Source organism: Prenolepis imparis, unplaced genomic scaffold (genome assembly GCF_030444845.1).
Source record: "Prenolepis imparis isolate NDT839.2.m4 unplaced genomic scaffold, iyPreImpa1.0 SCAF_14, whole genome shotgun sequence".
NCBI classification, from domain to species: Eukaryota; Metazoa; Arthropoda; class Insecta; order Hymenoptera; family Formicidae; genus Prenolepis; species Prenolepis imparis.
Window position 1 is genome coordinate 9,211,331 of NW_028141172.1, and position 72,089 is coordinate 9,283,419.

Below are 72,089 nucleotides of genomic sequence, written 5' to 3' on the forward strand. Positions count from 1 at the left end.
GAAATATATAATAAGGATAATTTATTGTATAACAAAAGAAAATAAGAAATACTAGTAAAAATACTATTATAATTTAATATTTACCAATTTGTTGTATGTTAACAATGATCCATTTATCTTTATTTTTAATGGGTATTTCCAACACCGGATTTGACTGCGTTAAAAAATAGTAAAAATACTTAATAGTTGTCAAACTTAAGTTAAAATTGATGTTCGTTTCCGTAGTATAGCTGACAGGTATAAAATATGGTGTTTGATCTAATATGTCTTTCGATATTTTCGATATGTTCACTCGATCGCTAGTATAATTTCGGGTGACATTTATTGCAGGAAAAGTCTCCTGTATAGTCCAAATATCCATTATCTGTTCTGCGTTCAAATGATTCTCTTCAGGATTTATATTATCTTTGACAATCTGCATAACGTTCCATAAATTATCAGGGATGTCCACATTAAAATAAAAATATCTGTAAAATTTGACATTGCGACAATTAACAAAATATATACATATATGTTTGCACTTTTTGATGCAATTTCAAACTTAAACACAGACAGAAGTTATTAATGGGTTTGTAATTTTTGTATATAGTTGAAGAATTAATTTTGTCTAGATGAACTTCGTTTCGCATTAAAAATTACAAATTCATAAACCACATAATTATATAAATTATATATTAAAAATACATTGAAAGCATAGCGTAATATGAGATGGTATAACTTTCGTTGTTAATATACTATTGCAAAATGCTAATTATATTAAATCATATATAATAATTCGCATCATATATAATAATTCTTTAGCATTTTATTATTTATTTTAAATGTAAAACCAAAAATTTCTTCTTGTTGATCAAAAAGTATCGACTTTAAAATATATTTATGCTTAAACTAGATTTTTTTTTACAAAATTAAGTGCGTATCAATAAACTGCGTAAAATAGTATCAATAAATATTATACCCATTATAATTTAATTCTAAAAATTAATTCCCTAATTTTTTAAATCGTTTTTTAATATTTAATTTTAATATTTAATATTATATTTAAGAAAATAACATATAATTGTGCATTTATGTGAATATTTGTATATATTAATTTTTCTTTACAATTGACCTAATTTCTGTTTTTGTTAAATTTTTAACAGTATTTATAAATATTTAATTTCTGAAATTTTTATTTGTTATTTATGCAAGTTTGAATATTTATTGGATACAATTTCATGAATTTAGTGTATGTTTTTTATTTTTTTAGGATGTTTCCATTTTGGCATTTGTTTTATATTTAATTTCTGTATGCTTGTGTGTGTGTATATATAATATATATATATTACTTACTGCATTCTTAAATATGTTCTGATACTTATCCAAAATATATCATGGAGTATACTTTCCAGCATGCGCCAAAATATGGCTCCTATAATAAAAATATAAAATATATATAATTATATACTATTAAATAAACTTAAAGCACAATGTTCATGAATTCCAAAACCTAGCTAATATAATTTAAAAGAATTAAATTTTTATTTATAAAAGAATTAAATTAAGAATAAATAAATGTACAAAAAAAAATCTAAACTAATTTTGAATTAAAAAATTTTTTTCTTAAAACTACAAAATTAAATTAAAAGAAAATAAATGTATAATTAGAACTTTTTAATCTCTTTTTAGATATTTATAGTTATCAATTTATTTGAACTATTGTTTAATCATATTTACAAATTTATATACATATTACATATACATAATAAATATTTGTAAAAATAGATAGATATATTATATAATAGTTCAATTATTATTCAAATATACACACAATATATACATACATACCTATGTAAGAAAAAAGAAGAATTGAATTAATTTTAGATATATTGTTTGCATTTTCCGTAATATTAATGATAGAAAATACAGTGTTTAAATGACGAGATTCATGTTTAATTTGGACTACGAACAAGTCCATCATCCGGAAATCATCAAAGGCCTACAAATAGATTGGTTTGATCAAATAAATATATATTCGGTTGCCGCCGTCTAAATTTTTTTCACTAATATTTTATAATAAAGGAATTTAATTATTTACAAGTATATATACATTTTACTGTGTATTTTTGTCTCAAACATTTCAAAGCTTTTTAACACTAAACAACATTCTGCTATTTTATATTACAAAATATTAAATAATTATATAGTATCTTTATATATATTTATGTATAATATGTAGTTATTTGACATAAAAAATATTTTTTAAATTTCCCAAAATATATACTTGCAAAGTTTTTCTAAGTTATAGTACATAATTAAAATATATATGTTATTGCTTCTGTAATGTTTATATTTTCTAAATAAATAAGATATTGTGAAATATTTAAAAAAAAAATACATTAGCATTTCTTCTATTTTAAACGAAAATGAGAAGAAAATTTAAGAATATTTTATATAGTCACAATATCCACAAAAAATTTTTTATAATTAATGAATGTAATACAACCTTATCGATGATATATATTTCAAAGAACTTAGTGAAGCCTTCGTTTAACCACCAGTGACATCGACATGACGGATTGAAGAAATTATCAAACCATTCACATGTTATATCATGAACTATTGAGAGCATTAATGTAGTTTTAATCTCAGCAGGATGTAGTTCTTTATTGTAGATAATATCTTCATTGTACATAATATCTGTTTCGCTGAAAATTATTCGTAAATAGTGCTGTTACTTCAAAACATTTTATTTTAGGCTCTTATATAGTTTGCTTATATAAAAATTAATATATGTTGTACATATATTAGTTGCAAGATAATTCAAAAATTGTCAAACTAAAACAGAATTTTAAGCATAAAAATAGATCAATTATAAACGTTGATAGACAAAACATAGTTTTCTGCACCAATTTATTGAATGTATAATGTTAATTATATGTTATTATTTTGTATAACTTTATGTGCATACCTCTTTCTTGCTCTTTCTCAAAACTAAAGTAAGCGATAATTCTATTTTTCAATATTCTTCACACATCTTTCTTTCGATGTGATAAAATAAATCTTTTAGCAATTTTTTGATTAATACAAAAAATGTAGAAATTATACTCATACAATGAATTCAATGATAATAACATAAACATATGTTTTTAACATTATAACTTAAATTACTAAAATTAATTGAAAATTTTTTGAATTCTTGATTTGAGATAATATAATAACGAAACAGTTTTTAAACGTATAAATCTGACTATTACATGATTATAAATGTAAGTTATTCTATTATAATATTACACATGTGTCATCGTCTCATTTATTAAAATTACTTAATTATATAAATTACTTTAGGCATAAATATAAACATATTTTTTAAATATGTATATATATATTAATATTATATTATAAATATAGTAATATTTTAAATAATATTTATAATATTTATAAATATTTTAAATAATATTTGTAAATAATCTATATAATTAATATTTTAAATATATTAATATTATATTATAAATATATTAGATATTAAGGTGATCGAGTAAATGCTGTTATAAATCTTAGTTTAATAAGCCAACTCCAATAAGCGTAAAGAAATGCAAAACTTTGTATTTTTAAATTCTAATAACTATAAATAATTTTATATTTCAATTAATTATAATTATAATTATTTCTTAAATATATTACTTGTAAAATACGAATCCACAAGTCTGCCAGATTTTCTCCTCAAAATTCGGAATAGCGATATAATCAACCTTCGGAACGCTTCTTTTGATCTCCCAATTCTTCTTTAAATACATAGTTACATTTTCAACGACATATTGCGCGAATTTCATGTGGGATACCAAATGCGGTCTGCACCAGATATTGACCACATTCTCCGACGAATCAAGAACCGGATACAGATTATCAAACTCGTACATCATGATTGTTACGTCGTTCGGAGATATCGCAGGTGTCGTTTGGAAATGAGTAATCATCATCGTATCCAAAAGTTCGTATTCTCGTATCGGCGTATTCGATAAAACTTTGTATATTTTGTCATGTTCCACGGAAATGTTAAAAGTGGCACTTAATTCCGGCTCGTCCAAACATGGAAAGAATGCTCGGGCTCTTCTCGGCTGGTTTACTGCGAACACCAGTCTGCGACATTTTAATGACATGCTTATTTAGAGAATGACAACTTTTCAGCAATTATTGGTACAAAAATTATTAAGGATTGGAGAATTATTATGTCTTTTGATTTATAGCTAAAATATAATAATACACTTTCAAAATACTCCGAAAACTATTCTTTTCCCCTGACAGTCAATCAATAATGGTAAAATAATTGAAACATCAGATTTTGTCAGGCAGAATGACTGATGCGCATGTGCAAAGACCAGACTGGGTCTCATATTACAGTTATTTTACAGCTGTTCATTAATTATAAAGAGAAAAGGATAGTTTTCGGAATATTTTTAAAGTGTGCTAAAACCATCTGAAGTTGTTTGTTTCATAAAAATATCTTTTTATCTAAAAATGGCACGCAAAAATTTTTAACGTGTATTTTCTTGCTTCTGATGTCACAATCCAACATGGCCGCGGCGAGTACCAAGAAACCTTAATATACATATATTATGTCAAGAATTATAATCTTATTCAGACATAAAAAATAACTGTATATGCGACATGTAATTGTAAAACAATATATTTTATTTAGAATTTTTTATATATTTTATATATTTTTTTATATTCTTAATATATTTTATATTGTAAAACAATATAAAGCATATCACAAAAAAATTATGCATATTATAATTTTTGATGATAATTAAATTATTTGTTAAATATAATAATAAATGTTACAAAATTTAATATATAAATATATATATATATAATATTAAATTTTTATATTTTTATATTGTTTATGTATTATATATACATATATATTGCTTATTTTTAATTTACTTTTAAATTTACTCACATTTTATGTCCATAATAGTTAAGGTCCAAAGTTCGCAAAAACTTCTCCGAAGTAAATTGAGCTAATAAATTTGAAAATTTTATTCTCACAATATATACTCCATACTCTAACAATAAGTTGTTTGCATGCCATAGGAAATCGATGAAATTAAGAACGATAGTTTCAGCTGCAGTATCACGTGTAAACTTCGGTGAATAAATCATTCCACTATCAGCCGATTTTACAGTTAATTTCATTATAGATATATAAGGTGATACATGTAAAGTTAGGTTTTGCATTTCACAATTAATAAAAACTGTGATATTGGAATCGCCCCACAACATGTGTCTTGACCCCAGTTTCATCTTCAAGTTATAATGAAGCGGTATCAGACAGTTCGACGAAAATGCCATTACCATCGCAACGATGTATAATAGAATATTTAATGACAGTTTTAGAAACATCATGTCAATCTTTGTTTCAAATATCTGCAAACACATATTTTAATTAAGACTAGAATAAAGAACAAAAATGGACAACAAGTATAAGTATAAGGAAAATGTAAAACTGTCGACTCCTGTCCGAGGAAAGGGAAACATATCAAAAAATTGCAGCAATCTAAAAAAATATTTAATCCATTTAAACAGTTGTAAACTTTTATGAAAATTTTTTTATATACATTGCGTTTTATATACTTGCATTACATGATGTATCTTAAGTCAATAAATTTATGTTTTCTATTATATTAATTTAATTTTTTCGAAAGTAAAGAACATTGATACGAGTCTTATGTAAAAAACAAAATATAAATTCTTTGGGAAATTTAAATTGTTAAAATTTAAATAATTAAAATTCAATATTTTTGTCATATTTTTCTCCGCATCTCATAATATGGTTTATATTCTAACTTTATATTATATCGACGGAAATAACTTTTTTCTACTTTCTGTAATTATCATATTAAAATTATTTTTGACATATACACATACATTTAAACAATTAATTGTTTTGATGAAATATATTATCATGTGATAATTAAGTGTTAAATTCTTTTACGATTCTTGTTACAAATTTCTGATTCTTAGTTTCAGTTAATTAAAATAGAAGTATATATGTATATATTTTGTTTTGCTAAGCATTATTTGATTAATTATGTGATAAAAACAATATCTGTAATTTTATAAAATTGCTAAGTTTTATATAGCTGTATAATATTCGATTTGACTATAATTTTTTTTCTTAACTGATCTGGTGACTTCAAACTTCGAGATTTAAAGAGATTGCAAAGGTAATTAAAGCGTGAAATAAAAATAATTCTTCGAGATTTATTTATTATATTATCTGTCGATGATATCTCTCGGAGAGACTTTATAAATATATTGATTTCTAAAATTTTGATAGTTTGAAAGTTGACGATGGCGACACTTTTACGTGTATTTGTATATATATAAGTACAATATGTGCATATCTGTTTGAATTATATGTTGTATCAAAGGCTATTTAAAAAGCGACAATACTGATGATGAGAAATATATAAATCAAATTTTTCTAGAAATTACACGAAAACGCGAAAAGTATTAATACTAATTTAAAATTTTGTTTAATAAAACAGAAATACATATATTTAAATTGTTAATTACCTATAGTTCCAGCTAATAATCTAAATTGTGTACACTTTTTCTGCTCTGAAATAAAAAAATCTAAACATATTTTATTTCTCGCAAGTTTATTTTGAAAAATTATCAACTTTACGAATGTGTTTTCATATTCTTTTAATGCAATTATATATATATCTCTCATGCATGGTAATGTATCATGTATTCTCTCGCATATTTTTTGAAAAGAGTTATCTAAATGTCTGTATATTTCATGACTTACCCTGTTTATTGAATCACGACTTGTTATTTTAACCGTGTATCCCTCAATCCTATTCGAAGGATCGTCGAAAACTGACGATGTTTCGATATGACAAAATATGAAATACATAGTGTAAATAATTCTTCTCAAGGTTATACTTAACATGCGTCTTATTCGATTGTTACTCGATCGGGAAAGTCAATACATGGTTAAACTCTCGAGAGATACACTTTGATTTTATATTTAAAATAATTTTTCTTGAAAAGCATTCAAGAAATCCAATCAAATGATTACATGTTCATAGAAATTTATTTTTTACACTTTTTCTAATGTTTATACAAAATTATTTTATAGCGATAATTATACTAAATTTTATAAAAAACAAGTACAACATATCACATTTTCTTCTATCTTTATTAGATTATTATTTTATTCTTTTATTTTGCGGATTTTTTTATATTTTTTATAACTTTGCTTACACTTTGTTTACATATTTAGAGGCAAGATTTAACAACATTTAATGATATTTTTTTACTTTTTTTCCTTTTTTTCTCGCAGTAAATGTTAGAATTCATAAATGTGTTCAATATAATATGTTCAAAAGTTTACTTTGTTTTTATCTTTTCATATTACTTTCCTTCTTAATAACGATAAGATAAAATTAGTCGTCATTAACATACAAATATTTTATTCATTTATACATTCTAATTTTATTTTATTTATCTCATCTAACCATTAAAAAATTGTAACATAAAAGAGAAATTCGCATCAATATTACTGCACAACGATATACATAATATTTAAGAAATTATAGAAAAATTTTTCAGAAGATACGAAATAAACATAAAATTATATATTTTCAGCACTCGGCATTTTGAAATTATAATTACATAAAATTTTATTATTAAAACTTTTAATATTTTACAAAAAAATTAAATCAATAAATATATGTATAATATTATAAAAATGCATTAATAACAAAATACTAATTATTATAAACATTAATATAAAGAAAATTATGTACATGTGTGTTTGTGAGTATATAATAAAAATTACATAAATATAATTAACAATTATATTAATACTAAAATTGAATTATATGTGTGTATATATATATATATATATATATATATATATATATATATATATATGTATATCCTATATGAGGCGCATTTTTAATTTTTAAAGTAAGGTCCGGTTTGAAATGAGAAAAGATCTTGACATATAAATTTAATTCATTAGAATCAAAAATTTCTAGCTTACTTTATTGCAATAAATTTTGTGTTCTGCTATCGAACAAGCGAATTCAAACATCGTATTAAAATAATGATTAAAGAGATTAACGTAGGTTCTTAAATGCAGATCCCATTTGAATACTTTTATGCAATACAATCAATAATTAAGGTATTGGATTTTCGTGCGTCGTTGATACGTTCATTAAATCCGTATAAACGTCTTAAATAGCTGATTTCTGTCAAAAAATATTAATGAAACGTTAATTTGATAATTAAATTTTAAAATAATAATATATTAAGAATATTAAAATAGTAATACGTTGTAAAACGATACACTATAATATCTTATTCGCAAATAATATTTTTTTTACAGAAATCAGTTTATAACCCGTATGAAAAAAAATTATAAGGAAACTATTTAAAAAAATACTGGAAAACTACTGAGAGCAATATAGAAAAACTATTTAAACACTACTGAAAAATACTGGAATACTACTGTATACGTATTACAACACTATTAGAAAACTATTGAAAACCTATTCGTGAAGTATAGTGTCATTCCCTGTAGTATTTTCGTCAAGAACTATTGAACACTTATACCAAAACTATTTGTGAATTATTCGATTTTTATACTTCAATGACAAAGTACGACTGTAATCAGATTTAATATATTTGTATTTCAGAAATATTATTACAATGCATGTTGAATAATATTATATAATATAAAACATTTTGAAATACAAAAGTATTATCGGTCGAGATTTATAGACACAGAATGATAAGTTGTAATACAATTTATGAAATTAAAAAAATACATACTTCAACTTTTTATGTTTACAATACAATACATATTATTTATACTAAACACATACAAGAATATATAAAAAGAATTACATTATTTATGATTAATATAATAAAAAATATTGATTAATCAATTTCTACAGTATTTACCAAAGGCACAATGTATAATTTATCTTCTTTATAATGTATATTACAACACTTTTTATCAAAGTCTGAAGGAAAACAAGAAATATCATTATTTGTTTCTCGTGCTATAAATGAAAACATTTTCGTTGATATACCTTTGTGTTTACAAAGTTCTTCGTCTAGTATTTGTAGTTTTTTTTACCAAGGAATAATAGTGTGTTGTTTTTTGTTCTAGTATCTATATATCTATAGTATTTTATATTAATTAAAATTAAATCTGAAATTACCATTAGTTCTCCGTTATGTAATATTACTGTGCTATTGTTCCTTTTAATAAGGCGAGGATATTTGCAACTATGATAAAGAGCATTTTTATAAGAAAATCTATAAAATAACTTAACTTTTTCTGTTATTGTTTGTTGTAATAATTGCTTAACCAAAAGTGTTTGAGACAATAATAAAGTTATTCGTAAAGAATAAAAAAAAACATTTATAATACATTAATAATATTACATATAAAATAAAAAAACATTTCTTTTAACATGACCAATGTTAATTTCTTTTAACATTAATTTTTGTAATATATATTAGGGGCTGCGCATAATAAAAGGAATAAAAAACGAAATAAGAAAAAAAACAGAGAACAAAAAACAGGAACAGGAAATAGGGAACAGTTTAATATAAAACATGAAATGTAATTTAGTAACGCAGAATAGAGAAATTTCATCACTTTACCTTAGTACTATTCCTCTGTTCTTCTATTTTGCGTTACTAAATTATATTTTATATGTTTTATATTGAACTGTTCCCTACTCCCTGTTTCTGTTTTCTGTTCTTTATTTCCTGTTCCTTATTTTTTTATTGTTCGCAGCCCCTTATTGTTTTTTTTTCTTAAAAATTAATTAACAATACTTGCAGAGTAACTCGAGAAAAGTTATTCATAGTTATCTTCCTGCTTTTTTTTGCTTGCTCGAGGTACAGCATTATTACATTTTTGTCTGACAGCTGCTTTAAAAAGTTTTTGAGTGTCTTTATTACACTCAAATATTGAAAACACTTGTGCTGTAATAATAAAAAGTAATAATTTTTAGGGGAATTTAAAAAATATATTAATAAAAATAATATATATAATATTGAAATTAACATATATATATTGTGTTTTTTGATTATAGAATATATGTGATATGTAACATTAAATCTATGAACTGCAAATTATTCATATATGAGACACAAAAATTTTTTACTTGGGATTGTTACCTTCAATTGCATCAAGACGTTTTGGATTTAAAGGTGGTTTAGGTGTTATATTTGCTCTTTTCATAGTATTGGCAACTTTTCCCGTCAAACTGGATGATGCCAGTTCTTCTTTGGAAAAAACCACTGACAATAAATCGCATGTGTATTGCGAAATACTATTTCTATTACAATTTCGAAGGCGACCAGCATTTACAAAAACTCCTTTCCCACCGACATTAATTACTTTTTCCTATAAGTAAAAGAAAAAAATAAGTTAATTATTTCTATAAACAAAACAGTGTACAACAGATATACAAAAATTATGCTTATATTATTATTAAAGATTTCTTTATTTGACGTGATTTCTATATTATTTGTCACACAAGCCTCACTTTTATTTTTCTATAAATATGTAACAGAAAAATTTATATGAATCATACAATTTAATTTTAAATATGAATTAAATTCTGCATAAACGTGAATATATACATGATATTATTTTATACAATTTTACAACGGTATTATATACATTTTCAAAATTTATAATAAAATTTAATATTAATTATTATTAGTAATATTAAATATTATTAAATATTTTAATTTAATATTAATAAAAATTAAATATTTATTTAAATACTTATTAATAATTTATAATAATTAATAATAAATAAAAATATTTCCTCACATATAAAATTGATTCCATTGAACAAAATAAAATTTACGAAACTATTAATTATATTTAAAATGAATCATTTTTATTAAAGATAAACGAGATAGATTTCTTTAAAGATTAATATTTACCTTGTAGTTCGCAAATGAATCATCCTTGTATATTTTTTCTGTTTTGTGAAGTATGTTATTTTCCACCACATTGTTTCCGTTGGAATCCGAAATAAAATCAATGTTGTCATGTATTTGTTCTGTTTTGGTAAGTATGTTTTCTACCAAATTGTTTATTTTCGGCAAATCTACAAATTAAATATAAAATTAGAACAATTAGAACAATCATTTACAAATCTTGAAAAAAATAATGTATGAAATTATTGTATAATATATTTGCTCTCAATATAATGTATGCTTCAGGTTTTTCTAATATAAATTTTTCTGTAACATGAAATATTTATGTTAGAAAAACCTGAAGCATATATTATATTGAAAGCAAATATATTATACAATAATTTCATACATTATTTTTTTCAAGATCTATTTTTGCTTATGTAGTATGTAAAATAATATATGATTTCATACAAATAAGATACATACTTTCTATACAAGCAAGTGAAACACGCAGTGCCACATTTTCGTTTTTTAAATCATTATTTTCTTTTTTCAAAGTTTTGTTCTCTTGTATTAAATTTTGCGACATTTTTGAAGAGCTGTCATCATCTGAAGATTGTTCTGACTCTATCTACATTTAAAAAAAAGTATTATAAAATCAATATGTGAAGAATGTGTTTGAATATTATATTACTTTTTGCAAATATATATATATAAATATCTAGGAAAACTTACTATAGATGAATGTTTACTTGTTTTCAATTCTGTCCATAATTTTGAAGATTTGATTTCAGTGTTTATCTCATTTTTTTTGTATTTCTATTTTTAGAAAAAAAATTAAGATATTATATATTAATAACACAATAAGTAATATAAATAATAAGGGGCCTATTCTGTAACTTTTAACGATGTTGTTGTGCATCACTGCGCAGACTTTGTATCATGAAATAGCTGCGCAATGATACATAACGAATGATACATAACATCATTATAGATTACAGAATAGGCCCCTAAGAAAAGAATTTATAAAACTCAGTGAATGTAACAACCTTTTTTCTCTGACTATCCTCTGGCTCTTCATCGTCACTCCATTGTTTCTTACACATTGATTTTCTTTCCTCTTTAGTTGCTTCTAAAACTCCATATGTTTCCAAATTGTCTCCAAATCGTTGCTGGCACATTTTGGTCCATTCTTAAATATTTGAAATAAAAATATTAATGCTATAAAGCTATAATGCTATAAGTTATAATAGATTTTAAAGATATCTTATATGTATATGTTACGTACCACCAATAGAAAGTATCTTCGCTACAACTGTCTTCCATTTACATGTTTTCACTCTTTTCTTCATTATCGATACTGGTGCAATGTCACAATTAGGCCATTTTATTTTTACTTCACTTTTCTTTTCGATTATATGTAAGTATTCTTTTTCTTCACTTATTTTATCTTGCAACCAGTTTTGATAACCAACAGCAATTTTTTTATCTTCGTTGACAAATTCCAACAAAAGACATTTGTTATTATCCATTTCTAGTATTTCTTCCTTATGATGTTTATTATTTCTTTTTTATCTTTTATATATAATATAATGCCTTAACCTGCTTTATCTCTTGCTTATTATTATGGCAAAATTTATCAGTTCGGTGGTGTATTATTGTTGTCACTCGTTCACACTTCGTCTTATATTTGTGTAATAACACTGATCAAGATTCGAAAAATCGTCGTAAATAATGCGTGCGATACTCTTCCTCAAGAATACGAGCGACGCACCAAATCTTGTTTGATATTGAATAGCGCCCAAATAAAACGCCCCAAAATAGTGACGCTGCCCGCTGCCAGACGGATGGAGGAGATATACATATGTGTACATGTGCGGCTCGGCGGAATCTGATTCGGCTTCTTCCTTGTGTGCGCGTACCCCCTCCACATGCTCTGGCAATGGACAGCCGGGCAGCGTCTCGAAACTGGCAGTATTCCCTCTATCTTCGTTTGACGAAACTTTGCGGCCATCTTATTTTTTACTTTTGACAACACTGGTTTAGTGCGTTGCTTGTATTTCTAAGAAGGAGTATCGTACGCATTACGATGGTTTTTGGAATCCTGGTCAGTGTTATTATACAAATGTAAGAAGAAGAGTAAACGATTGATAACAGTAATATACGGAACAGACAAACTTGCTGAAATAATAAGCAACAAAGATAAGGCAAGTTGAGGAATCATTACATACAAAAGATAAAAAGGAAACAACGTCTACGTATTACATAATGTCGAAAGGGAAAAGAGGACCTTATAAAAGATATCTAACAGACGACTCTGAAGAAATTCCCATAACAACAAAACATTCTCGTACACTAAGAGCAAAAGAACGGAAAATAGTGACACAGGTAAAGTCATATTTTTCTTTTTACTTTACTTTTACTTGCTTTATAAAATGATCTACACATTAGATACACACACACACATATTCATATATATATATATATATATATATATATATGTATTTGTAGATGGAAATGTACATTGATGGAGAAATTAATTTGTGTGAACAAAGTGATATGACAATTAAAGAGCATTCTTTCCAAGAATCTTTCGAAGAAGAAAACATGATTCACAATTATACTGAATGTAACAATAAAAATAAAACTAGTGAATCTGAAGAAGACGAAGATGACCAGGATTTAGCTGAAGATGGAAATAGTTTATCTGAAAATGATGAACACGATTATTTATCTGCGGATGAAGATGAACACTATTATTTATCTGAAGATGAAGATGAAAATGATTGTTATAATACTTTTAACAATAAAAATGACAATTTCTTTTATGACGATAATGGAGAGATTCATGAAAATTCTGATAATGAAGAAAATGAGAATCAAGAATATCAAAAACATTCGAAGGTAATTTTACAACACAAAGCCAAGTTCATTTTACATATCAGATGTGTGCACTAAAAAAATAAACATTTTTAAAAAAACATTCTTTTCTTTAAAAAGTATTCTTTTTTCCGATACATGTGATATGTGGAATTTGAACTTGACTGTGTCATATTTAGGGCGTTTTTTTAATTCATCGATTATTGTGAAAATTTTAAAATTTTATCTGTTCAGTTTGATATACCCTCTACCCGCATAGAATCAAAATTATGATTAGCGGACACCGTGTATATACATATATATATATGTGTACAAAGTAATTCTCAGCCCTAATATTAAATCAGCTGTAACATTTATTTAAGAGGAAAGTTTTTGCAGCCAACTTCAGGGCTGTATAGTACCAACATCATACACTATAAAACCGATATATATAATTGACATAACTTCAAATAATTCAACATAAGCACAGTAAACATGATGGCGTCTAATAAACAACACATTAGGCATTGTTTGCTCTTTGCATTTCAATTAAAAAAAACCGGGTGAAACTGTTACTGCTGAGCGTTACAAAATTCAACTTTTGCGTTTAAGTGACGAAATCGAGCGCAAAAGACCTTTTACGGGCAACGGACGAAGGCCGGTCATTCTGCTGCACGATAACGCGAGGCCACACACGGCTAAAGCGATTAAGGACACGCTTGATTTGTTGGGCTGGGAAATTTTGCCACATCCGGCGTATTCACCGGACCTAGCCCCGTCAGATTTTCACTTGTTCCGGTCCCTCCAACACTATTTGGCAGATTCCCACTTTAAAACGCTCGAAGAGGTCGAAAAATGCATTGCTGACTTTATTGACTCTAAACCGGCGTTCTTTTACCAAGAGGGGATTCGTCACCTACCCGAAAGATGGCAAAAATGTGTAGATGCCGTCGGAGATTACTTTGTTGATTAAAGTTTATTCTAAGTTTGTTTAAATAAACGTTAATTTTCATTAAAAAAGGCCGAGAATTAATTTGTACACCTAATATATATGAAAATAGACCGTGTATATACATACGCATATATTTTCTTGCAGGAACACATAGAATTTCCCATATATGAAGGATGTGATTTAAGTAAAGAAGAAAGCCAATTATTAGTAATGAGTATGGCAGTTAAAAACAGATTGACTGACACTGGATTACAAGCTTTGCTTCAAATTATTGATTGTCATTTGCCATTTAAAGTACACCACTCAAAGTATCATTTTCTACAGTTATTTCCAAAGGTGATTTCTTGTAAATATTATTTTTGTCCAACGTGTTTTACTATATTGACATTTCATCATGATATTATTATTGAATGTAATAATTGTAAAGAACGTTACGAACAAATCCAATTACAAAAAAATTTTAATTTCTTTTATCATTTTCCACTAAAGCCGCAGTTGATTGAATTATTAAATTCCAAATTATTTACACAATGTAGAAAAACTTGTCCCATTGAAAGTGATATCGTAGATGGAACACTTTATCGTCATTTAAAAGAACAAAATGTTATATGCGATAACGATATTACTATTCAATGGAATACAGATGGTGTAGAAATATTTGAATCATCCATGTACAATATATGGCCCATTCAAGTATGTATAAATGAATTACCATACCGACTTAGAAGAGAAAATATTTTGCTTTGTGGATTATGGTTTTATAAGAAAAAACCACCAATGGATTTGTTCTTGCGTCCATTCATAGATGAACTTTTGGAATTACAAACCAATGGGTTTTGGTGTGCCGCATTTGGACACAGAGAACCTATACTCATAAAAGTTTATGCACTTCTCGCAACTGTAGATACGGTAGCTAGACCACTTATTCAAAATATAAAACAATTTAATGGTATATATGGATGTTCCTATTGTCTCCATAAAGGGGAACAAATTTCAATCAGAAGAGGTCAGATACGTATATATTCTGGTGATAAAAAAGCAATGCGAAGAATGAAGCAACATTACAAATATGTTGAGAAAGCTATTAATAAAGGAAGACCAATAAAAGGTGTTAAAGGGTCTTCAATAGTAATGCTTTTACCTACTTCTCATATTATTCATTCTTTTCCACCAGAATATATGCATTCAGTTTTATTAGGTGTCACAAAATTATTTGAAACATTGTGGTTTGACTCAGCTAATAGTAATAAAGATTGGTATTTAGGTTTAAGAGTTACTGAATTCAATGATAAATTATTGGCTATACGGCCTCCATGTGAAATTACAAGAACGCCACAATCCATAAAAAATAAAAAATGGAAGGCAAACGAATGGAAATCTTTTTTGTTATATTATTCGCTCATTTGCTTGATTGATATAATGCCACAGAAATATATTAAACATTGGTCACTGTTTGTATATAGCATCTATATTTTTTCCAAAACGAAATTTACAGACAATGAGTTTGATAAAGCGGAAAGAGCACTTCATCAATTTATTTTAAATATCGAGTTACTCTATGGAAAAGAAAACATGAAGTATAATGTACATATGATGCTTCATATGTCAGACTATGTAAGAAAATACGGTGCTGTATGGGCGTGGTCGGCATTTCCGTTTGAACATTTTAATGGTATAATAGCAAAAATGTTTCATGGAAGTCAATGCGTGCCATTACAAATTTGTAAAAATTATTCCAGAATAAGATATATAAAAAAAATTCAGAAATCTTTAGTAAGCCTAATTGTAGTAGAGAAGGAAAAAAATTGTTTAAAAATATAATGAAAGAAACTAAAATTATAAAATGTATAAAATATGGAGATGATTTGAGAATATTTGGGAAACCTGCAGATATAACTTTATCATTGTCTCAAAAACTGTTGGTTGAACAGTTATTACAACAAACAATAACAGAAAACGTTAAGTTATTTTTTAGATTTTCTTATAAAAATACTCTTTATCATAGTTGCAAATATTCTCGCCTTATTAAAAGGAACAATAGCACAGTAATATTATATAACGGAGAACTAATGGTAATTTCAGGTCTAATTTTAATTAATATACTAGAACCAAAAACAACACACTACTATATTGTCCTTGGTAAAAAATTACAAATACTAGACGAAGAACTTTGTAAATACAAAGGTATATCAACGAAAATGTTTTCATTTATAGCACGAGAAACAAATAATGATATTTCTTGTTTTCCTTCAGACTTTGATAAAAAGTGTTGTAATATACATTATAAAGAAGATAAATTATACATTGTGCCTTTGGTAAATACTGTAGAAATTGATTAATCAATATTTTTTATTATATTAATCATAAATAATGTAATTCTTTTTATATATTCTTGTATGTGTTTAGTATAAATAATATGTATTGTATTGTAAACATAAAAAGTTGAAGTATGTATTTTTTTAATTTCATAAATTGTATTACAACTTATCATTCTGTGTCTATAAATCTCGATCGATAATACTTTTGTATTTCAAAATGTTTTATATTATATATTATTCAACATGCATTGTAATAATATTTCTGAAATACAAATATATTAAATCTGATTACAGTCGTACTTTGTCACTGAAGTATAAAAATCGAATAATTCACAAATAGTTTTGGTATAAGTGTTCAATAGTTCTTGACGAAAATACTACAGGGAATGACACTATACTTCACGAATAGGTTTTCAATAGTTTTCTAATAGTGTTGTAATACGTATACAGTAGTATTCCAGTATTTTTCAGTAGTGTTTAAATAGTTTTTCTATATTGCTCTCAGTAGTTTTCCAGTATTTTTTTAAATAGTTTCCTTATAATTTTTTTTCATACGGGAACTGTCAAAAATATTAATCCAGTTTAAAATATTGTAACATATTATTTAAAACATTACTTTTACTTATGTAATATATATTAATATGAAAATTTAATTAGCAAATAAACGCCTCAAATAGCTGCTTTCTTTAAAAAGTGTTAATTAAGCGTTAATTTGCTAATTTAGTAGTAAAATTATATGTTAAAAAAATTAAAATAGTGAAATGTTGTAAATAATATGTTTTAATATCTTATTCTGGATTAATATTTTTTTCCCAGAAATTAGCTGATAACTGTCAAAAATATTAATCGAATTTAAAGTATTATAACTTATTATTTTAAATATATTATTTTTAATTCTGTAACATATATTATTATTATAAATATTTAATCAGCAAATAAACCTCTTAAATAGCAGATTTCTGTCAAAAAATATTAATTTGTTAGTTAAATTTTGAAATAATAATATATTAAAAATATTAAGATAGTAATATGTTGTAAAATAATAACATATATTTTTTTATTTGATCGCTTTTTTAGTTGAAAATTTTGAAAAATTGCGAAATTTAATTACATTTATATTATTGTTTTTGATACAATCGAATATACTACACTCGTTACATTGTACATTGGGTTTAATCGAAGAAAATATACTATATAGTTATATATTGTAGTTTGATCATATAAATCATTATAATCGATCTTGAAATAAAGTTTAATCAAGTAAGAGATAAAAATTCGAAATTTATCGAGATACATAAAGAAACATCATTTCGATTAGTAGTATTTAAATTAAATCATTGTGAAGATTACATGGAACATTGGTCATAGTCGAGAATCATATGAAAGCCGATCGAGTATAAATATTATATCTACAAGAAAGGAAAATTGTTATGTTAGAAACGTTACAAACGTTATGCGTTTTACTAAAAGTGTTAATGCTAACGAGAATGACCATAACGTTTTCGTCAGGAAATCTAGGGATTCTGGAGAATCTTTGAAGCTTCGGTCCAAGAAGTTACGAAGAAAAGTATTCTCGTGTACTTTAATTTATATACTTTACGCAAATAAAAGATTTTTTTCATGAAGAAAATTGAATGTTATATATTGCAGATAATACACTAATTGTGTAATTAAAACTGTATAATACAACAACTAAAGAGTTTTAATTTTTAAAAAATGTATATAAACTATATTAATTTTACGTCACACATTCAAAAATCAATGTTATGTAGTCAAATTTAAACTTAAAATTAAATTTAATTCAGACGATATATTAAATTTTTTAAACAATATGTATTATAATATAATTGTTAGATTTAAAAGAAAGAATTTTAAAAATTAATGATTTTGTTGATTTATAATAATTTTATTTTTTGTTACTTAATAAGTTTGTGACACATTTACATAAATTGTATGTAATTTCTAAAACATTTTTATTTCTCTAGATATGTTTAAATTTACTAATTTTTGTTTAAAACTTGCAGAGTAAATTATTTTTTATTTAACGAAATTTATATAGAAAATCAGAATTTTTTAGTTAAAATAATTCGCATGCTCAACGGATAGTATCCGTCGGATACTAAACATCGAAGTGAAAGGTGATTGGTGCAGTTGAACTTCGAATTGGGGACAATTAATCAATCTATCAATAATATGCGCAATAAGCTGTCACTTTTGCTATATGTGAGAATTTATATACACTATTTATCACTTAATATATATATATATATATATATATATATATATTATTTTATGATCATGAAGAAAATGTTAATAAAAATATACATATCATATATACATGTATGTTAAAAAAATATGAACATTATTGAAATTTTCAGTGATAACAAACGCACTTGTGAAAAAGAAAGTCAAGATAAGATATCGTTACTCATTAAAAGAAATTAATTAATTTTAATTTGAAACTAATATAAAAACTGAATTATGCGACAAAATTCCTTTAACAATCAAAGAAAGACAAGCTCCTATGATTTATTTATTAAAAGAAATAGTTGTAAATTCTTATTAGCTTTTATTAATAACTCATTGCAAGACTTTCTCCTTAACAAAAGAAAAAATCATATTCAAGAAGATATCTTGATCAAAAACAAAATAAAATAAAATTTTTTTAAATGTGATTGTATAGTTAATGCATTTAAAACATTACAGTTATACAAGTAAATTAATATATGCAAAAACATTTTTTTTTAATAAAAAGTTTCTTACTTTAAAGTTTTAAATAAACATGAATGCCATAATGAGATAAGTTGGAATCGTTTTTCAAAAAGTCATTAGATTCTTCTCTAAGATAACATCTATGCAACTAGCAAATTTACGGAGTACGGAATTCTCTACCACCTTCTAATAAAGCATTGACTTGGCCTAATTAAAAAGCGTTTGTCATTTTCGTGCTATGATACTGAATTAATATGATAATATATAAAACTTTAATCTCTAAAATGATATACTTTTTATTTATCATTCGGTAAATTCTTTAAAGCTAATTTACGAATCGCAAGTTATATCTTTCTCTTACGTATTAAGATTTCTCATTGTGACAGATCACTGGTGCAGATGGATCTGCATTCGAGCAGTCATACAACTTCTAGTTAATATATAGTTTATTACGTATCTTTGAAAAATGAATTATGAAATGACAATGATAAGTTCATATACAGATATATATATATATATATATCTATATATAAACGTATAATACAGCAGTATAATTTCAAATATCCCATAGATGTAAAACTCATCGTTTCTTCTTAACATACATATATACAAACAATTAATTAATTGCCGGCTATATAATATTCATTGATGCGTCGGATTCAGTATTACGTCTTCTGTGTCGCTTCTTAGAGCTATAATATTGTTCAGACAAAGTTTAAAGTTTGGTCTATCATTCGCTTCACTCCAGCAACGCTGCATTAGTTGGTATAACGAGGATGGACAGTTGCATATGCAATCTGCCTCCCGTGCATACATAATCCATCACTTCGAGATAAGTTTTGGTAGAATAAGGTTGCTCATCTAACGATGTAATCTCCCACATTAGTACTCCAAATGACCAAACATCGCTCTGAGAAGTAAATATTCCGTTCATTAGGGATTCCGGTGCCATCAAGCGAAAAGGAAGCAGACCTCCTCCTTCCTAAAATATAATTTTAAAAAAGTTAAATTTTCTATTCTAAATATCCATTTTTGCAATAAGTATTCTTAAGCAAAAAACGTTTACTAATATTTTGCATTATACATTATACATATACAGGGTGTCCCATTTTAATCTCCCCAGGCAAACATCTCGAAAAATATGGAAGATACGAAAAAATGTTTCAGACAAAAGTTGTAGGACTTGAAGGGGGACAGATGATGAAAATATGGATTTGACCTTGAATGACCTATTGAAGGTCAGATCAAGGTCATCGTTGTTTTCTTAAATAGAACCCCCTATTTGTAGTTGCATATTCTTGTAGGCCTTGTTGAGACGTTTTCAAAACACTAACTATTGATGTCTCTTACGCAAGCCGTTTCTAAGATACGAAGCTTCAAATTTGACATATCATCGGCATTTGCATTATCCAATGTACACCGTGGGGAGGTTGTTCATTCAAATTGTGTATGTGTGCGTGTGTGTGCTTCTTTAGTAAAACTTTTATCTCTCTTTCTCTACCATTTTCTTATTCTTTCCCTTACATTAAAATAACCAGAAGAAAAATAATTAGAGAAAAGTTTTACTACAGAAGCACACAAACACACACATACACATAAAGTCTCCTTTTTAGGACCACTTAATGTACAAATTTGACTGAACAACCTCCCCGCGGTGTACATTGGATAATGCGAATGCCGATGATATATCAACTTTGAGGCTTCGTATCTTGGGAACGGCTTGTGTAAGAGACATCAATAGGTAGTGTTTTGAAACGTCTCGGCAAGGGCTACAAGAATATGCAATAAAAAATAGGGGGATACATTTTAGAAAACATCGATGATCTTGACCTGACCTTCAATAGGTCACTCAAGGTCAAGTCCACATTTTCATCATCTGTCCCCCTTCAAGTTCTACCACTTTTGTCTGAAACATTTTACTGTATCTTCGATATTTTTCGAGATGTTTACCTGGGGAGATTAAAATGTGACACCCTGTATATTGGAGAAATACATATAAAAATATATGCATAGTCTTCATTTTTCTTAAATTCTATTTGACTTACAGATATAATATATAATAATATAAAAAGTCGCAATAAAAAAACACTTTGAAAAGTTTCATATTTTTTAATTAATTATATCTACCTGGCGATAATAGTCATTTCTGTAAATATCTCTAGCAAGTCCGAAATCACCGATTTTGACAATACGATTCTTACGATCTCTCGCAGACACTAAACAATTTCGGCACGCGAGATCTCTATGCACAAAACGCAGCTCTTCTAAATAGCAACAGCCTCGCGCAACATCTTCGCACATAGCGAGCAAGTCTTGTAGACGCAGAGCGTGTAAATCAGAAGGTTGTAATATTTGACACTCTCTCAAATATGTTTGCAGATCAGTTTCCATTAATTCCAACACGAGTAATGGAGAATCCCCGTCTAAGCAGATAGCTAGTAATCTTAACACATGTTCGTGTCTAAAGTGACTCATAAGCTTAGCCTCTTGCAAGAAATTCTTTTTTTCTTCCACGGAAGCACCCTTTTTTAACATTTTTATGGCAACGAATGTCTCTGATCCCGGTTCTTCTAAGTCCTTGACATTCCCTTGATACACCTGCAAAATATTGAAAATTAATGTAACTTTTATTAAACAAGAAAAGATAATTTAATTTTATATAACATTATACATATATATTTTAATTTATTTTAAATAATTCAACGAAAAAAAATTAAGTGCATATGTATGTCTCATAAAAATTAATGTATTACTAATTCTTTTAAAAAGTTGATTTATATATCCGAAAAAATTGTATTCTCATCTTAAGTATATGCCACTTATCATTATATCTTCCACTAAAATAGGCGCCAAAAGGATCCTCTTAATTTAGGAGGAAAATTCTGTAAAGAGATATTCTTAACATGCAAGAATATATACTTAATGAGATGTTTTTCTATCCGTGTATTATTAAAATTATTAATCGATATAACAAAAAACAGTCTTACAAATGGACATTTGTTACTTATTACATGTATATTTAAATGTTACACATATAATTAAATATTTTTTATGTATTTGACATAGTTAAATACACATTTTTGCTTATTATGTTATTATTTTTAATATTAATTGTAAACTTATAAATTTAAATAATATTTTATTAATTTTTATCTTACATTTATTATTAATTTATTATATTTATTTATTGCGGCGCTGAAATTGCAAAAAAAATAAGAATATATTCTCAATTTAATATAAAAGATGGAAATATTCTTATTCATTAAGAATATCTATTAAGAGGACTTATTAACGCATTTCAAGAAAACAATTTTTTTTGGTGTATAATTTACTAAAAAATGTGTATTTTTCATTTCTACATCTAAATATTAATGACTTAAAATATAACGTTACGAAAATTTTACCATTCCGAATGCGCCCCTTCCAAGGTGTTTTGTTAGTGTGATTTGCTCACGTTTGATTTTAGTCAGCATAAATTTATTTGGATTAAATTGCAACGCAGGACTGTATAGCGCATTGAGCTGAACGTTTCCGATAGGTACCTCATGTAGAATCCTAGTCAAATCCTGCTCGTTATCTTCTTTGCGTTGTCGGTATACTGTTATAAAGTTATAATATATTTAAATAATATTATGCAGTGTAAATTTTAAATTTTGCTCCTATAACAAATAAGTTAATGTTTTTTTAAAAAATCTCTCCACTTATTACATTAATCATAATTTGTAATTTAAAAAATGTGTATCAAATATACTTACAACAATAAATAAAGTAGCAGATGCAGATTACAATAACGGTAACAGCAAGGCTTAACATCAATGTTAGATTATATTGCGTAGCTCGAATTATCAAATCGTCACCTTTGTTACATAAAAATATAGTTTTAATTTTTTTGTCTAATTTGAATATTTCTACTTATAATTTTATCATTAAAAATATTTCATTCTTAAAATTATGTAATTCATTTATGTGTATGTAAAATAAACAGATCATATTAAAATATCTACATATTATCATATTTGCTTACCAAGTGTTTCAAAAATAAATCTTTCATCAGATGGCCATGTAAAGTTCTCGTACTCAGGATATGTCAGTATCAAACGAAACTTGTATAAAGTTGCCGGTAGCAAGTTTTCTATATAATACATTACTGTCTCATCATTATTCGTCTCAAAACTATCTGCGATTTGCCACTTTTGCATCACATTATTTTTGTATTCCAGTACGTAATGGATCGTCAGATTAACGCTAGGAATCCACGAAATATTCATATTGTTTTTGTTAACTCCGCTCAAAGTTATATTGTTCGGTTCCGAGTACGTGTACACAGTTTTGCTCAAACTGTCATTATATAAATTGCTGTAGTTAGCTGGATACACACGTAAATATACAAAGTATTTCTGTTCTGGCAGCAACGGTTGGATTATTGTAAAAAGTTTGTTGTCTACTTTATTATTAATCAATGGCTTTTCTATCGGTTGCGTACTGTTCACCGAGTTAATTGTTTCCCAATATACTCTATAAGTTACTGTCGCACAATTCAGTTTCGTGGGTAGCATCCAATAAACTGCCGCTATAGTCGGCGTCAGAACCTGAACGTTCACATTTTCTGGTGCATTGAGTTTGCTTTCGTTAGTTCTTAGTATGACTTCCGATCGGAATTGCAGGTCCATCGATAATTGATCAGAGTAAAAATTGCTCACAGCTAGCTTCAGCTTGTATTTTGTAAACGGTGTTAAATTCTGAATATCATAATATTGCTCGTATGTCTGTATATAGAATTCATCGAACTTGTTATGAAGATTATTATTCAAACAGCTTACGTAGATGATATATTTAATAGTAGGTATGTAGTTTTTGCATTTGTGCTTGCGATTTGGTTTTGTAAAGTTCAGAACAATACTGTGCGCTGTTATTTTTACTATTGTAATATTATAATTCTTTTCATCAGGAGTAAGGCATTCCGTCCGAGGATATGGTTGTAAGGAGGATGAATTACCAAACGATATTATGGGAGTAAAGTCATCCGTGAATTTTATTATTTTCACGTGTTTAGATGCGTTTTTTTCACTGTCGACAAGTGCATACTTCTTCTTTAAATTATAAATATGAGAACTGAGTTCATTTGCATCAAGTTTAATTATATAAATGTTTGTTTCATCCATTATAAAATATTGATGAAACTCCGTGCCAATTTCAGCGATTGAAATTGAATTACATTTATTTATTTTAATGTTCGCCACAATTAATTCATGATTTTCTATCCAGTATATTAGCGGCTCCTCTGTATTCATGATGTCAAGCTTTACACCAAAATCAAGTATTAAATATGATATTTTGTATGGACAGAAGGTTTGGATATCGGTTTTTAAAAAAGATTGCACATTTTTTCCGTCAAGATCCGATTTCATTATTACAAACTGCATATCTGATAACACTTCCATCCAATAGAAAAATCTGGAAAATATATATATTATTCTAAATGTGTATTATAGAACATAATTTTAAACGTGAAGTTAAAAAAATAATAAACTTAAGTTCTTACAATTTTGTGATAGTTAATGATTTTAGGATTCTTTATATCTTTATTACATAATCATAGTATATTACTGGAAAATTAGAAAATAATATAAATTCTTATTTGAAAGACACAAAAGTGCTTATTTTTTCAAGTGAAGTTAACGTACCCCACAGACGGCTGTATAGTTAAATAAGGAGTTCTTATGCCCAAGATCTTCTCATATTTGACTATGCCATTTTGCCACATTGTTAAGTCCAGCTTTATAATGTTTAACATTGATGACATGTTTACCAAGATGACATGTTCCGTCCAATATAGATTTCTTCCTATTCAATCGATGCAGAGAGTGTATGCATTTTCTTTTAAACTAGTTATTTTCGTAAAATTATTTGTATTCATATCCCCTATCATTAAATCTCGTATATACTCATGGTCATTATTAGTCGCCTGAATCCAATAAATTTTATGTTCTGCTACAGAATAAGCCACTTCTTTAGCACTAACATTGCTATTAAGGGTAAAGAGATTGACGTAAGTTCTTGAATCCAGATCCCATTTTGCAATAGTATTACCCACTGTAAACAATAATTGAGGTATCGGATTTTCGTGCGTCGTTGATAGGTTCATTAAATCTGTATAAGGACCAGCACCAGCTTTAGTATGCGCTCGTACTCGAAAATAGTACGTTGTATTAGGTTTTAGATTATACTCTGTGCACTCCAATGTAGTTAAAATGGTTTTCTCGTCACAGATTTGAATCTTTTTTAGGTACTCGATGAACCAACATTGCACTGTATATCCTTGTATCGCTTTGTTTGCAAATTCAGGTTGGTTCCATCTGTAAGACAAATTTTAGCCTTTTCATATTTAATAATTTTTTATCAGAATTAATATTTTTATTGTATATGTCTATGTTAAATTTTAGAGAAAAAAAGGATATAGACTGAAAACTTAGACTCTTCACCTGAATGTCACAGTAATGTTCAATTTTTCATTGAGAAATCCATTGAACTCTACGAATGATCTTGGCTCGCTCGGAATTATTCCTACAGATTTTAAGATGGTACATATTAATATGTTTAAGTTGATTATCTCGGTAAATTAAAAACAATAATAATAATTTAACGTGCAATAAAAATAAAGAAAAAGAGAAAAAATAAACATATGTTAAAAAATTAACATAGCAAGTTTTTAAAATAATGAAAAACCATAAAACTCTTGTGTGTGTGTGTGTGTGTGTGTGTGTGTGTGTGTGTGTGTGTGTGTGTGTGTGAGAGTGTGTGTTTCAAGACTTATGTTAGAAAAGTAATTGCTAAGTTATAATCAAAAAAGCTAACAATAAAGTGCTAAACCCTTTTCTAAAATTTCCTATTTATTCACAAATCAGAAGTATATTATTTGCGACAGATTTAAAACAAACAAGAAAAATAATGAAATTGATGGTGTTATCTAAATTCTGCTTTATTTTATATACAGTGTATACATTTTTTTCTCTCTTTTCAAAAATAAATTTTATATTATCTTTGTTATTAGAAAATAGTTTGATATTTTTTTAAAGTTAATTTTTACTCTGTCTTAAATTTACATTATACTTACAACTTTTAAATTTTTTGTTAATTTTTTATTAACGTTCTATATATTTATTGCATCTTACCAATAGAATCTGGGTTCATGGACATATTTGCAAATGTAACTTCATCGACTTCATCGACTTCATTTCTTATAGTCACGCTATCAGAATAATTCTGATCCGGCTCGAGATTTCGTAAAATGAGATGATTGTTGTTTTCGGACACTGGAATATCCTGAATAAAATATAACATATAAAAAAAATAAGTAAGGCAACTAGGCCAGAAATTCCACGGTATCTATAATGATAAATAAAATAGTCGTATATTGTATAGAAATATATATAAATAAGATTATCATAAAAAATAACATATATATGTCGAAATAACTAAAATGAGCATAATTTTTTCGTTTTTATAAATATTAGCTTGATATTTTTATTTATAATTCCATTCCTTATTTATAATGTGTTAAATATTATGTAATTTCATTTCTAAAATATTTATTCCTATTATTTTTCAACATATTTTCTTGCGAAATATCAAACATTATTCTTATATTAAAAAGAATGTCACGCAGAATAGGCAGAATAAGGATTATTTAATAAAAATTAATAATCGTTTCTTTTTTAATAAATGATATATGAAAATGTTACTCTCTTCGATTCCTGAAGCGATTTTGCTGATAGTTATAGTTCATGATTTAGTTTTTTTGCGATTGTTAGTTAACTCTTTAAAATAAGCGAGTTTACTATGTAATAATCCGTATGTTTTAATTAAAATTTCAATAATAATGTTTGTATTTCAAGAATAGAAATGTTTATAATATTCTCATTTATGTGTATGTGTGTGATTATAGGAACAATATAAATTTTTGGATTTAAGATTTTGTCGAAATTCTTTTTAATCTTATAACGCACAAAAATTCTGGAAAACAGGATACCATAAATTTTCGATTGACATTACCACGATATATAAGAATATGTGCATATTCTACATCTAACTATTTAAATGGATATCTATATTCATATGGTTATATAAATAGATATACTTTGAATATTATTTATATACATCTATAAATTTTTACTAGTTAGACTGGAATATATTGCTGTTACGTATGTAGTTCATTTAACTATTGGCCGTATAAAGTTAATTGATACAATTTAAATTTTATTGTACCAATATAGTCGACATTCCTTTATATGTATATGACACAAATGTAACCATCCTTGACACATCAAAATGACGCGAACTCTTTGAATTAATTTAGTTAAATAAAAATTAATTTACAAATGTCTTATTATATTACTATATAATTATAAATATTTAATAAAGTAAATAAGATTTCTAACTTTTTGCAAATTAATGAAAAATCACATAAAACTCAATTCAAGTGTTATATATATATATATGTATGTATGTATGTATGTATCAAAATAGTTTAAAATTAACAGAAAATTTATTAATATTAATAATTATTAATCTTAAAAATAGCAATAGAAACACAAACATAATACAGTCAAATTTTAATATTTCTTCTTAATTAAGTTTAACTTTGTACTATATTATACATTCATTTAAAAACAAAATAAAATTTTCAAGCTTTATTCATCCTTTCTCATTGCATTATATTTTTTAGTCTTTTGTACAGTTTTATTTTATTATATAATATGTAATATTATTATATTACACGTTTTAGTTACTTAAATAAACTGCACTATTACTTGTAATAACATTTAATTGTTTTTAAATGAAGCAAAAAAAATCTCTTACCTGCGTGAAAAGGTTGTCCGGAACGATATGATTCTTTGTCAAAATTGCGATAGCTGCTTTCACCAGCATTAAACTTTTCAATAAAACGTATAATCTCATCTTAAACATAATAATATCTTCCTTTGGTGAATGTTGGCGCTCAATTTTTAATCACCAGTATTGATTATTTCTTATTCTATGGATGATTCAGATTTCATCTAATCGACTCGATACTTTATTATGTGCTCGATGAATTTTTTAAAATCTAGTTTGCGAATCGCGTTATTGTCTTCCAATACATTTTAATATATCTTTTTATGATTAATCACAATATTCTAGTAAATATTAACTTTTATAATTATTCGATGGGAACCAATAACAAAAATAAATACGAAGCGACACGTATTCACTTGATTGTATCCAAGATAATAATTTATCTTTGTTGTAATTTCTTTTAATATTTCGTGAATAGATAATCAATAAAAATATAATCACACAATTTATATAAGCAATCCGAAAATTATAGAATTATAAATTTTCTGTCACTTTCACCGCTATTCAAGCATAAAATATTATCCACGTTGATATTTGCTATATTTTTTGTTTCACTAAAATATAAAAAATTATGATTACTTCTTTTATGCATATTGTATACTACGCATGTTATTAGGATCCACTATATGTGCATATTGTTGTGTGACGTTTATATGACAGTATTTGAATCAAATGATGCGGAACGTTGTCTTTTTTCGTGGCAATCACAATCGTAACTGACTTCGCAGATTAGACTGATCGTGCTTTATTTGCTGCGCTCTGTATGATTCATTTCGCTCTGCCTGATCGATGATACTCACAATCAATGTTATTTCCAACAGTTACATTTTCTAACACACAGAGAATTTTCTTTTAAAATTTATCTACTTTAGAATTTACCCCAGAAAAACATTTAGTAATCGTGAGACAATATGGTATAAAAAAATTTTAAAAATATGTTTGATTAATTTTACTATACTTTTAGTAAAATTAATCTAATATATTTTATATTTTATTGTAATAAATATTGTTATTTTTTATTGTGATAAATAAACGTCAACTGATTTACGCAATTTAATTTTTTTAATAAAGAAATCTTCTACTTAAATATAAAGTTTAGATCCGAACACAGTGAAATGGCTTTCTGGAAGCTGACCGGAACTGCAATATATTTTGGATTCTTTCAGAGAAGTACGTGACAGTCCATTAATATTAATACTTTTAGTTATATATTATACGTGCATGCCATGCCATTATAAGATAAATTGGAATCGTTTTTCATAGTCATTTGAATCTTTCCTAAAGTAACACATAATCATTTTCTAATAAAGCATTTACATGCTTTATTAGAACTAGCCCTTACATAATTAAAAAGTGCTCGTGATTTTAATATGTATACTGAATTAATACGACAATAATTAAAACTTGAATATCCAAAAAATTAAATCTTTATATATATTCGGTAAATTCTTTGAAGTTAATCTACGAATCGCAAGTTATTATCTTTCATTTTTAAATATTTCCTTTTGTAACAGATCACAATACAATTTTTTACTACTTTTTAAATGTACCGTTTTTTTTGGCCGAGTGTATCTTTTGACAGAAATCAGCTGATTCAAGCATTAATTTGCTAATTAAATTGAAATTAATAATTTACAGAAATCAATTGATAACTATCAAAGAAATATTAATCGAGTTTAAAATATTATAACATGTTATTTACAACATTTTTATTTTAGTTTTTTATAACAGATTATTATTTTAAAATTTAATTAGCTAATTAACGCTTTAATCAGCTGATTTGAACGCTTCCAACAACTTATTTGAATATTATACTGTATGTCAAAATAATCTGGAATTCACAGAAATTTCAAATCAGACAAGTCGCAATACGGAATTTATAAGACAAAATTAATAATTAGATCACATAAAGACAAAATATAAGTAGAAAAAAAAAATAAACAGCGAGTGTTACTTTCATAGTTTGATAGCAATCGAGCAATATTGCATGAATGATTTTCTACAAATTCAACGATCTCTATTTTAAAATTGAAACATTATATTTTTAAAATATTAATTTTTTTAAATCTTTGTTTGTATAATTAAGTATCTAAAAAATCCGTTTTTATATTGACAAGAAAATATCGTTGATTACCAACTACTTTTATGTGAGATAATTTTTGTCTGAAATTATAATTAATTATTTAGCAATACGAAGTTTTGTATCAAAATGAATTATCTTAGGAGCAGAGGCATATTCAGGATTTTGTTTCGGGAAACTGGAACTTTGTAGACGAGCGATTACATAAAAATAAAAATTCATATTTAACAATGAATTTCAACTTATTGGATAATGTATGAAATAAGTACATTATTTTACATTTTTTCTATCTTTTTACTGAATTTTTATTCTACTGTAATGTGAGAAGAATTAAAAATTTTGTTCTAATGATACGGAATCAATAATGCAAAATTCAACTTTTTACAAGTAAAGTAAAATCCATGAGGCTTTCATATGAGAAACACAATTTAATTACCTTTTTACGCAGTACAAAAGTTTTATAGTAAAAACACATCTATTTAAACATCGTATTCATTTTTTGAAACACAATATTTTTTTAAATAAGATTTTTTTTTTTCTTCAACATAAAACATTTTTTTCACAATTCTATTAATGTACATAAATAGAGATGTTTATACAATGAATTTTTAGAAATTGTGCACTTGTACATAATTATTTAATTTCTTTAAAAAAAATAATTGCTTTTCTTTTAATTTAATCAGTATCATTTAGTTCTTAAAGCCCTAAATAATTTTAATTTTGAAATTTAATGTGTGTTTGTAGTTAAATTAGTAACTCACACAATTTGATTTATTTTTTTATTTTATATTATCTTGATTTTTTCCTATATTCTATAATTATCTTATTAAAACGCGCATAGTAAATAAAATACCTAATTATAAATAAAAAATAATTTCAAGGTGTGAATTTTATTTTTCTTTATCTTCTTGTATTTTACCTTCCTCTTTAGAAAAAATAAAAGAAAATCACTAATGGTAATTAATATACATATACATATTTTATTCATTTATACATTCTGATTTTACTTTATTTATCTTTCTCCATGATTAAAAAATTGTAATGTGAAAGAGGAGTTAATATTATTGCACAATGTCATACATATATTTAAGAAGTTGTAGAACAATTTTTTTGAAATAAACATATATGTAAAATTATATATTTTGGCATGTTGAAATTATAATTACATTAAAGTTCGTTATTAAAATTTTCGTTATTTTACAAGAAAAATAAACACCATTAATATATAATATTATAAAGATATTAATAATAAAATACTAATTATTGTAAACATTAATATAAAATAGTATTGCTAATATTAATATTAACTATTACTTTGAATATACTAAGTAAATATTAATAATAAATCAAATATTAATGTTTATATCCTATATGTATATTAAATTTTCTATCTTATATTTATATTATTTAATTTCATATCTTATATTTATATTATATTATTTAACATATCTTTATATTAATATTTAATAGAGTATTATAAGTATAATTAATATACATAATATCATATACACATACATATACATATATGTGTATAATAAGCATTACGTAAATATTATTAATGTTTATATAAACAATAAAACTGAATAATATATAAAAACTAATTTAACATTAAATACATTTTAACACATTCACAATATAATACAATATAACTAGAAATAATCAAGAAATTAATTGATGTCAAGTGCTCAAGTAAGAAACAGGTAATTTATAAATAAATAATAAATATATAAAACATTAAAATATGTAAAAAATTATTTTAAATATTTATGATATAATATTGGACATTTAATAAAAATGAGTGTTTTACTGTATTTATATTATATACATATTGAGCTTCTCGATTTTCTGATTCGAACAAACGGTGAAAAAATTGCATCTGATCGTCCATTACATGAGAACGTGTTATTAACTTGTAGTGAATACTATATTTTAAATATGGGGGTCTTATATTTTTTCCCGCAAATTCACGTATCTAAAATTAATATTATTTTAATTTTGATTGTTTTATCAATCAAAATTTAGTAATTAATTATCACGAAAAACGAGTTTATTAAATAATTAGCATAAATTATATTGATATACAACATATCTCCGAAAAAAACAGAAAAATACTTACATCATTTACAATATATGATATGAAATACATTGTGATAAAAAATAAGTAATTATAACGAAAATTTCATAATAAAAAAGGTATAAAATTTACCTCGCCAAATAATTGTTTACCAGTATACGCATTATTAATAAGCATATTTAATACCACTTCTATACTGATTTGACTAAAAAAAATTATATATATAGATATATATTTAATTCATATACATATACATATATATGTCATATATGTATGTACATATTTTCATCAGACATAAATCGAAAGATATATCATTCTCAAAAGTTCATAGCATTGTGCTCTCCAGAACATTTGTTTACATTAAAATATATTTATAAGATGTTTTTAAATACCGGAAAAATAAAATTTTTATGATTATAAAGAAAATGATAATAAAAACATTTAATGTTGAAATATAAACATTGTTAAAAGTGTCAGTGATAATAAACGCATTCATGGAAAAAGAAGTTGAATAAAGATAGAGCCACTTTTACTTAAAGAAATTAACTGAGTAATCTGAAACTAATACGTAAACCAAATTATTAGAATATAAATTATAATTATTAGACGAATTATTAGACTAAGCTAATCCAACAAAAGAGTCAGGCTTTCCATGACTTATTTGCTAAGAGAAACAGATATATGTAAATTTTTATTAACCTTTATTAACCCATTCTCGCGTCCTTCTTTATTTCCTGTTTGACATACAAAATATTTTTGATATGCATGAAGAATTTTGATCAGATATATAAAAACAAATTTTTAAAAAATGTGATTTGTATAGAATTTAGTACATTACACATTTTATAGTAATTTCACCTATCTCTAAATGCCATTTATAACTAAAATCAAAAGTAGTTATCTATTTGAACACTGGTATAACTACTTGTTTTTTTTTTATTTTTCAGTGTTAGTAAACAAAATATATGTTAAATTTTAAAATTTTTTTTATGCAAATATGTATACAGACGTATAATACAGACATATTTTCAAATATCTCAAATAGATGTGCAAAAATTTGTTTCGCTTTAATATACACATGTTCAAATAATTAATTAATTGTGCCAACTAGATAATATTTATATTGGATGCAATTCTGCGTCACTTCTTAGATCTATAATATTGTTCAGACAAAGTTTAAAATTTGGTCTGGCATTTGCTACACCCCAGCAACGCTGCATCAACTGATATAATGAGGATGGACAATCGAGAGGCATCTGCAACTTGCCTCCCTCGCGTACGTAACTTATCACTTCGAGATTAGATTTTGTTGTAGAGTAAGGTTGCTCACCCAATGATGTAATCTCCCACATTAGTATTCCGAATGACCAAACATCGCTCTGAGAAGTAAATATTCCGTTCGCTAGGGATTCCGGTGCCATCCAGCGAACAGGAAGCAGACCTTCACCTTCCTAAAATAAAATTTTAACAAAGATAAATATCTTATTCTAATTATCCATTTTTGCAATAAGTATTTTTAAGCAAGAAACTAATATTTTGCATTATACATTTTGTTTACTAATATTTTGCATTATACATTATATACATATATATTGGAGAAATATATACAAAAATATATGCATAGTCTTCATTTTTCTTAAATTCTATATATATATATATATATATATATATATATATATATATATTTTATTAAAGATATATATAATATTATAAAAAGCTATTACAATAGAAAAACACTTTCAAAAAGTTTCATCTTTTTTTATTAATTATATCTACCTTGCGGTAATAGTCATTTCTGTAAATATCTCTAGCAAGTCCGAAATCACCGATTTTGACAATACGATTCTCACGATCTCTCGCAGACACTAAACAATTTCGGCACGCGAGATCTCTATGCACAAAGCGCAGCTCTTCTAAATAGCAACAGCCTCGCGCAACATCTTCGCACATAGCGAGCAAGTCTTGTAGACGCAAAGCGTGTAAATCAGAAGGTTGTAATATTCGACACTCTCTCAAATATTTTAGCAGATCAGTTTCCATTAATTCCAACACGAGTAATGGAGAATCCTCGTCTAAGCAGACAGCTAGTAATCTTAACACATGTACGTGTCTAAAGTGACTCATAAGCTTAGCTTCTTGCAAGAATTTCTTTTTTTCTTCGACAGAAGCACACTTTTCTAACATTTTTATGGCAACGGATGTCTCTGATCCCGGTTCTTCTAAATCCTTGACATTCCCTTGGTACACCTGCGAAATATTGAAAATTAATGTAACTTTTATTAAATAAGAAAAGATAATTTAATTTTATATAACATTATACATATATATTTTAATTTATTTTCAATAATTCAACGATAAAAAATAAAGTGCATATGTATGTCTCATGAAAATTAGTGTATTACTATTTCTTTTAAAAAGTTTATTTATATATCCGAAAAAATTGTATTCTCATCTTAAGTATATGCCACTTATCTTTATAATATCTTCCAATAAAATAAGCGCTAAAAAGATCCTCTTAATTTAGGAGAGAAAATCTCTAAAGAGATATTCTTTACATGCAAGAATATATACTTGATGAGATGTCTTTTTATCCGTGTATTATTAAAATTATTAATCGATATAACAAAAAACAGTCTTACAAATGGACATTTGTTACTTATTACATGTATATTTAAATGTTACACATATAATTGAATATATGTTTTATGTGTTTGACATAGTTAAATACACATTTTTGCTTATTATGTTATTATTTTTAATATTAATTGTAAACTTATAAATTTATTATAAATTCAAATAATTTTATTTTATTAATTTTTATTGTAAATTTATTATTAATTTATTATATTTATTTAGTGCGGCGCTAAAGTTGCAAAAAAAATAAGAATATATTCTCAATTTAAAAGATGGAAATAATCTTATTCATTAAGAATATCTATTAAGAGGACTTATTAATGCATTTCAAGAAAACAGTTTTTTCGGTGTAACATTTACTAAGAAATGTGTATTTCTTATTTCTACATCTAAACATTAATGACTTAAAATATGACGTTACGAAAAATTTACCATTCCGAATGCACCGCTGCCAAGGAGTTTCGTTAGTGTGATTTGCTCACGTTTGATTTTAGTCAGCATAAATTTATGTGGATTATATTGCAACGCAGGACTGTATAGCGCATTATGCTGAACGTTTCCGATAAGTACCTCATGTAGAATCCTAGTCAAAACTTGCTCGTTATCTTTTTTGCGTTGTCGGCATACTGTTATAAAGTTATAATATATTTAAATAATATTATGCATTGCAAATTTTAAATTTTGCTCTTTTAACAAACAAGTTAATGTTTTTTTGAAAAATCTCTCCACTTATTACATTAATCATAATTTGTATTAAAAAAATGTGTATAAATATACTTACAACAATAAATAAAGTAGCAGATGCAGATTACAATAACGGTACCAGCAAGGCTTAACATCAATGTTAGATTATATTGGGTAGATCGAATTCTCGAATCATCACCTTTGTTACATAAAAATATAGTTTTAATTTTCTTGTTTTATTTGAATATTTCTACTTATAATTTTATCATTAAAAATATTTCATATTTAAAATTCTGTAATTCATTTATATGTATGATAATAAACAGATCATATTAAAATATCTACATATTATCATATTTGCTTACCAAGTGTTTGAAAAATAAAACTTTCATCAGATGGCCATGTAAAGTTCTCGTATTCAGGATATGTCAGTATCAAACGGAACTTGTATAAAGTTGCCGGTAGCAAGTTTTCTATATAATACATTACTATCTCATTATTTTTCTCAAAATTATCTGCGATTTGCCACTTTTGCATCACATCATTTTTGTATTCCAGTACGTAATGGATCGTCAGATTAACGCTAGGAATCCACGAAATATTCATATTGTTTTTGTTAACTCCGCTCAAAGTTATATTGTTCGGTTCCGAGTACGTGTACACGGTTTTGGTCAAACTGTCATTATAGAGATTGGTGAAGTTGGCTGGATACACACGTACATATACTAAGTATTTCTGTTCTGGCAGCAACGATTGGATTATAGTAAAAAATTTGTTGTCTACTTTATTATTAATCAATGGCTTTTCTATCGGTTGCGTACTGTTCACCGAGTTAATTGTTTCCCAATATACTCTATAAGTTACTGTCGCACAATTCAGTTTCGTGGGTAGCATCCAATAAACTGCCGCTATAATCGGCGTCAGAACCTGAACGTTCACATTTTCTGGTGCATTGAGTTTGCTTTCGTTAGTTCTTAGTATGACTTCCGATCGGAATTGCAGGTCCATCGATAATTGATCAGAGTAAAAATTGCTCACAGCTAGCTTCAGCTTGTATTTTGTAAACGGTGTTAAATTCTGAATTTCATAATGCCGCTCGTATGTCTGCATATAGAATTCATCGAACTTTTTATTAAGGTTATTATTCAAACAGCTTACGTAGATGATATATTTAGGAGTTGGTATGTTGTTTTTGCATTTGTGCTTGCGAGTCGATTCTGTCGTATTAAATTTCAAAACAATACTTTTCGCTGTTATTTTTATTATTGTAATATTATAAATTTTTTCATCAGGTATGAGGCATTCCTTCCGAGGATATGGTTGTAAAGAGGATGATTTACCAAACGATATTAGGGGATTAAAGTAATCCGTGCTTTTTATTATTTGCACGTGTTTAGATGCGTTTTTTTCACTGTCGACAAGTGCATACCTCTTTTTTAAAATATAAATATGAGAACTGAGTTTATTTTCATTAAGTTTAATTATATAAATGTTTGTTTCATCAATTATAAAATATTCCAGAAACTTCGTGCCAATTGCAGCGATTGAAATTGAATTACATTTATTTATTTTAATGTTCGCCACAAATAATTCGTGTTTATATAGCCAGTATATTAGCGGCTCCTCTGTATTTGTGATGTCAAGCTTCATTTGATAATACAATTCTATCAATGATAGATTGTATGGACAAAAGGTCATATCGGTTTTTAAAAAAGATTGCACATTTCTTCCGTCAAGATCCGATTTCATTATTACAGGCTGTGATGTTCTGTATATAAAATGCCTATGATAAAATGTATATGAATTTATATATAAAAGGTCGATCCAGTATAAAAATCTGGAAAATATATATATTATTATATATGTGTATTATAAAACATAATTTTAAACGTGAAGTTAAAAAAATAATAAGCTTAAGTTATTACAATTTTATGATAATTAATGATTTTATGATTCTTTATATCTTTATTACAAAATCATAGTATATTACTGCAAAATTAGAAAAGACTATAAATCCTTAACTGAAAGACACAAAAGTGTTAATTTGTTTAGTGAATAAAAGTTAACGTACCCCACAGACGGTTGTACAGTAAAATAAAAATATTTTTCTCTGCTCAAAATTTTATCATATTTGATTTTGCCATTTTGCCACATTGTTAAGTCCAGCTTTATAATGGATTTCGCTGAGTCGCCATCTTCTATCCAATATAGATTTCTTCCTATCCAATCGATGCAGAGATTGTGTGAATTTTCTTTTAAACTAGTAATTTTTGTAATATTATTTGTATTCATATCCCCTATCATTAAATCTCGTGTATAATGGTCATTATAAGTCGACTGGATCCAATAAATTTTATGTTCTGCTACAGAATAAGCCACTTCTACTACATTAACATTGCTATTAAAGGTAAAGAGATTTTTGTAGGTTCTTGAATCCAGATCCCATATTGCAATGGTATTATTCACTGTAATCAATAATTGAGGTATCGGATTTTCGTGCGTCGTTGATACGTTCGTTAAATTCGTATAAGGACCAGCACCAGCTTTAGTATGCGCTCGTACTCGATAAGAGTACGTTGTATTAGGTTTTAGATTATGTTCTGTGCATTCCATTGTAGTTAAAATAGTTTTGTCGTCAAAGATTTGAATCTTTTTTCGGTTCTCGATGAACCAACATTGCACTGAATATCCTTGTATCACTTTGTTTTGATGTTTAAGTTGATTCCACCTGTAAGATAAAATTTAGCCTTTTCATATTTAATAAATTTTTAACAGAATCATTATTTTTATATGCCTATGTTAAATTTTAGAGAAAAAAAGGATATAGACTAAAAACTTTGATTCTTCACCTGAATGTCACAGAAATGTTGATTTTTCCATTTAGAAATCCATTGAACTCTACGAATGCTCTTGGCTCGCTCGGAATTTTTCCTAGAGATTTTGAGGTGGTACATATTAATATGTTTAAGTTGATTATTTTGATAAATAAAAAAAATAATAATAATTTAACGTGCAATGAAAATAAAGAAAAAAGAAAAACAATAAACATATATATCAAAATTAACATAGCAAGTTTTTAAAATAATTAAATAACATAAAACCCTTGTGTATTTGTGTGTGTGTATGAGTTTCAAGACTTGTGTTAGAAAAGTAATTGCTAAGTTATAATTAAAAAAACTTCCAATAAAGTGCCAAACACTTTTTTAAATTTCCTATTATTCACAAATCAGAGGTACATTATTTGCGACTGATTTAAAACAAACAAGAATAATAATGAAATTGATGGTGTTATCTATATTTTGCTTTATTATACATACAGTGTATACATTTTTTCTCTCTTTTCGACAGAATGAATTTTATATTATCCTTGTTATTAGAAAATGGTTTAATATTTTTTTAAATTTAATTTTCACTATCTCTTGAATTTACATTATACTTACAACTTGTAAATTTTTTGTAAATTTTTTATTAACGTTTTATATATTCATTGCATCTTACCAATAGATTCTGGGTTCATGGACATATTTGCAAATGTAACTTCATCTACTTCATTGACTTCACTTCTTATAGTCACGCTTTCAGAATAATTCTGATCCGGCTGGAGATTTTGTAAAATGAGATGATTGTTGTTTTAGAGCACTGGAATATCCTGAATAAAATATAACATAAAAAAAAAATAAGTTAGACAGCTAGGCCAGAAATTCTACGGTATCATTAATGATAAATAAAATAGTATATCTAAAAATATATATAAATAAGATTACCATAAAAAATAACATCGTATGTCAAAATAAATAAAATAAGCATAAAATTTCTTGTTTTGTAATAATTTTAGCTTGATATTTTATAATTCCATTCCTAATTTATAATGTGTTAAATATTATGTAATTTTATTTCTATAATATTTATTCTTATTATTTTTCATTATATTTTCTTGCGAAATATCAAACATGATTCTTATATTAAAAAGAAACTAACGCAGAATAGGCAGAATAAGGATTATTTAATAAGAATTCGTAATTGTTTCTTTTTTAATAAATGTTATATTAAAATGTTACTCTCTTCGATTCTTGAAGCGATTTTGCTGATAGTTATAGTTCATGATTTAGTTTTTTTGCGATTGTTAGTTAACTTTTTAAAATAAGCGAATTTACTTTGTAATAATCCGTATGTTTTAATTAAAATTTCAATAATAATGTTTGTATTTCAAGAATCCAAATGTTTAAAGTATTCTCTTTTATATGTGTTTTTGTGTGATTATAGAAATTATATAAATTTTTGTACTTAAAATCTTGTCGAAATTCTTTTTGATTATGGTTATATCTTTTAACGCAAACAAATTCTAGAAAACAGGATACCATAATCTTTCGATTGACATTACCACGATATATAAGAATATGTGCATATTCTACATATAACTGTTTAAATGGATATCTATATTCATATGGCTATATAAATGGATATACTATCAATATTATATATATACATCTATAAATTTTTATTAGTTAAATTGGAATAGATTGCTGTTACGTATATTGTTAATTTAATTATTGGCACAATAAAGTTAATTGATACAATTTGAATTTTATTATACCAATTTAGTCGACATTCCTTTATATGTATATAGCACAAATGCAACTATCCTTGACACATCAAAATGACGCTGACTCTTTGAATTAATTTAGTTTTAAAAAAATTTATTTACAAGTCTTATAATATTATTAAATAATTATAAATATTTAATAAAGTAAATAAGATCTTTTTGCAAATTGATAAAAAATCACATAAAACTCAATTCAAGTGTCATATATATATGTATGTATGTATGTATGTATCAAAATAATGAAAAATTAACAGAAAATCTCATTAATATTAATAATTATTATTCTTAGAAATAACAATAGAAACACAAACATAATACAGTCAAATTTTAATATTTCATCTTGATTAAGTTTAATTTTGTACTATATTATACAAATATTTATAAACAAAATAAAATTTTCAAGCTTTATACATCCTTTCTCATTGCATTATACTTTTTAGTTTTATGTATAGTTTTATTTTATTATACAGTATGTAATATTATTATATAACACGTTTTAGTTACTCAAATAAACTGCACTATTGCTTGTAATAACATTTAATTGTTTTTTAATGAAGCGAAAAAATCTCTTACCTGCGTGAAAAGGTTGTCCGGAACGGTATGATTCTTTGTCGAAATCGCGATAGCTGCCTTCATCAGCATTAAACATTTCAATAAAACGCATAATCTTATCTTAAACATAATAACCTCTTCCTTCGGTGAATGTTGGCGCTCAATTTTTAATCACCAGTATTGTTTTTTTTTATTCTATAAATGATTCAGATTTCATCTAATCGACTCGATACTTTATTATGTGCTCGATGAATTCTTTAGAATCTAGTTTGCGAATCGCGTTATTGTCTTCCAATATTACACTTTAATATATCTTTTAAGATCAATCACAATATTCTAGTAAATAGTAATTTTTATAATTTTTCTATGGGAACCAATAACAAAATTGAATACGAAGTAACGCGTATTTATTTGTTTGTATCCAAGATAATAATTTATCTTTGTTGTAATTTCTTTTAATATTTCGTAAATAGATAATTAATAAAAATATAATCGAACAATCAATAAGCAATCCGAAAATCATAGAATTATAAATTTTCTGTCACTTTCACCGCTATTCAAGCATAAATTATTATCCACAGTGAGATATTTGTCATTTTTTGTTTCACTAAAATAAAAAAAATTATGATTACTTCTTTTATGCATATTGTATACTACGCATGTTTTTAGGATCCACTATATGTGCATATTGTTGTGTGACGTTTATATAACAGTATTTGAATCAATAAATGATGCGAAACGTTGTCTTTTCTCGTGGCAATCACAATCGTAACTGACTTCGCAGTTAGACTGATCGTGCTTTACTTGCTGCGCTCTGTATGATTCATTTCGCTCTGCCTGATCGATGATACTCACAATCAATGTTATTTCCAACAGTTACTTTTTCTAACACAGAGAGAATTTTGTTTTAGAATTTATCTACTTTAGAATTTACCCCAGAAAAACATTTAGTAATCGTGAGACAATATGGTATAAAAAAATTTTAAAAATATGTTTGATTAATTTTACTATACTTTTAGTAAAATTAATCAAACATATTTTATATTTCATTGTAATCAATATTGTTATTTTTTATTGTGATAAATAAACGTCTACTGATTTACGCAATTTAATTTTTTTAATAAAGAAATCTTCTACTTAAATATAAAGTTTAGATCCGAACAGTGAAATGGCTTTCTGGAAGCTGACCGGAACTGCAATATATTTTGGATTCTTTCAGAGAAGTACGTGACAGTCCATTAATATTAATACTTTTAGTTATATATTATACGTGCATGCCATGCCATTATAAGATAAATTGGAATCGTTTTTCATAGTCATTTGAATCTTTCCTAAAGTAACACATAATCATTTTCTAATAAAGCATTGACTAGCCCTTACATAATTAAAAAGTGCTCGTGATTTTAATATGTATACTGAATTAATACGACAATAATTAAAACTTGAATATCCAAAAAATTAAATCTTTATATATATTCGGTAAATTCTTTGAAGTTAATCTACGAATCGCAAGTTATTATCTTTCATTTTTAAATATTTCCTTTTGTAACAGATCACAATACAATTTTTTACTACTTTTTAAATGTACCGTTTTTTTTGGCCGTGTATCTTTTGACAGAAATCAGCTGATTCAAGCATTAATTTGCTAATTAAATTGAAATTAATAATTTACAGAAATCAATTGATAACTGTCAAAGAAATATTAATCGAGTTTAAAATATTATAACATATTATTTACAACATTTTTATTTTAGTTTTTTATAACAGATTATTATTTTAAAATTTAATTAGCTAATTAACGCTTTAATCAGCTGATTTGAACGCTTCCAACAACTTATTTGAATATTATACCGTATGTCAAAATAATCTGGAATTCACAGAAATTTCAAATCAGACAAGTCGCAATACGGAATTTATAAGACAAAATTAATAATTAGATCACATAAAGACAAAATATAAGTAGAAAAAAAAAATAAACAGCGAGTGTTACTTTCATAGTTTGATAGCAATCGAGCAATATTGCATGAATGATTTTCTACAAATTCAACGATCTCTATTTTAAAATTGAAACATTATATTTTTAAAATATTAATTTTTGTAAATCTTTGTTTGTATAATTAAGTATCTAAAAAATCCGTTTTTATATTGACAAGAAAATATCGATGATTATCACTTTAATTAAAAACGACTTTTTTGTGAGATAATTTTTGTCTGAAATTATAATTAATTATTTAGCAATACGAAGTTTTGCATCAAAATAAATTATCTTAGGAGCAGAGGCATATTCAGGATTTTGTTTCGGGAAACTGGAACTTTGTAGACGAGCGATTACATAAAAATAAAAATTCATATTTAACAATGAATTTCAACTTATTGGATAATGTATGAAATAAGTACATTATTTTACATTTTTTCTATCTTTTTACTGAATTTTTATTCTACTGTAATGTGAGAAGAATTAAAAATTTTGTTCTAATGATACGGAATCAATAATGCAAAATTCAACTTTTTACAAGTAAAGTAAAATCCATGAGGCTTTCATATGAGAAACACAATTTAATTACCTTTTTACGCAGTACAAAAGTTTTATAGTAAAAACACATCTATTTAAACATCGTATTCATTTTTTGAAACACAATATTTTTTTAAATAAGATTTTTTTTTTTCTTCAACATAAAACATTTTTTTCACAATTCTATTAATGTACATAAATAGAGATGTTTATACAATGAATTTTTAGAAATTGTGCACTTGTACATAATTATTTAATTTCTTTAAAAAAAATAATTGCTTTTCTTTTAATTTAATCAGTATCATTTAGTTCTTAAAGCCCTAAATAATTTTAATTTTGAAATTTAATGTGTGTTTGTAGTTAAATTAGTAACTCACACAATTTGATTTACTTTTTTATTTTATATTATCTTGATTTTTTCCTATATTCTATAATTATCTTATTAAAACGCGCATAGTAAATAATATACCTAATTATAAATAAAAAATAATTTCAAGGTGTGAATTTTATTTTTCTTTATCTTCTTGTATTTTACCTTCCTCTTTAGAAAAAATAAAAGAAAATCACTAATGGTAATTAATATACATATACATATTTTATTCATTTATACATTCTGATATTACTTTATTTATCTTTCTCCATGATTAAAAAATTGTAATGGGGAAAAAGGAGTTAATATTATTGCACAATGTCATACATATATTTAAGAAGTTGTAGAAAAATTTTTTAGAAAATACGAAATAAACATATATGTAAAATTATATATTTTGGCATGTTGAAATTATAATTACATTAAAGTTCGTTATTAAAATTTTCGTTATTTTACAAGAAAAATAAACACCTTTAATATATAATATTATAAAGATATTAATAATAAAATACTAATTATTGTAAACATTAATATAAAATAGTATTGCTAATATTGATATTAACTATTACGTTGAATGTACTAAGTAAATATTAATAATAAATCAAATATTAATGTTTATATCCTATATGTATATTAAATTTTCTATCTTATATTTATATTATTTAATTTCATATCTTATATTTATATTATATTATTTAACATATCTTTATATTAATATTTAATAGAGTATTATAAGTATAATTAATATACATAATATCATATACACATACATATACATATATGTGTATAATAAGCATTACGTAAATATTATTAATGTTTATATAAACCATAAAACTGAATAATATATAAAAACTAATTTAACATTAAATACATTTAAACACATTTACAATATAATACAATATAATTAGAAATAATCAAGAAAATAATTGAAATCACGTGCTCACGTAAGAAACAGGTAATTTATAAATAAATAATAAATATATAAAACATTAAAATATGTAAAAAATTATTTTAAATATTTATGATATAATATTGGACGTTTAATAAAAATGAGTGTTTTACTGTATTTATATTATATACGTATTGAGCTTCTCGATTTTCTGATTCGAACAAACGGTGAAAAAATTGCATCTGATCGTCCATTTCATGAGAACGTGTTATTAACTTGTAGTGAATACTATATTTTAAATATGGGGGTCTTATATTTTTTCCCGCAAATTCACGTATCTAAAATTAATATTATTTTAATTTTGATTGTTTTATCAATCAAAATTTAGTAATTAATTATCACGAAAAACGAGTTTATTAAATAATTAGCATAAATTATATTGATATACAACATATCTCCGAAAAAAACAGAAAAATACTTACATCATTTACAATATATGATATGAAATACATTGTGATAAAAAATAAGTAATTATAACGAAAATTTCATAATAAAAAAGGTATAAAATTTACCTCGCCAAATAATTGTTTACCAGTATACGCATTATTAATAAGCATATTTAATACCACTTCTATACTGATTTGACTAAAAAAAATTATATATATAGATATATATTTAATTCATATACATATACATATATATGTCATATATGTATGTACATATTTTCATCAGACATAAATCGAAAGATATATCATTCTCAAAAGTTCATAGCATTGTGCTCTCCAGAACATTTGTTTACATTAAAATATATTTATAAGATGTTTTTAAATACCGGAAAAATAAAATTTTTATGATTATAAAGAAAATGATAATAAAAACATTTAATGTTGAAATATAAACATTGTTAAAAGTGTCAGTGATAATAAACGCATTCATGGAAAAAGAAGTTGAATAAAGATAGAGCCACTTTTACTTAAAGAAATTAACTGAGTAATCTGAAACTAATACGTAAACCAAATTATTAGAATATAAATTATAATTATTAGACGAATTATTAGACTAAGCTAATCCAACAAAAGAGTCAGGCTTTCCATGACTTATTTGCTAAGAGAAACAGATATATGTAAATTTTTATTAACCTTTATTAACCCATTCTCGCGTCCTTCTTTATTTCCTGTTTGACATACAAAATATTTTTGATATGCATGAAGAATTTTGATCAGATATATAAAAACAAATTTTTAAAAAATGTGATTTGTATAGAATTTAGTACATTACACATTTTATAGTAATTTCACCTATCTCTAAATGCCATTTATAACTAAAATCAAAAGTAGTTATCTATTTGAACACTGGTATAACTACTTGTTTTTTTTTTATTTTTCAGTGTTAGTAAACAAAATATATGTTAAATTTTAAAATTTTTTTTATGCAAATATGTATACAGACGTATAATACAGACATATTTTCAAATATCTCAAATAGATGTGCAAAAATTTGTTTCGCTTTAATATACACATGTTCAAATAATTAATTAATTGTGCCAACTAGATGATATTTATATTGGATGCAATTCTGCGTCACTTCTTAGATCTATAATATTGTTCAGACAAAGTTTAAAATTTGGTCTGGCATTTGCTACACCCCAGCAACGCTGCATCAACTGATATAATGAGGATGGACAATCGAGAGGCATCTGCAACTTGCCTCCCTCGCGTACGTAACTTATCACTTCGAGATTAGATTTTGTTGTAGAGTAAGGTTGCTCACCCAATGATGTAATCTCCCACATTAGTATTCCGAATGACCAAACATCGCTCTGAGAAGTAAATATTCCGTTCGCTAGGGATTCCGGTGCCATCCAGCGAACAGGAAGCAGACCTTCACCTTCCTAAAATAAAATTTTAACAAAGATAAATATCTTATTCTAATTATCCATTTTTGCAATAAGTATTTTTAAGCAAGAAACTAATATTTTGCATTATACATTATATACATATATATTGGAGAAATATATACAAAAATATATGCATAGTCTTCATTTTTCTTAAATTCTATATATATATATATATATATATATATTTTATTAAAGATATATATAATATTATAAAAAGCTATTACAATAGAAAAACACTTTCAAAAAGTTTCATCTTTTTTTATTAATTATATCTACCTTGCGGTAATAGTCATTTCTGTAAATATCTCTAGCAAGTCCGAAATCACCGATTTTGACAATACGATTCTTACGATCTCTCGCAGACACTAAACAATTTCGGCACGCGAGATCTCTATGCACAAAGCGCAGCTCTTCTAAATAGCAACAGCCTCGCGCAACATCTTCGCACATAGCGAGCAAGTCTTGTAGACGCAAAGCGTGTAAATCAGAAGGTTGTAATATTCGACATTCTCTCAAATATTTTAGCAGATCAGTTTCCATTAATTCCAACACGAGTAATGGAGAATCCTCGTCTAAGCAGACAGCTAGTAATCTTAACACATATTCGTGTCTAAAGTGACTCATAAGCTTAGCTTCTTGCAAGAATTTCTTTTTTTCTTCGACAGAAGCACACTTTTCTAACATTTTTATGGCAACGGATGTCTCTGATCCCGGTTCTTCTAAATCCTTGACATTCCCTTGGTACACCTGCGAAATATTGAAAATTAATGTAACTTTTATTAAATAAGAAAAGATAATTTAATTTTATATAACATTATACATATATATTTTAATTTATTTTCAATAATTCAACGATAAAAAATAAAGTGCATATGTATGTCTCATGAAAATTAGTGTATTACTATTTCTTTTAAAAAGTTGATTTATATATCCGAAAAAATTGTATTCTTATCTTAAGTATATGTCACTTATCTTTATAATATCTTCCAATAAAATAAGCGCTAAAAAGATCATCTTAATTTAGGAGAGAAAATCTCTAAAGAGATATTCTTTACATGCAAGAATATATACTTGATGAGATGTCTTTTTATCCGTGTATTATTAAAATTATTAATCGATATAACAAAAAACAGTCTTACAAATGGACATTTGTTACTTATTACATGTATATTTAAATGTTTCACATATAATTGAATATATGTTTTATGTGTTTGACATAGTTAAATACACATTTTTGCTTATTATGTTATTATTTTTAATATTAATTGTAAACTTATAAATTTATTATAAATTTAAATAATTTTATTTTATTAATTTTTATTTTAAATTTATTATTAATTTATTATATTTATTTATTGCGGCGCTGAAGTTGCAAAAGAAATTGAAAATATATTCTCAATTTAAAAAATGGAAATATTCTTATCTATTAAGAAGACTTATTAATGCATTTCAAGAAAACAATTTTTTCGGTGTAAGATTGACTAAGAAATGTGTATTTCTCATTTCTACATCTAAACATTAATGACTTAAAATATGACGTTACGAAAAATTTACCAATCCGAATGCGCCGCTGCCAAGGAGTTTCGTTAGTGTGATTTGCTCACGTCTGATTTTAGTCAGCATAAATTTATTTGGATTATAATGCAACGCAGGACTGTATAACGCATTATGCTGAACGTTTCCGATAAGTACCTCATGTAGAATCCTAGTCAAAACTTGCTCGTTATCTTCCTTGCGTTGTCGGTATACTGTTATATAAAGTTATAATATATTTAAATAATATTATGCATTGCAAATTTTAAATTTTGCTCTTTAAACAAATAAATTAATATGTAAGATGTGATTTGTCAGTCGAATTTTTAAAACAAGGTTAAGAATATTTATTGATCAACACTGGCTAAGACTAATTCTTATATTATAAGACTTTATTTTGGGAACAATCTCAATTCGAGATTTATTTCCCGAATCCCCCCTAACCCCCTTAAAGAATTATAGGCGAGAAAAATATAGATCCGAAAGTCGATGAATCGGGAACCCGAGACCTTTCGCTTGCCGGGCGACTGCTCTCACCAACTGATTGTTGATTGGAATTGTTTATCAAGGCAGAGAAAAGTATAGAATCGAAGGGTCTGAATAGCTCAGTTGGTGAGAGCAGTCGCCCGGCAAGCGAAAGGTCTCGGGTTCGTTTCCCGATTCAGCGACTTTCGGATCTATATTTTTCTCGCCTATAATTCTGAAAGGGATTTAGGGGGGATTCGGGAAATAAATCTCGAATTGAGATTATTCTCAAAATAAAGTCTTATAATATAAGAATTAGTCTTAGCCAGTGTTGGTCAATAAATATTCTTAACCTTGTTTTAAATAAGTTAATGTTTTTTGAAAAATCTCTCCACTTATTACATTAATCATAATTTGTAATTTAAAAAATGTGTATCAAATATACTTACAACAATAAATAAAGTAGGAGATGCAGATTACAATAACGATAGCAGCAAGGCTTAACATCAATGTTAGATTATATTGCGTAGCTCGAATTATCGAATCGTCACCTTTGTTACATAAAAATATAGTATTAATTTTTTTGTTTTATTTGAATATTTCTACTTATAATTTTATCATTAAAAATATTTTATTCTTAAAATTATGTAATTCATTTATATGTATATAAAATAAACAGATCATATTAAAATATCTACATATTATCATATTTGCTTACCAAGTGTTTCAAAAATAAATCTTTCATCAGATGGCCATGTAAAGTTCTCGTATTCAGGATATGTCAGTATTAAACGAAACTTGTATAAAGTTGCCGGTAGCAAGCTTTTTATATAATACGTTACTGTCTTATTATTCGTCTCAAAATTATCTGCGATTTGCCACTTTTGCATCACATCATTTTTGTATTCCAGTACGTAATGGATCGTCAAATTAACGCTAGGCATCCACGAAATATTCATATTGTTTATGTTAACTCCGCTCAAAGTTATATTGTTCGGTTCCGAGTACGTGTACACGGTTTTGGTCAAACTGTCATTATAGAGATTGGTGAAGTTGGCTGGATACACACGTACATATACAAAGTATTTCTGTTCTGGCAGCAACGATTGGATTATAGTAAAAAATTTGTTGTCTACTTTATTATTAATAGATGGCTTTTCTATCGGTTGCGTGCTGTTCACCGAGTTAATTGTTTCCCAATATACTCTATAAGTTACTGTCGCACAATTCAGTTTCGTGGGTAGCATCCAATAAACTGCCGCTATAGTCGGCGTCAGAACCTGAACGTTCACATTTTCTGGTGCATTGAGTTTGCTTTCGTTAGTTCTTAGTATGACTTCCGATCGGAATTGCAGGTCCATCGATAATTGATCAGAGTAAAAATTGCTCAGCTTGTATTTTGTAAACGGTGTTAAATTCTGAATTTCATAATGCCGCTCGTATGTCTGCATATAGAATTCATCGAACTTGTTATTAAGGTTATTATACAAACAGCTTACGTAGATGATATATTTAATAGTAGGTATGTTGTTTTTGCATTTGTGCTTGCGATTTGGTTTTGTAAAGTTCAATACTGTGCGCTGTTATTTTTACTATTGTAATATTATAATTCTTTTCATCAGGCGTAAGGCATTCCGTCCGAGGATATGGTTGTAAGGAGGATGATTTACCAAACGATATTAGAGGATTAAAGTAATCCGTGCTGTTTATTATTTGCACGTGTTTAGATGCGTTTTTTTCACTGTCGACAAGTGCATACTTCTTTTTTAAAATATAAAGATAAAAATCTGATGTATTTGCATAAGGTCCACTTAAATAAATGTTTGTTTTATCATTAATAAAATGTGACACAAAGTTTGCGCCCATTTCAGCAGTTGAAATCGAATTGCATTTATTTGTTTTAATGTTCTCCACAATTAATTCAAGGTTTTTTCTCCAGAATATTAGCGGCTCCTCTGTATTTGTGATGTCAAGCTTAATTTGATAAAAAGTTTTAAAAAATGGTGTTTTGTATGGACTACAGGTCATATCGGTTCTTAAAAAAGATTGCACATTTCTTCCGTCAAGATCCGATTTCATTATTACATACTGTATATATGACTCTGCATCTAACCCTTCTATCCAATATAAAAATCTGGAAAATATATATATTATTATATATGTGTATTATAAAACATAATTTTAAACGTGAAGTTAAAAAAATAATAAGCTTAAGTTCTTACAATTTTATGATAAATAATGATTTAATGATTCTTTATATCTTTATTACAAAATCATATTATATTATTGCAAAATTAGAAAATAATATAAATTCTTAAGTGAAAGACACAAAAGTGTTTATTTTTTCAAGTGAATAAAAGTTAACGTACCCCACAGACGGTTGTAAAGTAAAATAAAAATAATTTTCTCTGCTCAAAATTTTATCATATTTGATTGTGCCATTTTGCCACATTGTTAAGTCCAGCTTTATAATGGATTTCCCTGAGACGTCATATTCCATCCAATATAGATTTCTTCCTATCCAATCGATGCACAGAGTGTGTGTATTTTTTTTTAAACTAGTTATTTTCGTAATATTATTTTTATTCATATCCCCTATCATTAACTCTCGTAGTATATAATCATGCTCATCCAATTGGATCCAATAAATTTTATGTTCTGCTACAGAATAAACCACTTCTATTGCATTAACATTGCTATTAAGGGTAAAGAGATTGACGTATGTTCTTGAATCCAGATCCCATATTGCAATAGTATTATTCACTGCAATCAATAATTGAGGTATCGGATTTTCGTGCGTCGTTGATACGTTCATTAAATCTGTATAAGGACCAGCACCAGCTTTAGTATGCGCTCGTACTCGATAATAGTACGTTGTATTAGGCTTTAGATTATATTCTGTGCACTCCATTGTAGTTAAAATAGTTTTGTCGTCAAAGATTTGAATCTTTTTTAGGTTCTCGATGAACCAACATTGCACTGTATATCCTTGTATCACTTTGTTTTCAAGTGTAGGTTGATTCCACCTGTTAGATAAAATTTAGCCTTTTCATATTTAATAAATTTTTAACAGTATCAATATTTTTATATTTCTATGTTAAATTTTAGAGAAAAAAGGATATAGACTAAAAACTTAGATTCTTCACCTGAATGTCACAGAAATGTTGATTTTTTCATTTAGAAATCCATTGAACTCTACGAATGTTCTTGGCTCGCTCGGAATTTTTCCTAGAGATTTTAAGATGGTACATATTTATATGTATGTTGAAGTTGATTATCTCGGTAAATTAAAAAAAAAAATAATAATTTAACGTGCAACGAAAATAAAGAAAGAAGAAAAAAAATTAATGATATAAAACAAACAAGAAAAATAATGAAATTGATAGTGTTATCTAAATTTTGCTTTATTTTACATACAGAGTCTACATTGTTTCTCTCTTTTCGACAGAATGAATTTTATATTATCCTTGTTCTTAGAAAATGGTTTAATATTTTTTTTTTTATAATTTTTACTCTCTCTTGAATTTACATTTTGCTTACAACTTGTAAATTTTTTGTAAATTTTTTATTAACGTTTTATATATTCATTGCATCTTACCAATAGATTCTGGGTTCATGGACATATTTGCAAATGTAACTTCATCTACTTCATTGACTTCACTTCTTATAGTCACGCTTTCAGAATAATTCTGATCCGGCTGGAGATTTTGTAAAATGAGATAATTGTTGTTTTCGGGCATTGGAATATCCTTAATAAAATATAACATATAAAAAAAATAAGTTAGACAGCTAGGCCAGAAATTCCACGGTATCATTAATGATAAATAAAATAGTATATATAAAAATATATATAAATAAGATTACCATAAAAAATAACATCGTATGTCAAAATAAATAAAATAAGCATAAAATTTGTTGTTTTGTAATAATTTTAGCTTGATATTTTATAATTCCATTTCTCATTTATAATGCGTTAAATATTATGTAATTTTATTTCTAAAATATTTATTCTTATTATTTTTCATTATATTTTCTTGCGAAATATCAAACATGATTCTTGTATTAAAAAGAAACTCACGCAGAATAGGCAGAATAAGGATTATTTAATAAGAATTCATAATTGTTTCTTTTTTAATAAATGTTATATGAAAATGTTACTCTCTTCGATTCTTGAAGCGATTTTGCTGATAGTTAAAGTTCATGATTTAGTTTTTTTGCGATTGTTAGTTAACTTTTTAAAATAAGTGAGTTTATTTTGTAATAATCCGTATGTTTTAATTAAAATTTCGATATAATAACGTTTGTATTTCAAGAATAAAAATGTTTAAAATATTTTCATTTATGTGCATGTGTGTGATTATAGAAATTATATTAATTTTTGTACTTAAAATCTTGTCGAAATTCTTTTTGATTATGGTTTTATCTTTTAACCCAAACAAATTCTGGAAAACCTGATACCAAAAACTTTCGATTGACTTTACCACGATATATAAGAATATATATGGCTATATAAATATGGCTATATAAATGGATATACTATGAATATTATATACATACATCAATAAATTTAAACACGGGTAGCTGGTTATTGCTGTTACGTATATTGTCCATTTAACTATTGGCCCTATAAAGTTAACTGATACAATTTGAATTTTATTATACCAATATAGTCGACATTTCTTTATATGTATATAGGACAAATGCAACTATCCTTGATACATCAAAATGACGCTGTCACTTTGAATTAATTTAGTTAAATAAGAATTAATTTACAAGTCTTATTATATCATTAAATAATTATAATTATTTAATAAAGTAAATTAGTTTTTATTACAAATTGATGAAAAATCACATGAAACTCAATTCAAGTGTCATATATATATATATATATATATATATATATATATATATATATATATATGTTTATGTGTGTGTGTATGTATGAATGTATGTATCAAAATAGTGAAAAATTAACAGAACATCTCATTAATATTAATAATTATTATTCTTAAAAATAGAAATAGAAACACAAACATAATACAGTCAAATTTTAATATTTCGTCATAATTAAGTTTAACTATATTTATACATCCATTTAAAAACAAAATAAAATTTTCAAGCTTTATTTATCCTTTCTCATTGCATTATACTTTTTAGTTTTATGTATAGTTTTATTTTATTATACATTTTGTAGTAATATATTATATTACACATGAGTTTGAGTTACTCAAATAAACTGCACAATTACTTGTAATAACATTTAATTGTTTTTTAATAGGGCAAAAAAAATTTCTTACTTGCGTAAAAAGATTGTCCGGGACGGTATGATTCTTTGTCAAAATCGCAATAGCTGCTTTCACCAGCATTAAACATTTCAATAAAACGCATAATCTCATCTTAAAGATAATAATTACTTCCTTCGGTGAATGTTGGCGCTCAATTTTTAGTCACCAGTATTGATTTTCTTTTTATTCTATGGATGATTCAGATTTGATCTAATCGACTCGATACTTTATTATGAATCGATGAATTCTTTAGAATCTAGTTTCCGAACCGCGTTACTGTCTTCCAATATTACATTTTAATATATCTTTTTATAATCAATCACAATATATATATCTTAGATCATATGAAGGAATTTTTAGTAAATAGTAATTTTTATAATTTTTCGATGGGAACCAATAACAGCACGAAGCAACACGTATTCACTTGATTGTATCGAATATAATAATATATTTTTGTTGTAATTTCTTTTAATATTTCGTAAAAAGGTAATCAATAAAAAGATAATGGAACAATTTATAAGCAATCCAAAAATTATAGAATTTTAGATTTTCTATCACTTTCACCGCTATTCAAGCATAAAAATATTATCCACATTGAGATATTTGTCATTTCTTGTTTCACTAAAAATATAAAAAATTATGATTACTTTTTCTATGCATATTGTATACTGTATACTATGCATGTTTTTAGAATCCACTATTTGTGCATATTGATGTGTGATGTTTATATAACAGTATATTATTTGAATCAAATAACGCGCAACATTGTCTTTTCTCGTGGCAATCGCAATCATAACTGACTCCGCAGACTAGACCGATCTGATCATGCTTTATTTGCTGCCCTCTGTTTATGATTCATTTCTCTCTGCTTGATCGATGATACTCACAATCAGTGTTTCTTCCAACAGTTACTTATTCCAACAGTTTTCACGAATAATTATATTCTATATATATATATATATATATATCCTATATGAGGCTCATTTTTATAGTAGGGTCCGGTTTGAAATAAAAAAAAGATCTTAACATATAAAAATAATTTATTATAATCAAAAACTTCTACAAGCTTACTTTATTGCAATAAATTTTGTGTTCTGTTATCGAACAAGCGAATTCAAACATCGTATTAAAATAATGATTAAAGAGATTAACGTAGGTTCTTAAATGCAGATCCCATTTGAATACTTTTATGCAATACAATCAATAATTAAGGTATTGGATTTTCGTGCGTCGTTGATACTTTCATTAAATCCGTATAAACGTCTTAAATAGCTGATTTCTGTCAAAAAAATATTAATGAAACGGTAATTTGTTAGTTAAATTTTGAAATAATAATATATTAAAAATATTAAGAAAGTAAAATATGTTGTAAAATAATAATATATATTCTTTTTCATTTGATCGCTTTTCTACTTGAAAGTTTTGAAAATTGCGAAATTTAATTACGCTTATATTATTGTTTTTGATACAATCGAATATACTACACTCGTTACATTGTACATTGAGTTTAATCGAAGAAAATATACTATATAGTTTTATAACTTGATTATATAAATCATTATAATCGATCTTGAAATAGTTTTATCAACTAAGAGTTTTATTAAGTAAGAGAAAACTCAAAATTTATCGAGATACATGGAGGAACATCAATTCGATTAGTGGTATTTAAATCATTGTGAAGATTACATGGAACATTGGTCATAGTCGAGAATCGTATGAAAGCCGATCGAGTATAAAAATATCTACAAGAAGAGAAAATTGTTATGTTAGAAACGTTACAAACATTATGTGTTTTACTAAAACTGTTAACGCTAACGAGAATGACCATAACGTTTTCGTCAGGAAATCTAGGGATTCTGGAGGATCTTTGGAGCTTCGGTCCAAGAAGTTACGAAGAAAAGTATTCTCGTTTACTCTAATTTATATACTTTACACAAATAAAAGATTTTTTCATGAAGAAAATTGAATGTTATATATTGCAGATAATACACTATTTGTGTAATTAAAACTGTAAAACTAAAGAGTTTTAATTTTTAAAAAAATGTATATAAAGTTTATTAATTTTACGTCACACATTCAAAAATCAATGTTATGTAATCAAATTAAAACTTAAAATTTAATTTAATTCAGACAATATATTAAAATTTTTAAACAATATGTATTATTATAATATAATTGTTAGATTTAAAAGAAAGAATTAAAAAAATTAATGATTTCGTTGATTTCATCTTTCTTGTTACTTAATAAGTTTGTGACACATTTACATAAATTGTTTGTAATTTCTAAAACATTTTTATTTCTCTAGATATGTTTAAATTTACTAATTTTTATTTAAAACTTGCAGGGTAAATTATTTTTTATTTAACGAAATTTATATAGAAAATCAGAAAATTTGAGTTAAATAAATTCGCATGCTCAACAGCTACTAAACATCGAAGTGAAAGATTGGTGCAATTGAACTTCGAATTGGGGACAATTAATCAATCTATGAATAATATGCGCAATAAGCTGTCACTTTTGCTATATGTGAGAATTTATATACACTATTTATCATTTAATATATATATATATATATATATATATATAAATATATATATGTGTGTGTTATATATGTATGTACATATTTTTATCAGACATAAATCAAAAGTTTATAGCATTGTGCTCTCCAGAAAATTTATATAAGATGTTTTTAAATACAGGAATTTATAAAATTTTTATGATCATGAAGAAAATGATAATAAAAATATATACATATATACCATATATATATATTAAAATATAAACATTATTGAAATTTTAGTGATAACAAACGCACTCGTGAAAAAGAAAGTCAAGTTAAGATAGAGTTACTTATCAGAAGAAATTAATTAATTAATTTGAAACTAATATAAAAACTGAATTATGAGACAAAAGTCCTTCAACAATCGAAGAAAGTCAAGCTCTCATGATTTATTTACTAAGAAAAATAGTTCTTACTTAAAGAAAAAATAGAGAAAAAAATGTCTTACCTGTTTAAAGTTTTAAATAAACATGCAATGCCATAATGAGATAAGTTGGAATCGTTTTTCAAGAAGTCATTTGATTCTTCTCTTAGATAGCATCTATGCAACTAGCGGTTTTACGGAGTACGGAATTCTCTACCACTTTCTAATAAAGCATTGACTTGGCCTAATTAAAAAGCGTTTGTCATTTTCGTGCTATGATACTGAATTAATATGATAATAAATAAAACTTTAATCTGATGATGCTAGAAGTCGGTCCGAGAACTTGGACGTGCTTTATTTGCTGCGCTCTGTATGATTCATTACGCTCTGCATGATCGATGATACTCACAATCAATGTTATTTCCAACAGTTACTTTTTCTAACACAGAGATATTTTTCTTTTAGAATTTACCTTCTTTAGAATTTACCCCAGAAGATCATGGTAATCGTGAGACAATATAGTATGAAAAAATTTTTTAAATATGCTTGATTAATTTTACTATCCTTTTAGTAAAATTAATCAAACATATTTTATATTTTATTTTAATGGATATTATTATTTTTTATTGTGATAAATATTAATCAAAGAAATTTTCATAAATTATTTTCAAACCATATGGTCTCACGATTATCATGATTTTCAGAGTAAATTCTAAGAAAAAATTTCTCTCTGTGAACAGTTTCCATGAAACTATATATATATAGAATATAATTATTCGTGGAAACTGTTCACAGAGAGTTTTAATTTGTCAATTGCACTGCCTTATATTTAAAATAAAAAATATATTTATATTTACAATCTTCGTGAAAAAAGTGAAAGAAGTGCATAAGGTGTATTTAAAATTATATACAGCCTTACACATATCATAGACCTTTCTTTAAATGAAACAGTAATTCATTAAGTGATTTTTTGATACATGCAAATGATCATAAAATGCTCTTTCCAGAGAAATCGTGATTGAATCGATCGTGCAATTGACATCGATTCAACCAATCATTTCTCGCTGGGTTAATGGTCAAATGTTTAAATTAAAAGATGCGGACAAATATTGTCCCGAAATATAATTAATGCAATAAATAATTGGCAAGTTGAGTTTGCTTGTAGGTATTCTATTCACGTCACATATCTATAGTAGCTTCATTCTCTAAATAGGATTGCAAGATAAATTAATTTATGCAAATATATGCTAATAAGAAGTAAGTTTACTATACATTGAAAGCATAAAAATAATATCTATATTATCCAAAATAAATTTAGGAATTTTTACGCTTCAAGAAAGAAAGTTTATTATAATACTTTATAATTATAATTTAATATTTTATAATTATAATATTTTATAATTATAATTTATAATTATAAATAATATATTATTTGTTTTTTTATTCTATCGTTTTTCTACTTGTAGATTTTGAAAATTGCGAAAAAAATTTGATTACGCCTGTGTGTGTAACAATTTTTAATACAATTGAATATACTACATACATTTTACTGCGTACATTTTGATCGAAGAAAATGCAGTAATTATTGATTTATCAATTATTTTATAATTCGATCATAAAGATTATTATAATTAATCATGAAATAGAGTTTCACAAAGTAATATTCAGATATAAAAACTCGTAATTTATACACATTCACGCACGCACACGAAGTTGACGTGTTACAAAGAAGTAATCGAGAGACATGAAGGAACATCGATTCGAGTATATCTGAATCATTGAGAAGATCGCATGGAACATTGATCAGTATTGATTACTCATAGTCGAGAATCTCGTAAAAATCGCGTAAAAGAGAAGAAAATTGTTGTCAGGAACATTAAAAATATTATGTGTTTTACTAAAAGTATTGATGCTACTTTAACAATTTTCTAGGAAGTAAGGACTCGTTAATATAAAAAATTCTTATTTTTAAATATAAAAATTTCATAACATATATTATGTTTACGTTTAATATATGTGTACGACTACATTTATAATTATAAAAGCATAATTTTATACTACATAACATCTATTTATAAATGTGGCAATTTTAAATGTAATATTAATAAACTTTATAGGTACATACATCTGTTTTTTTATATCAAGTTTTTTGCTTATGCAGTTTTAATTATTTAAATAAAATTTTTTAACGTCTTTTTTGTACAGTTTTACAGTTATACATGTAAATAAACATATGTAAAAACATTTAATTTTTTTTAATAAAGAAATCTTCTACTTGAATAAAGTTTAGATCCAAACACCGTGAAATGGCTTTCTGGAAGCTGACCGGAACTGTAATATATTTTGGATTCTTCCAGAGAAGTACGTGACAGTCCATTAATATTAATACTTTTAGTTATACCTATATTATACGTGCCATGCCATTATAAGATAAATTGGAATCGTTTTTCATAGTCATTTGAATCTTTCCTGAGGTAACACATAATCATTTTCTAATAAAGCATTGACTAGCCCTTACATAATTAAAAAGCGCTCGTGATTTTAATATGTATACTGAATTAATACGACAATAATTAAAACTTGAATATCCACAAAATTAAATCTTTGTATATATTCGGTAAATTCTTTAAAGTTAATCTACGAATTGCAAGTTATTATCTTTCATTTTTAAATATTTCCTTTTGTAACAGATCACAATACAATTTTTTACTACTTTTTAAATGTCCCGTTTTTTTTGGCCGAGTGTAACTTTTGACAGAAATCAGCTGATTCAAGCATTAATTTGCTAATTAAATTGAAATTAATAATTTACAGAAATCAATTGATAACTGTCAAAGAAATATTAATCGAGTTTAAAATATTATAACATATTATTTACAACATTTTTATTTTAGTTTTTTTATAACAGATTATTATTTTAAAATTTAATTAGCAAATTAACGCTTTAATCAGCTGATTTGAACGCTTTCAACAACTTATTTGAATATTATACCGTATGTCAAAATAATCTGGAATTCACAGAAATTTCAAATCAGACAAGTCGCAATACGGAATTTATAAGACAAAATTAATAATTAGATTACATAAAGACAAAATACAAGTAGAAAAAAAAAAACAGCGAGTGTTACTTTATAGTTTGATAGCAATCGAGCAATATTGCATGAATGATTTTCTACAAATTCAACGATTTCTATTTTAAAATTGAAACATTATATTTTTAAAATACTAATTTTTTTAAATCTTTGTTTGTATAATTAATTATCTAAAAAATCCGTTTTCATATTGACAAGAAAATATCGATGATTACCACCTTGATTTAAAAACTACTTTTTTATGAGATAATTTTTGTCTGAAATTATACATATATTTTGCAATACGAATTTTGTATCACAAGGAATTATCTTAGGAGCAGTGGCATATTCAGAATTTTGTTTCGGGAAACTGAAACTGTGTAGACGAGCAATTACATAAAAAAAATTCATATTTAACAAATTATTATACATAGTAAAGGTTCCGTCTAAAAATAATAATTAACAGTATAAATGAGCAAAGGAACCAACGCCGTTAGTAAAGCGCAAAAAATAAGTTTATTAAATCTCAATTACATTAATAACATCGCGAACGTTTCTGTCCTTATTAGGACTCTCTTCAGCGCGTAACTATCATCAATAATATTTAATTACATAGAAAATTAAAACATTAGTCAATTAGTTAAAAACGATGTTCTACAAAGTAATGTCAAAGTCATCAATCCATCGAGTCTTATTGTTGCTAAGCTGTCAACCATCTTTTATATATTACCATTATGTATGTCGTGGTTAAGAGCATACCTCTATAAATAATATATATCATACGTCTGATACGTTAACATAAAATTAAAAAATTAATTAAGAATTACAAGGTAAAAACTCACATGGTAATTATGATGTGCAATCTCACGGACTCAATAAATTAAATCGTGTGACACAGTACATGTTTAACTATACAATGATTCGTTCCAAATGAGATCGATATATCGGACAGTTATTACTTCCACTTAACCGCAAATAATAATAGAGGTGAATTTATTTAAATGTAAATAAACATGACTGGTATCTATTTTTAAATCTTAGACAACCTATCTATTGTATTTACATATGCTTCATGTAAGCCATCTGTATCTGTTTGTAAATTCAATCCATTGTTTTGTCTTTTTATAAAAAGCATTTCAGAAATTAATCGTTTGTTATAATTCGGCTCACTATCTAATATTTTTATATCATTCCAATTAAATTCATGATTAAATTCTAATCTATGATCCGTAATCACTGAATGCGTAGACGTATTGCGTTTAATGTGATTCCGATGTTCCTTCATTCTAGTTTGTAATTGTCTACCAGTCTGGCCGATATACGATGCATCGCAATTATTACACTCAATCTTATAAACAATATTATTATGTGATGACATGGTTGTTGAATCTTTACCAACTTTTATATAACGATGCAATTTATTCAGACTACAATAAGAAAGTTTGACATCCAGATTATCAATTATCCTATTAAAGCTTTCAGAAATAGAAGGAACGTATGGGATTGTGAAAAACTTTTTTCCCCGGTCATTACTAGTCTCATTATCCTTCTGAGTATTATGTGTATTGTTACTGCGATTGTTAAATAAATATTTAAGTCGATTATAGATGGTTACAAAAATTAAATCTAACGGATAATTATTATTCAATAAGATGTCAATAATTAGACTCAAGTTTTTTTGTTGAAAAGTCGGGTGAGAAAGTAAAATGGCTCTATCAGTTAGACCCATAATAGTACCTTTCTTTTGTGATAGCGGATGTTGAGATAGGAAATTAAGGTATCTACCTGAAAACGTAGACTTGTGATACCAGTCAAAAATCAATCTATTATTCATTCGTATTAAAGTAACATCTAAAAAATTCAGTTTATCATCTTCACCAATTTCCATTGTAAATTGCAGACGCGGATGGAAAGAATTAAAAATATTCAAAACATGTTTTAAAGCTGATGAAGGTGCAGTTAACGCTATATCATCCACATATCTAACATAAAAAGACGGTGTAAAATTTAAATAAGTTAAAGCTATCCCTTCTAAATCCTGTAGAACAATGTCTGCAATTATGGGTGAGAGCGGTGATCCCATAGGTGTTCCAAAGGTTTGTTGGTAGATAGTATCATTAAAAATGAAGAATGTAGATTCCAGAATAAAGCGCACAGCGAATATGAAACTTTCACATGGGATTGTACAATTTTCTGAAATACAATCCCACCTCCTCCGAACACTTTCAATTGCGAGTTCAACTGGAATATTCGTAAATAAAGAGACCGCATCTAATGAGATCAATAAAAAGTCATCCTCAATGGAAACCTTAGACAACGCATCGACTAACTTAAAACTATTCTCTATGTGACTCCGTGCTTTTGGAAAACTCTTGAGCATAATTTTATGGAGGTAGCTAGCTAAATAATATAAAGGGCTATTTAATGAAGAAACTATTAACCTCAATGGAATGTCTTGTTTGTGAATTTTCGGAAGTCCATATGCTCTCGGTAACTTCCCATCACTTACATATAATGATCTATACATGGTATTAGATATGTAGTCCGACTTTTTCCATACAGTCAATATCTCCCGTAGTTTGTTAGTTAATCTTTTCGTTGGATCTTTATTAATTATATTATACGTGTCAGGGTCTCCGAGCATACTTTCCATTTTGTATATATATACGTTTTTATCGAGGGCAACCGAGACATTCCCTTTATCTGCTCTGGTAATAATAATATTCGGATTATCCTTCAAAAAACTATTCGTAATAGAACAAAGCCGTTTTAATGTTGAGTTAGTAATATTTCTTGGAGGTGAATAGAACGGTAATCTATTAATGATAGGTGCAGCTTTATTTCTAATTATTAATTGTATATTATTCGGAAGAAATCTAATGTTATTCTCAATATTCTTAATAAACTCCATCGTAAGTTTAGACGAATTCGTTACAGGTAAACTAAAATTCTCGCCTAATTGAAGAAGGGTTTGAACTTCTTTAGGGAATTGAATCGAGGATAGATTCTTAAACCATTCTTCCCTAATATCCAATATTGACTGTTCTGTTTTAAATTTATTCGGATTGATTGATATCACAAGTCTGTCTGAATTATAGAGTTCATTATTTTTTGTAAAATTAGAAACAAGTTTGTATCTCTGACAATCCAGCTTGTTTGAGTCATGCTTAACCACGACATACATAATGGTAATATATAAAAGATGGTTGACAGCTTAGCAACAATAAGACTCGATGGATTGATGACTTTGACATTACTTTGTAGAACATCGTTTTTAACTAATTGACTAATGTTTTAATTTTCTATGTAATTAAATATTATTGATGATAGTTACGCGCTGAAGAGAGTCCTAATAAGGACAGAAACGTTCGCGATGTTATTAATGTAATTGAGATTTAATAAACTTATTTTTTGCGCTTTACTAACGGCGTTGGTTCCTTTGCTCATTTATACTGTTAATTCATATTTAACAATTTAGCAATGGACTATAGTTTTATTTACTTTTATAAACTGCTCAATAAATGCAAAAATGTTGACAACTTAGTTCAGGGACTAAAATAAAATTTTTATTATATATTATTCGTTGACCAACTTTCAAAGGAGGCTCTTGAGGCTGCTTACAATAAAGATATCAGATATTATCGTGAGCATCACACGAAGAAATCCAGTAAACGGGACAGTAATGAAGATCTTTTTAAAAGAGAGCTTTTAAGCTCAGATTCATATATTGCGTTATTAGAAAAATGTTAAAAAGCACTGCGTATTTCCAAAGGAAGTCGAACAATTTTTAGAATTCGCAAATAAAAATTAACATATATATAAACAAGCATACATACACTCGCGAATGCATATATTCTCAATTATATTATATTATAGATACATATAATTTTTTATAAACTAGAACAACACAAGCGCGACATTCTTCGATTTTATATTAAAAAGAATAATTATTAAAATAATAATAATTTTTTGACAGAATCAACTGATAACTGTCAAAAAATATTATTCGAGTTCAAAGTACTATAACATTATATTTAAAATATTGTAGGAGGTGTCAGGGCGTATTTCTTATAATGCTTTCAGTAGTCTTTATGAAGGATCTTTATTAGGTTAAACACTCAGTGGGGCACGCACGACGGCACTCTGCCTAACGCGGACTCTGACTCTTTGTCTCTCCTTCCTTACGCAACCAGCGCCGCGAGAGAGAGGGGGGAAAGGGGAGACGCAATTCGCCGTCCACGCGCGTATACAAAATGAATATAAATAAAATAATAATTCGCCTACAGTCGGCCAGCCTGACATTACGACCGTCTCGGTCGTACGTATAGGAACAAAACGTACCAAGTAGATACATTAAACATATTTAGTAACACTGGATAAAACAACTATCTTTTATAGACTAAATAAACATACAAATTAATTATATTTACTCGGATATATATATGGTCGCATCGCATCGGCGGCAATAACGCTATTATAGGGCATTTGAGTGACTTGAAATCCCTCGACATCAGTTATTACATAACGGTCAGAACCTAGCACTCGCTTTACAATGTAAGGCCCTTTATACGTTGGTATGAGTTTTTTATTGGTACCGACAGAAGTGTCCACGTTACGGATCATTACATAGTCGCCCTCTTTATATTGTTTCGCTTCTTTGTGCTTCTTGTTATAATAGCGTTCGTTTTCTTTCTGACTCTTCTGAATTTTTTCAGAGGCAGATTCTCTTAATGACACTAGATCTCGACTAATATCAGTATCGAGGACTAGTTTAAGTTTATCGTTGACTTTACCGAGTTGCTCCACGCCAAATAATAGCTTACTGGGGGTTTCTCCCGTTGATCGACAAATCGTGTTATTAAATGCATATTCTATTTGATCTAGAACTTGATCCCATTTGTGTGGTTCGTCACATAACTTCGCAATCATCGGAGTAATGTCGTGGTTGAACCGTTCTATTTGCCCGTTTGCACGCGGAGTACCAACGGCTACAAGGATATGCTGAATAGACTCATTATTTATAAATGCAGTAAATTTATCTGACGTAAAGGTTGTTCCGCGATCGCTCACAATGCGTCGGGATTTACTATAAGTTCGGTAATAATTTCGCAGATGATTAATTGTCTCATTCGAGGTCGTGGATTTGCACGGATATACTTTCAAAAACTTTGTAAAAGCATCTACTACTGCTAAAATGTATCTGTATCCGCGACCGGTTTTTCCAAAGGGACCACAATGGTCAACATGGATCGTTCGAAAGAGTAAGTTCTCTTTCGGTATACTGTGTAACTTGCCTTCCTTCTTCCCACTAGAAGGGGAAAACTCTATACAACGCAGACAATTAGAAATATAGCACTTTACTTTCTCTTTCATTCGTGGGAACCAATAAATTCGCCTAATGTTACCAATGACTTTATCGAGGCCGACATGGCCAATGTCATCATGACATGTACGGATTACATTACTTTCCATTGACGTCGGTACATAAAATAAGAGTTTTTTATCCTTGTCCTTACGGTAAACAAGGCCGTCTCGTAATTCAAAGAATTTATCCTCAGATTTTTCTAATTTATTTCGAATGTTTACTATATCTACATCTCGATCTTGTTGGATAGATAAAGTTCGCTCAAACGAATTCGCTTCTAACGTTAGAATACTATGGCATCGACTCAATGCGTCGACATGATTCATTTGTGTACCGGGTCGATGTACGATTTGATAACCGTATTGCTCTAAAAATAATGCCCAACGATATATTCGTGGATTAACTGTCTGTTTACTTAAAGTAAAGCGAAAACTGTCGCAGTCTGTTACTATCTTAAACGGAATACCGGCGAGATAGATATGAAACCGTTTAATCGCATAAATCACAGCGAGACACTCCAGCTCAAAACTGTGATACTTGGATTCGACAACTGTTGTCCGTTTACTAAAATAAAATACAGGCCGGAAAATACCATCCTTCTGTCGTTGTAAAAGTATGGCGCCGAAACCACTTGCACTTGCGTCACAGTGCAATTCTGTTTCAAGTGTTGGAGAATAAATTGATAGTATCGGTTGAGAAGATAATAACTGTTTCAATTCTTCGAAAGCTTTGATCTCCTCCGACTCAAATTTAAACACAGTATTTTTCTTGACTAAGTCATATAACGGCTTAGCGACTATTGAAAATTTCGGGATGAAACGACGGAAGTAACTAGCTAAACAAACAAATCGATGCGCCTCTTTTATGTTTCGCGGAATTGGGTAATCAGTCACTGCTTCAACATGTTGCTTACTCGGGCGAATACCATTTTCATTAATTAGATACCCAAGATATACAATTTCCGTTCGAACAAAGAAACATTTATCGAGTCTAAACTGCAACCGGTATCGTCGCGCTATTTCAAATACATCTTTCAAAATGTTTAGGTGTTCCTTAATACTTTCAGTCGCGATCAATATATCATCCAGATATAACAAGATTTTATTCTCCCGGATGAGTTTCTCAAAAGCTTGGTTGACGAATCTCTGGAACACTCGTGGAGCATTAGTCAACCCGAACGGCATTCGTAGGAATTCAAATTGTCCGATAGGCGTCACAAACGAGGTGTACTTTACTGAACACTCAGACATCTTAATATGGTAAAATCCGTTTCTTAAGTCGAGACTACTAAAATATCTTTTCTCTTTTAACCGATCAATATGATCATCTATCAGCGGTGTGGGAAAATTATCTTTCACAGTAATTTTATTTATTTCACGGAAGTCGACACACAGTCGTGACTCACCATTTTTCTTCCGTACGAGAACGATTGGGCTAGCATAGGGTGAATTACTCTGCCTAATTGTACCTGTTTTTAATAAATCGTCTAATATCACTTGCAACTTTTCTTTATCGGTATACGTTAAACGCCTAGGCCGGAAGGTAATCGGTTGTTCGTTTTTTAATAAAATTTTCATCTCGGTCTGCGGTTCGCTCGCGTCTGGATCCCATTTATCAATATATTCTTCGTTATACAATCTTCGAACGCTTTCAGCTACATGCGATTCGACATCGGGATTAATATTCAATTCTTCTCCGACTTTTACAGGATTTTCGAGGTATTCTATTTGCATAATCTCGGTATCAAAATTGCTCTCGCTCACCGACTCGTTTCTCCTAGTAATCTTTACCGTTTCACCTAGTTCGATTTTTATTAACGGATCTCGACAAAAATCGCGACCAAGCAATGCTGCACACGACATTGTTTCGTTCGGGACTAGCAGAAAACGTAACTGGATGTTAATTCTTTCGATTTCGACTAATTTCGAAAAGGTGCCTATTACGCGAACAAGAGATTTATTTACCCCGCAAAAACAATCGCTGTTAGGGGGTAGCGGTTCGCGCAAACTTGTCGGAACGTACTCGGTTTTTATGAGGCTTACTGGGGAGCCGGGATCAACTATCGCGTCTACCACATATTCACGATCCATATCTCCTTCAATTAACACCGAAAACTTTAACCGTACACAATACGGATCGCTAACGGGTATCGGTTCGATCAAGTTCACAGCACTCGTCGATTCGGGTTTCGACTCTTTCTCGGGACAGTCTTTCTGCAAATGGCTGGTTGAACCACATCGATGACAGGCTCCCTTAACTTTCTTCGGGTATGAACACGCGGATGCCAAGTGTCCAACTGCTTGGCAGTTATAACATTTAATTATCTTTCGGCATGGTGTCGAATCTGCACTCGATGATGCTGGATTTCCTTTAGACGCCGAATTCTCCTTTGTCGACAATTTACCATCTTTTTGGTTTTTCCCTTGATCAATAGGTTTCTTCCCTTCGCGATCAGGGAACTTCTTCGGGTGTAGCGTCAATCCTTTAAACGCCTCCAACAAATCCGACTGAGACTCGAACTGCATAATACGTGCTTGATCTCGGAGATTGCGGTCAGGTATTCCTTCAATGACATAATCGACAACTTCGTCATCCATTATCGGTACCCTATTAGCCAGGATTATTTTATCATGGAAGTAACTCGTGAATGATTCATCCGTCCGCCATCCTCTCTCCTCGAACTTCTTGCGTAGGGACAATCTTGATTGACGAAGGTCGAACATCCCCTTCATGGCCGCCAATAGATTTTCTATGCTAAGGGTAAGATGATGCGGTCTGGAGTGAAACCACTCGGATGCACGTCCTTTTAATTTAGAGCTTATTAAAATCCTCGTCGCAGCGTCATCCAAGGCGTACGACACTCGCAGCAATTGTACCTGCTGTTCCCATTTCCAGAATGTACCCTCACTGCCGTCGAACTCGCTCAACAAGTCGCGAATAGCCCTTACACTTTCGCTCATCGGTGGACCACTACGTCTTCTTCCGCCATCATTCATATGCGCTCCATGATCTTCGATGTTCTCTCGTCTAACGATATCTAATTCACGTTGAAGAAGAGCTCGTTCTCTTCTAAGTAGTTCATTCTCTCGTCGAATCAAGTCATTCTCAGTCAAAGGATTTTCAACGGACGCGTCGTTGCTTATTTGGCTTCCACCGTCCTCGTCCGCGACAGCATCCCTCGATCCATGGCCCGCGTCAATCGGCCGATCGATACCGCGGCTCTGTCGTGACCTCTGTTCATCCAGTGTAGTCCATATCTCCGGGTCATAGGCAGTCAGTCGATCTATCAGATCAGCTTTGTTACCGACCGCCGACAATTTCTTCTCGCGGAGAATGTCCTTAATCTCGGCGAGCGTATACGCACTCGGTGGTTTCGCCATTGTTAGCGGCACACTGCACTTCCTTTTCTATACGTCCTAGTACACAGCGACGTGTTATTAAATATCTATTTGACCTCAGTCAAAATGTTCGCGACACACGGCGGAATATTCCTCTCACTCGGAAATAGCGAGACACGTTGGTTCTCCGCACGCTGACATGCGAACGCGTCCTCTCATATACGCGACGGAACAATTAGCACACAGCTATAGGAAATGCACATGTACGCATTTTTACGGAATCTAGACTTAATGTTCGCGACACACAGCGCGAATTACGTAGTCTAAAATATTCGCGACACACAGCGCGAGATATCAGTTCACCGCGCGCGACACGTGGACGTACTTTTCTCTCGTACGGGGCGGAACGATTAGCACACAGCAAAGACTCGCGACACACAGCGCGAATTACCGTCAAAATATTCGCGACACACAGCGCGGAATATTCTGTCTCTTTACTCGAGAAACACAAGACACGGTCTTCTCTATGTCGACCACAACACTTGGTCGTATTTTCTCAAAATTCCGCGTATCTCTCGTGCGTGCATTAACCTCACGGATCCTTCGCTAATTTCTTCTTCGATCCCACTTCTGAAATTTGTAGGAGGTGTCAGGGCGTATTTCTTATAATGCTTTCAGTAGTCTTTATGAAGGATCTTTATTAGGTTAAACACTCAGTGGGGCACGCACGACGGCACTCTGCCTAACGCGGACTCTGACTCTTTGTCTCTCCTTCCTTACGCAACCAGCGCCGCGAGAGAGAGGGGGGAAAGGGGAGACGCAATTCGCCGTCCACGCGCGTATACAAAATGAATATAAATAAAATAATAATTCGCCTACAATATACTATTATTTAAATTTTTACAACATAATATTATTTTAAAATTTAATTAGCAAATTAACTTTAAGTAGGAATACTATGAGAGTTCTAACTCAGGTCCTCTGAGGGGGGTGCGGGGCGCGGGGTATCTCGTAGGCGCGGGGGCTGACGTCACGCGGGTGGAGGGGGATGTTTCGACAAAGGAGGGGGCGGGGGGGGGTCTAAGCATGTTCGGCAACTGATTATCTTTGTGATTTATGGCTACCCGAAGCCATAAAACTGTTTTTCATTTTATGGACATTTTATCATTAGGAAAGGAATGAAGATTTTAAGCCGACGCTGCGACGAACATGTCAAACGTTATTTATAGGGGTGCAAATGTAAAAGCGTTGACGTTTGGCAGCTTTGTACCCTCGCGGAAAATCGGTCGTAAACGAGAGCGAAACATTTTCCTAAATATCTTTTAAGGAAGAATTGCGATAATTTTGAGAGGGACGGGGGTTGAAGCTTATGGAGAGAGAGTCTGTCTCCACATCAAAAAGTCTCGAACAGTCGCCGAGCGAAGTGAGTGTAAAAAAATAGTGAAAAAAATGACTGGAGGTTTTCTGCGCCGTACGCTCCCCGAAATAGTAAGTTGTACAATTTATTTAAAACTATTGTACAGAATATTGCAATATGTTTAGATATATATTAAATATTCATATTTTTCAGATGATCTATAACATTGTGCAAAATTTACGGTCGCAACACGTGGTGGAGCAAGGTTTAACTGAACGAGAGTGGGTGAGAATGCTGAGGTGGGAACATCGACAAATGTTTGCAGAAATGTGGTGCGAAACTGCAGAGGCGCGGGAAATGGATGCCAATAACAGTTGGCTATGGGAGAACATGTATGCTCTTCGGGAACTGTTTGGCCTAGAGCCATATCCACCAGAACCTGTGGTGGAAAATTGGAACTAGTAAGTATTTCTTTTTAATTATAAATTATTAAAATAATTAATAAAAATTTTCTGTTATGCAGGAGTCCCCGCCCAGCCGTCGCCACCGCTTCTCACAGCACCTAGCATTCGGCTGCCTCACCGCCTCGCATCCACAATCGTCGGCTTTACCATAGCCACCTCCATCACCGACAATTTTTATATATTATGATATTCATTTATATTTTCATCTTTATATTTTCATCTTTATATTCTTATCTTTATATTCATTTATATATTTTTTAAAATTTTATATCCATTTTATATTCACATTTATATATTCACATTTATATACATTTATATCCATTTATATTCTTTTAAACACACACACACACACACACACACACACACACATACACAAATGTATAATACACATTTATTCATAATTAAAAATAATTAATATTAAATTAATATATTCATTTTAAAAATTCCTCTTCTTTTCCTTCACTGCGTCATCTCTCGCATGCGCCTCTCGCTATCTCTGTCTCTCGCGTTCACCTCGCGCTCTCTCTTTCTCTCCTAAGCGCTATCTCTAGCAGTCCCTAACCTCGCGTCATCTCTCTCTCTCTCTCCTCGCCACAACATCTCTCTCCTTCACGTTCGCCTCACACCCTCTCTTTCTCTCGCGTTCACCTCGCGCTCTCTCTTTCTCTCCTAAGCGCTACCTCTCTCGCAGTCCCTAGCCTCTCGGTCCCTAGCCTCGCGATCCCTAGCCTCTCAGTCCCTAGTCTCGCGATCCCTAGCCTCTCAGTCTCTAGCGTCACGTTCCCCCTTCCCCGCATGACGTCATCACCCACAAAGACCGTGCAACGAGCTACGTATGAGTGCAATATTTGTAGATGGTATCTTTACGACTTTTTTATGAAGGTTCTTAGACATTTTCCCCAAAAAGGTATAGAACAAGCGCCGATGATTAACAATTTTGTACCCTCGTTAATATAATTTTATTACGGAAGCGCCGATGTCCGGCTGCTCGTCAACGGAGCGTTCTAGAATCCATTAAAACTATGTTTTTCATTTTATAGACATTTTATCATTAGGAAAGGAATGAAGATTTTAGGGCCGACGCTGCGACGAACATGTCTAAACGTGATTTAATAGGCCTCTACCTATTTGCGTTGACGTTCGGCAGCTTTGTACCCTCGCGGAAAATCTCCCATAAAAACGAGAGCGAAACATTTTTCTTAATATTTGTTAAGGAAGAATGCAACGTATCGGCGCCAACGTTCGGCAGCTTGTGTCCTTACTCCTCTATCCATAAAACCGATATCTCGGGAAACTATCTTTTGAG

The 72,089-nt window shown here is 27.7% G+C and overlaps 2 protein-coding genes and 2 pseudogenes across 3 annotated transcripts; 1 reads left to right on the forward strand and 3 right to left on the reverse strand.

Moving 5' to 3' along the window:
• Positions 1–9,538: 9,538 nt before the first annotated feature.
• LOC145945095 (uncharacterized) lies at positions 9,539–12,499 on the reverse strand. Its single transcript, XM_083053928.1, has 7 exons — positions 12,242–12,499; positions 12,003–12,145; positions 11,689–11,772; positions 11,440–11,584; positions 10,978–11,144; positions 10,198–10,426; positions 9,539–10,002 (listed from the first exon to the last, which is right to left on the reverse strand). Exons 1-7 carry the CDS (start codon positions 12,483–12,485, stop codon positions 9,875–9,877), a joined length of 1,140 nt encoding a protein of 379 aa, XP_082910054.1. The 5' UTR covers positions 12,486–12,499; the 3' UTR covers positions 9,539–9,874.
• Positions 12,500–13,088: 589 nt separating this feature from the next.
• On the forward strand, positions 13,089–17,103 carry LOC145945096 (uncharacterized; annotated as a pseudogene).
• A 3,246-nt stretch (positions 17,104–20,349) lies between these two features.
• Positions 20,350–26,342, reverse strand: LOC145945675 (proto-oncogene tyrosine-protein kinase ROS-like; annotated as a pseudogene). The gene is made up of 8 exons (XR_014426895.1): positions 26,277–26,342; positions 25,963–26,150; positions 25,479–25,887; positions 23,819–25,248; positions 23,550–23,651; positions 23,199–23,392; positions 21,922–22,392; positions 20,350–20,776 (listed from the first exon to the last, which is right to left on the reverse strand). The product of XR_014426895.1 is annotated as a proto-oncogene tyrosine-protein kinase ROS-like (transcript).
• Positions 26,343–33,855: 7,513 nt separating this feature from the next.
• LOC145945097 (uncharacterized) lies at positions 33,856–54,685 on the reverse strand. The gene is given in 19 exon segments (XM_083053929.1): positions 33,856–34,291; positions 34,617–35,087; positions 35,907–36,100; positions 36,256–36,357; positions 36,524–37,995; positions 38,230–38,886; positions 39,008–39,089; positions 39,657–39,756; positions 41,335–41,481; positions 46,646–46,975; positions 47,258–47,728; positions 48,536–48,729; positions 49,429–49,530; positions 49,698–50,548; positions 50,550–51,113; positions 51,349–52,005; positions 52,126–52,207; positions 52,578–52,728; positions 54,277–54,685. Coding segments are annotated over 19 exon segments (7,059 nt in total). The 5' UTR covers positions 54,376–54,685; the 3' UTR covers positions 33,856–33,958.
• Positions 54,686–72,089: the final 17,404 nt, after the last annotated feature.

What these genes read in the sequence shown, in the direction of transcription:
- LOC145945095 (XM_083053928.1), bottom strand. Translation starts at nt 12,485, where the DNA reads ATGGATAATAACAAATGTCTTTTGTTGGAATTTGTCAACGAAGATAAA. An exon ending in TTCACTTGCTTGTATAGAAA is followed by an intron (nt 11,145 to 11,439) that starts GTATGTATCTTA and finishes TTTAATTTGTAG; the next exon opens with ATTTGCCGAAAATAAACAAT. An exon ending in ACGTCTTGATGCAATTGAAG is followed by an intron (nt 10,003 to 10,197) that starts GTAACAATCCCA and finishes TTATTATTACAG; the next exon opens with CACAAGTGTTTTCAATATTT.